Raw genomic sequence first — 60,948 nt, 5'->3', positions numbered from 1 at the left:
GAAGGAGGTCCGTCCCGGAGAGGGGCAGCTGGAGTCAGGACGGGACTGAATGCTCCAGGGGCCCCCAAGTGCTACTTCGGCCCCTGGGGGCGCGGGCTCAGATCAGTCCCCCGCATCCGACTCCTCGGCCCCCTGGGCCGTCTGCGCGCTTCCTTGGGTGCCCCGCACCGCAATGCGCGCCTGGGGTCCAGAGAGTCCCGCGCGAAGCCAGACCTTTCGAGAGGTCCCAGAACATGTTCGGGAATAAAATTAGGACGAATGAGCTGAAAACTGACGGTGTTGCACAAGACCTGGGTCTTGTCCGCAGGGACAGACGAATCGAAAGGACACTTTCTTATTTCTTTCACCAGAATACCATCGTCGGAGGCTGCTGGGGCTCCCCCAAGCGCGAACACCCGCGGCCGTTCTCGGGGTCCGGTCATCACCCCTTTACAAATTAAAGCACCCGCAAAAGGAGGCAGAATCAAACTTCTCGAATTGGGGTGGGGGAGGGGGACGCGAGAAAGCGGAGGCTTAATTTTCTGCCTCGCGCTCGACCCAACGCCCCCACCGCCTCACTTCCCGGAAGCAGATCCCCGGCGGCGGATGCCGCAAGTCGAGCGGGAGTTCAGGGGCTGGAGGCGTCGGGAGGAGACGCCTGCGGAGCGCGCCGCGGGAGCCTGGGCCGCCGGGGAAGGGCTGGAGTCGGGCTGGGGAGGACCGAAGGACGTGGGGTTGCGCCCGGATCTCCCTCCCTGAGTGTGTGTGTGTGTGTGGGGGGGGTGAGAACTGTAAGCTTCAAAAAATTAATCAGAAAACAGAGAAGCGATAAATACGATCCCCCTTGGGGCGCCGGGGTGGCTGAGTCGGTTAAGCGGCTGCCTTCGGCCGGTTATAATCCCAGGGTGCTAGGATCGAGCCCCGCGTTGGGCTCCCTGCTCGGGGGGGGGGGGGGAACCTGCTTCTCCCTCCTTCCAGTTCATGGTCTCTCTCTCGCTATCTCTGTCTCTCTCTCTCAAATAAATAAATAAAATCTTAAAAAAAAAAAAGATCCCCCCTCTCCCTCCAAAAAACCCCCACCTGTATCCACCAAAAGTAACCAAGGCTGTTGTCCTTGCAGAACTGGGTTTCCGGGTCTACAGAAACCATACTGGTGGGTTGTCCCACTGTTTCCCGCGCGGTGCCCCGCCCTGTGAGGTATCGCTCAGTTCAGCGGATATAAGACCCGGGGCACCGCGCAGTCAAGGTCTCGGTTGTGGGCTTGGGAGGCTCGGTCGCGCACTTCGGGAGTGAGGAGCTCTGCACAATAGAAACCTCGGCGGGTAAGGAGTCCCCCCGCGCTCGTTTGCACAGATCCTCCAAAAGCTCGGCTTCTTTCCCTCCTTAGGTCTGCGCCGGTTCCCTGAGCTCCCCTGAGCTCCCGGAGCTCCTCCCCGCTCGGGACGTTTGGTCTGCTCTCGGTAGCAACTTCCAACGACAGGCGAGCAGTGGGGGATCCGCAAGCTGGGGAGGCTGCGAAGGCCGGGTGCGCAGGGGAGGAGGGTGGGGCGCGCGGCCTCACAGCCTAGATCTTTCCAAACAGAGCTCGGTAATATTTCCCCACTGTTCAAGAGGGCGAAGAACTCTCGAGGAAGGAACCAAATCAGTTTCCGGGGCTCCTGAAGGTGAAGCCAGTGAGGTTGTGGTCTGCGGATAAATAGGGTCAGTGTCCATTTTATTACGAGAGACTGTGTTCCGAGGATGCCTGTAAGCCCCTGGCTTGCAACGTCAGTCTTCAAACAACAGCATCGGGCAGGGTGGGAAGACCCGGAACGGTCCGGGAAGCCCTGTATCCCCCATTAAGTGGCCAATAGAACCCCCGTGGGTTCTGTCCACAGAGGCTGGGCTGCTGTGAGTGACTCCATCCCCCCTTTTGCACACGACTGTGGTAGGACCCAGAAGGGAATCCTTGAGGACGAGTGCTGGAGGGAGGGGACGCCGGACACGGTGGCGCCTCACTGATGGCGGATCTCAGAGCGAAGCTTCTACAAGGAGGTGGGGGCCCTGGCTAATGTTGGCGAGGCTATGCCTTCGGCAGAAGCGAAAGTTCCTGTGGCCACATGAGCAGCTAAGCCTGAGCGTCCCGCGTCCGAAGTGTTCCTTAAAATGTCACAAAACTTTTCAACTCTTTTGTTTAAATAAGAAAATTAACAATCACAAGTTTTAGTACCTACTTGCAAATCAAAGAAGAGTGAAATATGATGGTCGGTTCCTGGCCTGATGCTGAAAATGCACAGGTGTTTATGCCTATCAGAAAACAGAAATCAATTTCAGTATTATTATCGTAGCGACAAGACATTAAGTATACAACCATTCATAGTTATAGTAGCTCTTCAGGCTAATGGACATGACCATGGGCCAGAGCAACAGTCTCTGAAGACCAGGTACCTTAGAGGATTCCCCTGCTAGGAAAAAAAAAATCTACAAGGGCAACTTTATGAAATGCAATACTTCCTGCTTTTATGCACCTGTATTGGAAGGGAGAGCGTTTTCTTTCGTTTTGCTGAGGTCATTTTCACTGGCACTTAGGAGGCCCTGCTGATTGCCACTGAGAGGGGACTTGGCAGGCCTGGTAAGTACAAATCCACAATTTGCAAGGGAAAAGACAGGGTGGGATGGTTGTTACTAGCAACTGAGCATGGAACATACCAAGGTGTCCATCTGGAGCATAGCACAGTTTGGGACGCCGATACATAATTCTATCAAAGATATAGTATCTATGGAAAAATTTCAGTAATAGAAGGCACATCGATCTCCCACTGGTTTTTGAGCTAATTATATATATTATAAAAATACGTTGTACTTATCTTTTCACCATCATTCGTGTAATTTTTAATAGCTCTATTGGGTTATTAATGACACAAAATAAACTGCACATATATTTCTTTAAGTAAGCTCTATGCCCAACATCGGGCTTGAACTCAGACCCCAAGGACAAGAGTCACATGCTCTACCAACTGAGCCAGCCAGGCGACCCTAAACTGCACATATTTAAAGTGTACAAACTGAAGCTAGCGCTGCAGTCGAGGTAGTAAACATAGCTTATCAGCCCCCAAGTGCCCTTTTATAACCCCTACCTCCCACTCTCCTGTCCTTCCCACCACCCTGAGCCACGGTTGATTGGTTTTCTGTCACTATAGATTAATTGGCATTTTCTAGAATTTTATACAAATGGATGCGCTCCCCTTATACAAGTAGCTATGATATGTACTGTCTTTTTGTCTGGCTTTTTCCACTCAGAATAATTATTTTGAGATTCATTCATGTTGTGGGTACCCATAGTTCTCTCCTTTTCCTTGCTGAGTAGGCTCCCATCATATGGACAACCCAAATTTGTTTCTGTTAGTGGGCATTTGGGTTCTTTCTAATCACATTCAGGTACAGGTCTTTGTAGGGACTTAGGTTTTCATTTTTCATGGGGAAATACTTAAGTGTGAAATGGCTGAATCATATGGTAAGTGTTTGAAACTACCAAACTCTTTTCTAAAATGGTTGTATTTCTGTTTCTGCCAGGAACCTATGAGACTTCCATTTTCTCCGTATCCTCACCAGTAGCTGGTATAGTTAGCCACATTAGCCATTAAAATAAGTGTGTAGTGCTAGCTCATTGTCGTTGTTTTTTTTTTTTTTTTTTTTAAAGATTTTATTTATTTGACAGAGAGAGACACAGCGAGAGAGGAAACACAAGCAGGGGGAGTGGGAGAGGGAGAAGCAGGCTTCCAGCGGAGCAGGGAGCCCGATGCGGGGCTCGATCCCAGGACCCCGGGATCATGACCTGAGCCGAAGGCAGACGCTTAACGACTGAGCCACCCGGGCGCCCCTCATTGTCGTTTTAATTGGCATTTCCCTAATGACTTAGGATGTTGAATAATATTTCATGTACTTACTTGCTCTCCGTATATCTTCTTTGGTGAAATATCTGTTCAAATCTTTTATCCATTTTTAAATTGGGTTTTCTGTTTTCTTATTCTCCCCTTCCAAGAGTCCTATATCTAATCTAGATACAAATTATTTATCAGATATATCATTTGCAAATATTTTCTTCTGGTCAAGGACTTGTATTTGAAAATACAAAAGGATGAATTCTTTTAACGGGTGTCTTTCAAAAAGATGTTCTTAAAATCCAATGTATATTATTTTTTTTCTTTTATGTAGTGTGCATTTAGTAACATCTCTAAAAAAATGTTTGCCAAACCCAAGGTAAAAATATTTTCTCCTATGTTTGCCTCTAGAAGTTTTGAGGTTGAGAGGCTGAATATATAAATGGACACTGGCCAGACCATATGTAAGCACAGAACTCTTTTTTTTTTTTTTTTTTTAAGGAGAGAGAGGGCATGTGAAGGGGTGGGGAGGGAGAGGGAGAGAGAGAATCTTAAGCAGGCTCCGCCCCCAGCACAGAGCCCCACAAGGGGCTGGATCTCACGACCCTGAGATAGTGATCTGAGCTGAAATCAAGAGTTGGTCACTTAACTGAACCACCCAGGAGCCCCTAAACACAGAACTCTTGACCCACAACGTGGCAGCAACCACCCCTGGAAGCCAAACCACAACCCTCGCAGCAAAAGTGGTCAGGACTTGATTTTTTTCTTTTTAATTTTAAGATTTATTTATTTATTTGAGAGAGAGAGCGCGCACAAGGTTGGAGGTGGGGCCAAGGGAGAGAGAAACTCAAGCAGACCCCACACTGAGCACAGAGCTGACGAGGGGCTCCATCTCAGGACCCTATCATGACCTGAGCTGAAACCAAGAGTGGGTAGCTTAACTGACTGCACCACCCAGGCGCCCTAGGACTTAGTTAATAACTTCCAGCTTTTCTGATATTTGTCTCCGCTTCCAACTCAGAACGAAACAGAGAAAGCTAAACAGGCTCCCAAACCGTCACAGAAGATGTACCACTTGTAGTAAGCTCACTTCCAGTTTCCCTAGAAGACCAATCTCAAATCAGAGCATCCCTGAGCCTCCCCTCTCTCTGTCTCTCTCTCTGTCTCTCTCACTATAAAGCTTTCCCATTCCTCTGCCTGCTTTTGAGTCTCTGCCATCACAAGTGATGGTGGCTGACTCCCTTGTTACAGTGAGCTCTCCATAAATAGCCTCTCATTATTGTCATTTGGGCAGTATTCACTTAGTTCCACATAGTCTTAGGTTTTACATTTAGGTCTATGACACATTTTAAATACATTTTTGTAAATGGTGTCAAATATGAATTCATTTCTTTCATATGTGGATATCCAATTGTGTCAATCCTATTTGTTGAAAAAAATTAACACTTCCTATCTGTATGTATATGGGTCTATTTCCAGACTCTTTATTCCATGAATCTATTTATTTGTCTTTATACTGGTTCTACACTATCATGGTTACTGTAACTGTATAATAAGTTAATTAATTGAAATCAGTTGATGTTAGTATTCCAGTTTTATTCTTCTTTGAGAGGGTTAAATCTTTAAAATATCTTATATATTTACCCTTGTAGTTACCATTTCCAGTGGTCTTCCTTGTTTTGTGTATATTCATTTTCCAACTAGTATCATTTTCCTCTTGACTGAAGACTTTCTTCACCATTTCTTACATTGCATTCTTTTTTTTTTTTTAAGATTTTATTTATTTTTTGACAGAGAGAGAGACAGCGAGAGAGGGAACACAAGCAGGGGGAGTGGGAGAGGGAGACGCAGGCTTTCCGCGATGCAGGGAGCCCAGAACCCTGGGATCATGACCCAAGCCGAAGGCAGACGCTTAATGACTGAGTCACCCAGGCACCCCTTACATTGCATTCTTAATAAATTCTTTCAGCTTTTATATGTCTGAGAAAGTTTTTATTTCACCTTCTTTTTTGATTAATTTTTAAAATTGAGATGAAACTCACATAACAAAAATTAATCATTTTAAAGTGAACAAATCAGCAGCATTTAGTACATTCACAATATTGTACAACCACCACCTCCATCAAGCTTCAAAACATTTTCATCACATCCGGATAAAACCCAATTGAGGAGCTACTTACCATTCCCCTGTTCTCCTAGCCTTTGGCAATCAACCATCTTCTTTGTTTCAATGATTTTATCCATTCTGGATATTTCTCATAAATGAAATTTTATGATATGTAGCTGTCTTAGTTCAGGCTGCTATGACAAAAATACCATAGACTGGGAGGTTTACACAACAAACGTTTATTTATCACAGTTCTGGAGGCTAGGAAGTCCAAGATCAAGGTGCTGGCAGATGTGGTATCTGGTGAGGAAACTTCCTGGTTTGCAGACAGCTGCCATGGTGGAAAGAGCAGAGAGAGAGGAAGCAAGCTCTCTTCTCTCTCTTCTTACAATGACACTAATCTCATCATGAGGGCGCCACTCTAATTACCTCTAGTTACCCACCTGCTAATCCATCCCAATAGGGGTTAGGGTTTCTTTTTCTTTCTTTTTTTTTAAGATTTTATTTATTTATTTGACAGAGAGAGACACAGCGAGAGAGGGAACACAAGCAGGGGGAGTGGGGGAGGGAGAAGCAGGCTTCCCCTAGAGCAGGGAGCCCGATATGGGGCTTGATCCCAGGACCCTGGGATCATGACCTGAGCCGAAGGCAGACGCTTAATGACTGAGCCACCCAGGCGCCCCGGGGTTAGGGTTTCAACATATGAATTCTAGGGGGACATAAATATATGGTAAATAACAGTGATCTTTTGTGTCTGGCTTTTTTCACTTAGCATAATGTTTTCAAGGTTCATCCGTGTTGAAGCATGTATCAGTACCTCATTCGGTTTTTTTTGTTATTTTTTTTTTTAAGATTTTATTTATTTATTTGAGAGAGAGAGAGCACATGAGAGGGGGGAGGGTCGGGAGGGTCAGAGGGAGAAGCAGACTCCCTGCCGAGCAGGGAGCCCGATGCGGGACTCGATCCAGGGACTCCAGGATCATGACCTGAGCCGAAGGCAGTCGCTTAACCAACTGAGCCACCCAGGCGCCCTTTTTTTGTTATGTTAATCACCATACATTACATCATTAGTTTTTGATGTAGTGTTCCATGATTCATTGTTTCCGTATAACACCCAGTGCTCCATGCAGAACGTGCCCTCTTTAATACCCATCACCAGGCTAACCCATCCCGCCACCCCCCTCCCCTCTAGAACCCTCAGTTTGTTATTCAGAGTCCATAGTCTCTCATGGTTCGTCTCCCCCTCTGATTTCTCCCCTTCATTCTTCCCCTCCTGCTATCTTCTTCTTCTTCTTTTTTTTTAACATATAATGTATTATTTGTTTCAGAGGTACAGGTCTGTCTGTGATTCAACAGTCTTGCACAATTCACAGCGCTCACCATAGCACATACCCTCCCCAATGTCCATCACCCAGCCACCCCATCCCTCCCAACCCCCACCACTCCAGCAACCCTCAGTTTGTTTCCTGAGATTAAGAATTCCTCATATCACTGAGATCATATGATACATGTCTTTCTCTGATTGACTTATTTCACTCAGCCTCATTCCTTTTTAGGGCAGAAAAATATTCTATTGAATGGATTGTAGAATATTTTGTTTATCTGTTCATCTGCTGATAGACATTTGAGTTATTTCCACCTGTTGGCTATTGTGAATAGTTCTCCTATGAACATTCATGACCTATTTGAATCTGGCAGATTTGAGTACCTGTTTTCAATTCTGTTTGGTATGTACTTTAGAGTAGAATTGCTGGGTCATATGGTAATTCTATGTTTAACTTTTTGAAGAATCTCCAAACTACTTTCCACAATGGTTGCGTCATTTTGCATTCTCACCAGCAGTGTATGCTGATCCCAATTTCTCTAAATCCTCACTGACACTTATTTTCCTTTTATCACCACCATCATCATCATCATCACCATCACCATTCTTTTTTTTTTTTTTTTTAAAGATTTTATTTATTTATTTGACAGAGAGAGAGATAGCGAGAGCAGGAACACAAGCAGGGGGAGTGGGAGAGGGAGAAGCAGGCTTCCCGCCGAACAGGGAGCCCGATGTGGGACTCGATCCCAGGACCCTGGGATCATGACCTGAGCCGAAGGCAGACGCTTAACGACTGAGCCACCCAGGCGCCCCACCATCACCATTCTAATAGGTGTGAAGTGGTATCACATTGTGGTTGTGGTTTGCATTTCCCTAATGACTAATAATATTGAGCACCTTTTCATATGCTTAATGGTCTTTGTTCCTCTTCTTTGGAAAAACATCTGTTCAAGTCCTTTGTCCATTTAAACAATTGATGGTCTTTTTGTTATTAACTGAATTTTTGAAAGGCATTCTCCCTGGTATAGAACTCTAGGTTCATAATTCTCTTTTTTTCTTTCATTGGTTTAAAGATTTTGATCCATTATCTTTTTGCTTTGTTTCTGACAAAAAATTCTAACGTCATCCTCTGTTCTTCTTTGTGTGATGTATCTTTTTCCTCTGGTTGCTTTGAAGATTTTCTCTTTATCTTTGGCTTTAATCAACTAAATTTTGATGCACTTTGGTGTAGTTTTCATGTTTCTAGTACTTGGAGCTTGTTGAATATCTTGGATCTTGATCTTAATTTTTTACAAGTTACATCAAATTTGGAAATTTTCCAGCCATTATTTCTTTAAAAATATTTTTGTTGTTTTAGACAGGAAAGTAGTCTGGTCCCTGGTATTCTGTTCTGTCTGGGAAGAAGTCTCATATATGTAGTTTTGAAAGTCAAAGTTTCATAAGACATAGTGAGAAAATCAGTGGCCCTTTACTCTGCCTCCTTCTTCTGCTCTCTAGGCAACCTCTTGCCTCTTTGGCTTTTTCTTTCAACAATTTTAAATATATTTCTAAACAACATGCTCATGCTCACACATCTCCCCTGCCCCTTTTAGATACTGTCTTTTTCCAGAGCTGATGATCTCGCTCCCTCACATTTCACTACCCTTTCACACTTCACTACCCTTTCTCTCCCCACATCCTGCCACTATGATGATATCATCATTTCTGATCAGAACAATATTCAGAGTTGATAACATTATGACTGTCATTTTGTTTACAGCTATGCCATATCATGGCTTATGGCTATGTTTTCTCTTTTATACTATTTTTCATTTTAAACTTAGAGTTATTGTCTTATCTTTGTGTTTACATATTTTCCTAAGTCCCTATTACTCATCCACCCCCAAACTCTCTACCTCTTCAGCTGACTAACTCATTAAGCAGTCCATCAGTTGTATAGTCTCACGTGCCACCCACTGAAGCCTGCTGCCATCTTGCTCCCATTCTGGCTGGTAATCCTCTAGGCCTGCCCCACAGCTGTCACTCTGGGGTCTCCCTTCGCACTTGTCCAGGGGATTGTGTTTGCTTCTCTCTTGGGTTGCATCTCTTGTTCCCTGCATCGAGCTTTTGAGGAAGGAAGTTGGGGGGAGTGTCAGATAGCATGACAGCTTGGTTCACAGCAAAGTACCCTTGATAGAGGACTGTGTAATGATGTGTGCGTTGGTCTAGTGGCTCCTTCTCTTTCCTCGGTTGCCACAGATGAATCGAAGATTGGCAGCTGTGGGGATGTGCGTCACTCACACTTGCCCTTCTGTCCTGAGGTGTGGTTGCAAAGATGGTGTGTCTGCACCCTGTCACTCAGTTTAGGAAATGTCAAAAGCCCACCTTTACCCGCCAGCTTGGTTGATCCAAACAGTCAATAATTTGTCTGTTAGTTTCAAACAAATTATATATATACTTATATTTAATTTACATATATTTTTTCATGAGATGAGAACTGCTTGGACCAGGGAAAGCTAAAGGGTCTGTTCCATAGCAACAATGACAAATTACCTACTCAATCAGATTTGCTCCTTCTTCAAATTGGGCTATAAAATAAACTAAGAATTGCCCAGGTCTCAATGGGAGCAGTAAGAGCACCAAGAAAAGCAATAAACATCAGCACACTCCAGAGACACCTCTGACAGTGAAAGCCTTCCATTTACATTCCAGCTTCAGTCCTCATGTATCTACAATTTCTTGTTTTCTGCAGGTGAACCAGGAGACACTGCCCTCAGAGATCTTGGTACAAACAGTTACTAAAATTACAGCGTAAAAATAGCCTCTTGATCATTTCTCTGGTGGTAGTGGGCTTCCAGCAGACTTAGCTCCTCCACCTGTCCTCCACACTTATTTCATGCATGAGCCTGGCTTCAAACTCTGTGGGCAGAAAGGAAGTGACCAACTAAAGAAAAGTGGCCTCAAACTGTCGGTTTTCTCACTTCCCCTATTCTTGTCCTATTCTAATGGTTCTATCTTCCTGTTTTTTTAGGAGAACCTTTCACGGTAGGAATAGGACAAGTGCTGAGAAGATGAGTGTCAAGGTGGATTTGGAAACACACTTTGCCGAATGTGTCTTAAATGTAGGAAAAGTCATCCTTGGGAATAAGCAAAGGAACGAAATGAAGCCTCAATTGCAGAAGAAACAGAATAAAATCATCATGAATGCAATATGTGCTCTACTGAATTCTGGTGGCGGAGTGGTCAAGGCTGAGATTGAGAACAAAGACTACAATTACGAAATCCATGGAGTAGGATTGAAAATGCCTTCAATTTTTAAAGGCTATTTAGATGAGATGCAGCAGGGAGACCTCTTTTTGATTTTTGTGAAGTCATGGAACGCCGAGGCCTCTGGTGTACGGCTGGCAACCTTGTCCTCCAATTTGTACCACAGATACAGAGCATCGACTGATGTCATGAATTCTCAGGGAGCACTGATGTTCCTCAAAGGGAGAACTCAGACTCTTGTGAATACTAATGATTCCAATTCGTTAAGTCCCCAGAAAGTTCGGGTTGGTGTACAAAATGATGGTAACATAAGGGCCTCAGCTGCTGCTTTATTTGCTAGAACTCACCTTCAGTTCCTAGAAAAGCTCAACTTTACTAAGTCCCTCCACGTTGAATTTAAAATGTTCTCAGCAGAGGTGTCCCAGTGCTTTAACGAGAGTCTCCCCAGTTGTGTGTCTGCATTTGCAAACACCGAAGGAGGGTATATATTTTTTGGTGTGCATGATGAGACCAATGAAGTCGTTGGATGTGAAAAGGAGAGAATAGATCTTGTCACCTTGCGTCATTCTATTGATTGCTGTATTAGGAAACTACCTGTCCATCATTTCTGTACACAGAGGCGTGAGATAAAATATGCTGTCAAATTCCTTGAAGTGCACAATAAAGGGGCCCTCCATGGATATGTCTGTGCAGTCAAGGTGGAACGATTTTGCTGTGCAGTGTTTGCCAAAGTGCCAAGTTCCTGGCAGGTGAAGGACAATCGTGTGAAACAGCTGGCCACAAAGGAATGGATAGCTTGGATGATGGAGGCTGATCCAGGTCAGGGAGAAGAATCAACAACGATTGCAATGTTTGCTGGGGGCAAGGGGGAGAGGTGGGGAGGGAGGAAGGGGGATATTATTTTAGAATCTAGGGAAAGAGAGGTACTCTCTGCATTGCAGATGCTTGATTTATTATTTCCAATTGCTACAGTTGGTAGGTCACTGCCCTTCATTCCCTCTGCCCATTTTGAATACCCAGCATTCAACAAAAAGATGTTGCCTTGGGCTAGTAGACCTACTAGAGGTTGGTGCAGGGGGCTGTCTGACCTAGTAATTTTTATTTTCATACCCTTTCTTGTGTTCTTATTCAGGTCTCTTCTTTTCCTTTCTGAATATGAATTCATTTAATTATTTAGGAAATTCCTTTCCACATGTACATATGTGTCCTCTTTAACTTACTGCCACTTTCCCCTGCCTTTCCATTCTTGTTGCCTGAATTAAACATTCTCTCTTTCTCATTGCCCCACTTCCATTCTGATCTCAAATACGACCTATCCGTGGCTGGCCCCCTCCTTTCTGACTTTTCCTTTTCAGAGCCAACACTAACCGTGACTGATAAACCAGAGCAAGTGTTGGTGATGTGTATCCCCCTTGGAAAAGGAAAGCTCAAGATGAAATTAGACAAAATAAATTAGTGGTAACTTCTTCAGAAGTCCAGAAAAACAAAGTCCATTTCAGAGTCTTCTCAGAAATCTGTATCTACTGACCTTTATACCTTCTAATCCTACATTTAAAAACATAAACATTCTAAAAATATAAAGTTTGTTTCAATAGAATACAATTAAAATTAAAAATGAAAACTATTGCTCCATACTGGTACGTCCCCCCACTCCCCCAAGATATAAGTAGGCTTTCCTAAGCTGACTTAGGATGTAGACACAAGGATCTGTGGGCCAAAGCTTTGAGTTCCAAGATGAAGTGAAAGGCTTTGCAACACAGCTCAGCTATAAGTTGGCGTCTGCCTTTTTGCATATTGAACTCTTGCTTCTTGTTTCCTAAGATCTTTCCAGATTTTCTGAGATGGTCCTTGCACTGAGTTTGTCATCCACCACACCACGTAGCAGGACTGTGTGCACTCATAAGAATTTGGAACGTCTGAAAGAACAGCAAAAACGTTACTTTCCAGGTAATTCATCTCTGGTTGCTTTGGAATGTGTTGGTTGTTCATTCATATGCAAAAAAGAATAAAACTAGACTTCTATTTATATTACATATATATGCTATTTATATAAATCATTTCCAGAAGGTTTAAGGACTTAAATGTCAGGAACAAGCCTTTTGAACTTTTAGAAAGAGAGAAAGAGATGTCCATGAATAATTTTGTGTCATTGAGGTAGGAAAGGATTTCCTAAACTAGACGTAAAAGTATTAACCTTAAATGAAAAGATTGATAAGTTTCACTACATTAAAGTTAAGAACTTCTGTTCCTCAAAAGATACCTTAAAGAGAGTGAAAAGATTCAACTAGAAGAAGATTGCAAATCCACGTAGCTGACAAAAGATTGGTATCAAGAATATATAATGAACTTACACAATTTTTTAAAAGGACAAACTACCCAGTAGACAAATGAACAATAGTGATAAAGATGTATTTCTCAGAAAAGGAAATGCATATATCCAATGAACTTACGAAGAGATGTTCAACCCATCAGCAATGAGCGAAATGCACATCAAAACCACAAGTAGATACCATCTTAACACCATTTAATTGAAATACCAGATGTTGGAGAGGCTGTAGTATCAGAATCTGCTGTACATTGCTGCTATGAATTCAATGGGCTAAATCCCTTTGGAAAACAAATTTGGCATTACCTTGTATAGTTGGTCATTTGCATACTCTACCAGGTAGTAATTCTTTCTAGTTTCTAGCGCAAAATGTGTACGTGTGCATCAGATGTATATAATTGGAGAGATCCCTGTGACTTCTCATAGATCACTATTTGTAATAGCCCCAAACAGGAAACAACCAAATTATCTATTGTCACAACAATGGATAAATATATTGTAGTTTATTCACATAGTGGAATATTATTCAGTGGTGAAAATGAATGTACTACAAATATATGCAAGCACAAGGCTGAATCTCAGTGATATGTAAGTACCTTACTCATAGATTTACCCAATTCTTTTATTGATTGTATAGTGTTTCATAGTATTCCTAAACATGGATGTTATTAATTTTAGCTACTTTTATTGTGAAATATATTATACATACAGAAAGTACGTAGAACAAAGATATAACTTAATAAATAACTAGGCAGTGAGGAGCACCTGGTTGGCTCAGTTGGGGGAGCGTGTGACTCTTGATCTCAGGGTTGTGAGTTTGAGCCTCACAGTGGATGTAGAGATTACTTAAATAAATAACACTTCTAAAAAGTAGTTATTATGCAGTGAATCCTGTGTAACCACCACCTAGGTAAAAAAAAAAAAAAAAAAAAAATAGAACTTTGCAAACACCCCTGCTACAACTTCTTTAACCAGTCCTTTCTTTTATGGAATTTTATATATCTAATTTTTTCTATTTTATTTTATTTTATTTATTTATTTATTTTTTTAAAGATTTTATTTATTTATTTGAGAGAGAGAGAATGAGAGAGAACACATGAGAGGGGATAGGGTCAGAGGGCAAAGCAGACTCCCCGCCGAGCAGGGAGCCCAATGCGGGACTCGATCCAGGGACTCCAGGATCATGACCTGAGCCGAAGGCAGTCGCCCAACCAACTGAGCCACCCAGGCGCCCTAATTTTTTCTATTTTAAACAATGCTACAATATACATTTTTCTAAAAATGCCTTGAGGTATTCCTTAAAGATAAATTCCAAGCAGTAACAATCGCTTGTAAATTAGGTGAGCATTGCCAAATTGTAATTCAAAACATACAAGAATATACTTTCCCCAAATGGTATTACCATGGCATTTCTCTTCTAGAAGAAGCTTAGAATCATTTTGTTCCACCAAAAAGAGAAGGAGAAGTTGAAATTATTTTGATGATAACTACATGAAATTGATAAATGATTTGGGGGAAGAACTGTCACTTTACAACAGTGAATTTTCTTATAGTTGAACATGGGATGTTTGGCCACTTATTAAAGTCTTCTTTTACTGTATTTCATCAAACTTAAGAAAACAATATTGCACTATTATTTTATTTACCACTAAAAGAGAAAATATTACCAATTAAATTAGAAGATGTATCTTGATTTCAGAGATGTTAAAGTACATTTATAATCAGCAAAATATGATACATCTCTCAATCGTTTCAAAGTTTTATCTGTATTGTTACTATATATGTTAAATTTTATTCCTAGAAAGATAAGTCAGTCAGAAAAAGACAAATACCTATGTCACTCCTATGTGGAACTTAAGAAACAAAACGAAGAAAAAAAGAGACAAACCAAAAAACAGACTCTTAACTATAGAGAACAAACTGGTGGTTACCAGAGGGGAGGTGGGGGGGGAAATGGGTGAAATAGGTGATGGGGATTAAGAGTACATTTATCATGGGGCGCCTGGGTGGCTCAGTCGATTGGGCAGCTGCCTTCAGCTCGGGTTGTGGTCCCGGGGTCCTGGGATCGAGCCCCGCATCGGGCTCCCTGCTCAGCGGGAAGCCTGCTTCTCCCTCTCCCATTCCCTCTGTTTGTGTTCCCTCTCTCACTGTGTCTCTGTCTGTCAAATAAATAAATAAAATCTTTAAAAAAAAAAAGAGTACATTTATCATAATGAGCACCTAATAGAGAATTGTTGAATCACTATATTGTACACCTGAAACAAATATAACACTGTGTGTTAACTACACTAGAATTAAAAATTTTTTATTTGATTACTAGACTGAGATCTTTGTATGATAATAATTTCTGATTGTGAATTGCTGGCATGTGGGAAAGCTCTTAGTTTAAAAATATACATTATACCATTTCCAGACATTTTACTTAATAATCTTGTTAATGCAAATACAAAGAAAGTTTTGAACTAACTTTTCCTATATTTATACGTTATTTCTTCACTTGGTTTAATTCACTGGCCAACAGTTCCAAAATGACGTTAAATCAAAATAGTAAGGGGAGAAGCCCTTAGTTTAGTTCACTTTTTTTTTTTTTTTAAAGTAGGCTCCACACCCAGCATGGAGCCCAATGTGGGACTTGAACTCATGACCCTGAGATCAAGACCTGAGCTGAGATCAAGAGTCAGATGCTTAACCAACTGAGCCACCCAGGCACTCCCAGTTTATTCCACTTTAATAAAAAATAACTTTAGTATTTGTCTGATCCCAGACAAACTGTACTGGTATGCCCAATTACTTGCTGAATACTCAGTGTACCACAGGTATCCCAAACTGAGCATTTCCAAAATCAATCTTCCACTCTGACAATCTTCTATTTCTTCTGTATATTCTGCATATTATTCTGTATTAAGTATTCTTTTTCTGCCATTTCTTCCACATTATCTCTATGAATTGGAGAGTCCATCCTGCATCCAGCCAAGCACAGAAATCTGTGTTCATCCTTGTCTCTTCCCCCTACCCTGGATTCAAAACTCAAATTTTGTCTTTATTTGACTTTTTTTTTTCTGGGGCGAGGGTTCATAGATCTGCTTAGATTCCAAATTTGGGATTGTGATGCCAGAAGGTTTAAGAAACTTTTTTATACATATAAAAAAGCCAAAACTTTTTTTTAAAGAACACTTTTAAAAATTAATTTTAAAATTTACATGTATAAAAGGGACTTTTTTCTTATACAGTTCTAAGGGTCTTGAAATATATAGATTCATGTAACCACCACCAGAGTTAAGATACAGAATAATTCCATCACCCAAAAAAGACCCCTTCACACTGCCCCTCTGTGGTCAAGCTCTCCAATCCCTAGCCCTTAGCAGCCATTGATCTATTTTCCATCCTTATCATTTTGCCTTTCACAGAATGTCATGTAGGACACATCATATAGTTTATAACCTTTGCTAGGCTTTTCCCCCAGATTTATGGAGATATAATTGACATTTAACATCATGTGTAAGGTGTACAGCACGATTTTTTATTATTTTTTTAAAAGATTTTATTTTTTTAAGTAATCTCTACAACCAGTGTGGGTTTCAAACTCATAACCCCAAAATCAAGAGTTGCGTGCTCTACCAATTGAGCCAGCCAGGCACCCCCAGCATGATTTTTTCATACATGTATATATTGCAAAATGACGACCACAATTAGGTTAATTAACATATCCATCGCTTCACATAATTACCGAGTATGTGTGTGTGTGTGGTGAGAACATTTACGTTCTCTCTTAGCAACATACAGATATATAACACAGTATTTTTTTTAATTTTTTTTATTAACCTATACTGTATTATTTGTTTCAGGGTACAGGTCTGTGATTCATCAGTCTTACACAAATCACAGCACTCACCATTGTACATACCCTCCCCAATGTCCATCACACAGCCACCCCATCCCTCCCACCCCCCTCCACTCCAACAACCCTCAGTTTGTTTCCTGAGATTAAGAGTCTCTTATGGTTTGTCTCCCTCTCTGGTTTCATCTTGTATCATTTTTCCCTCCCTTCCCCTATGATCCTCTGTCTTATTTCTCAAATTCTTCATATCAGTGAGATCATATGATACTTATCTTTCTCTGATTGACTTATTTCACTTTGCATAATACCCTCTAGTTCCATCCACGTTGTTGCAAATGGCAACCTTTCATTTTTTGATGGCTGCATAATATTCCATTGTATATATATACCACCTTTTCTTTATCCATTCATCTGTTGATGGACATCTTGGCTCTTTCCACAGTTTGGCTATTGTGGACATTGCTGCTATAAACATTGGGGTGCACGTACTCCTTTGGATCACTACGTTTGTATCTTTGTGGTAAATACCTAGTAGTGTAATTGCTGGGTCATACGGTAGCTCTATTTTCAACTTTTTGAGGAACCTCCATACTGTTTTCCAGAGTGGCTGCACCAGCTTGCATTCCCACCAACAGTGTAGGAGGGTTCATCTTTCTCTGCATCCTCGCCAACATCTGTCATTTCCCGACTTGTTAGTTTTAGCCATTCTGACTGGTGTGAGGTGGTATCTCATTGAGGTTTTGATTTGGATTTCCCTGATGCCGAGCGATGTTGAGCACTTTTTCATGTGTCTGTTGGCCATTTGGATGTCTTCTTTGGAAAAATGTCTGTTCATGTCTTCTGCCCATTTCTTGATTGGATTCTTTGTTCTTTGGGTGTTGAGTTTGATAAGTTCTTTATAGATTTTGGATACTAGCCCTTTATCTGATATGTCATTTGCAAATATCTTCTCCCATTTTGTTGGTTGTCTTTTGGTTTTGTTGACTGTTTCTTTTGCTGTGCCAAAGCTTTTTATCTTGATGAAGTCCCAATAGTTCATTTTTGCCCTTGCTTCCCTTGCCTTTAGCGATGTTTCTAGGAAGAAGTTGCTGCGGCTGAGGTCGAAGAGGTTGCTGCCTGTGTTCTCCTTTAGGATTTTGATGGACTCCTGTCTCACATTGAGGTCTTTCAACCATTTGGAGTCTATTCTTGTGTGTGGTGTAAGGAAATGGTCCAGTTTCATTCTTCTGCATGTGGCTGTCCAATTTTCCCAACACCATTTGTTGAAGAGACTGTCTTTTTTCCATTGGACATTCTTTCCTGCTTTGTTGGATTTGTTGACCATAGAGTTGAGGGTCCATTTCTGGGCTCTCTATTCTGTTCCATTGATCGATGTGTCTGTTTTTGTGCCAGACCATACTGTCTTGATGATGACAGCTTTGTAATAGAGCTTGAAGTCCGGAATTCTGATGCCACCAGCTTTGCTTTTCTTTTTCAACATTCCTCTGGCTATTCAGGGTCTTTTCTGGTTCCATACAAATTTTAGGATTATTTGTTCCATTCTTTGAAAAAAGTGGATAGTATTTTGATGGGGATTGCATTGAATGTGTAGATTGTTCTGGGTAGCATAGACATTTTCACAATATTTGTTCTTCCGATCCATGAGCATGGAACGTTTTTCCATTTCTTTGTGTCTTCCTCAATTTCTTTCATGAGTATTCTATAATTTTCTGAGTACAGATCCTTTGCCTCTTTGGTTAGATTTATTCCTAGGTATCTTATGGTTTTGGGTGCAGTTGTAAATGGGATCGACTCCTTAATTTCTCTTTCTTCTGTTTTCTTTTTGGTGTATAGAAATGCAACTGATTTCTGTGCATTGATTTTGTATCATACCACTTTACTGAATTCCTGTATGAGTTCTAGCAGTTTTGGGGTGGAGTCTTTTGGGTTTTCCACATAAAGTATCATATCATCTGCAAAGAGTGAGAGTTTGACTTCTTTGCCGATTTGGATGCCTTTTATTTCTTTTTGTTATCTGATTGATGAGGCTAGGACTTCTAGTACTATGTTGAATAGCAGTGGTGATAGTGGACATCCCTGCCATGTTCCTGATCTTAGGGGAAAAAAATCTCTGTTTTCCCCCATTGAGTATGATACTCGCTGTGGGTTTTTCATAGATGGCTTTTATGATATTGAGGTATGTACGCTCTATCCCTATACTGTGAAAAGTTTTAACCAAGAAAGGATGCTGTACTTTGTCAAGTGCTTTTTCTGCATCTATTGAGAGGATCGTATGGTTCTTGTTCTTTCTTTTATTAATGTATTGTATCACATTGATTGATTGGCAGATGTTGAACCAACCTTGCAACCCAGGAATAAATCCCACTTGATCGTGGTGAATAATCCTTTTAATGTACTGTTGGATCCTATTGGCTAGTATTTTGGTGAGAATTATTGCATCCATGTTCATCAGGGATATTGGTCTGTAATTCTCCTTTTTGATGGGGTCTTTGTCTGATTTTGGGATCAAGGTAATGGTGGCCTCATAAAATGAGTTTGGAAGTTTTCCTTCCATTTCCATTTTTGGAACAGTTTCAGAAGAATAGGTATTAATTCTTCTTTAAATATTTGATAGAATTCCCCTGGGAAGCTGTCTGACCCTGGGCTCTTATTTCTTGGGAGATTTTTTATTACTGCTTTAATTTCCTAACTGCTTATGGGTCTGTTCAGGTTTTCTATTTCTTCCTGGTTCAGTTTTGGTAGTTGATACATCTCTAGGAATGCATCCATTTCTTCCAGATTTTCTAATTTGCTGGCATAGAGTTGCTCATAATATGTTCTTATAGTTCTTTGCATTTCTTTGGTGTTGGTTTTGAGCTCTTCTCTTTCATTCATGATTTTATTTATTTGGGTCCTTTCTCTTTTCTTTTCAATAAGTCTGGCCAGGGATTTATCAGTCTTATTAATTCTTTCAAAGAACCAGCACCTAGTTTCGTTGATCTGTTTTACTGTTCTTTTGGATTCTATTTCATTGATTTCTTCTCTGATCTTTATTATTTTTTTCTCCTGCTGGGTTTAGGCTTTATTTGCTGTTCTTTCTCCAGCTCCTTTAGGTGTAGAGTTAGGTTGTGTATTTGAGAACTTTCTTGTTTCTTGAGAAAGGCTTGTATTGCTATATACTTTCCTCTTAGGACTGCCTTTATTGCATCCCAAAGATTTTGAACAGTTGTATTTTCATTTTCATTGGTTTCCATGAATTTTTTTAATTCTTCTTTAATTTCCTGGTTGACCCATTCATTCTTTAGTAGGATGCTTTTTAGCCTCCATGTATTTGAGTTCTTTCCAAATTTCCTCTTGTGATTGAGTTCTAGTTTCAAAGCATTGTGGTCCGAAAATATGCAGGGAATGATCCCAATCTTTTGGTACTGGTTGAGACCTGATTTGTGACCTAGGATGTGATCTCTTCTGGAGAATGTTCCATGTGCACTAGAGAAGAATGTGTATTGGAATATACTGTTGCTTTGGGATGGAATGTTCTGAATATATCTGTGAAGTCCATTTGGTCCAGTGTGTCATTTAAAGTCTTTATTTCCTTGTTGATCTTTTGCTTAGTTGATCTGTCCATTTCAGTGAGGGGGCTGTTAAAGTCCCCTACTATTATTGTATTATTGTTGATGTGTTTCTTTGATTTTGTTATTAATTGGCTTATATAACTGGCTGCTCCCATGTTAGGGGCATAGATATTTAAAATTGTTAGATCTTCTTGTTGGATAGACCCTTTAAGTAGGATATAGTGTCCTTCTTCATCTCTTATTACAGTCTTTGGTTTAAAATCTAACTTGTCTGATATAAGGATTGCCACCCCAGCTTTCTTTTGGTGTCCATTAGCATGGTAAATGGTTTTCCACCCCCTCACTTTAAATCTGGAGGGGTCTTTGGGTCTAAAATGAGTCTCTTGCAGACAGCATATCAATGGGTCTTGTTTTTTTATCCAATCTGATACCCTGTGTCTTTTGATTGGGGCATTTAGCCCATTTACACTCAGGATAACTATTGAAAGATAGGAATTTAGTGCCATTGTATTGCCTGTAAGGTGACTGTTACTGTATATTGTCTGTGTTCCTTTCTGGTCTATGTTACTTTTAGGCTTTCTCTTTGCTTAGAGGACCCCTTTCAATATTTCTTGTAAGGCTGGTTTGGTGTTCGCAAATTCTTTAAGTTTTTGTTTGTCCTGGAAGCTTTTTATCTCTCCTTCTATTTTCAGTGACAGTCTAGCTGGATATAGTATTCTTGGGTGCATATTTTTCTCGTTTAGTGCTCTGCATATATCATGCCAGTCCTTTCTGGCCTGCCAGGTCTCTGTGGATAAGTCTGCTGCCAATCTAATGTTTCTACCATTGTAGGTTACATATCTCTTCTCCCGAGCTGTTTTCAGGATTTTCTCTTTGGCTCTGAGACTCGTGAATTCTACTATTAGATGTCGCGGTATTGATCTATTTTTACTGATTTTGAGGGGGGGGTTCTCTGTGCCTCCTGGATTTTGATGCCTGTTTCCTTCCCCAAATTAGGGAAGTTCTCTGCTATAATTTGTTCCAATATACCTTCTGCCCCTCTTTCTCTTTTTTCTTCTTCTGGGATCCCAATATTCTAATGTTGTTTCGCTTTATGATATCACTTATCTCTCGAATTCTCCCCTCGTGATCTAGCAGTTGTTTATCTCTCTTTTTCTCAGCTTCTTTATTCTCCATCATTTGGTCTTCTATATCACTGATTCTCTCTTCTGCCTCTATCCTAGCAGTTAGAGCCTCCATTTTTTATTACACCTCATTAATAGCCTTTTTTATTTCGACTTGGTTAGATTTTAGTTCTTTTATTTCTACAGAAAGGGATTCTCTAGTATCTCCTATGCTTTTTTTAAACCCAGCTAGTATCTTTAAAATCATCATTCTGAACTCTAGTTCCGACATCTTACTAATGTCTGTATTGATTAGGTCCCTGGCAGTCCGTACCACCTCTTGTTCTTTTTTTGAGGTGAGTTTTTCCATCTTGTCATTTTGTCCAGAGGAGAATAGATGAATGAGAGATCAAAATGCTAAAAGGTTAACAACGACCCCAGAAAAATATACACGAAACAAATCAGAAGAGAGCTGAAACTGGGGGGGAAAGAAAGGGAAAAAAAAAAAAAAGAAGAATATGATCAAGCTGGCGAATAGAACAGAGCCACAGACTAGATTTTGGATGTATTTTGGTCTGTTGGAAGAAATTACCTCCCAAAATTTTAAAGAAAGAAAAACATATATTTACAAAAATAAGGTTAAATACTTTGAAGGGATAGAATATGACTAAAAATGAAAATTAAAAAAGATTTTTAAAAAGGAATTGATAAGATGTTGGTTGAAAAAGGAAAGAAGAAAAATTCAACTAAAAAAATAGAAAAAGAAAAAAATAAAGAGCTATAAAAAAATTAACTTTGAAAGACTAAAGAGGGGCGCCTGGGTGGCTCAGTTGGTTGGGAGGCTGCCTTCGGCTCAGGTTATGATCCCAGGGTCCTGGGATCGAGCCCCACATCGGGCTCCCTGCTCAGCGAGAAACCTGCTTCTCCCTCTCCCACTCCCCCTGCTTGTGTTCCCTCTCTCGCTGTGTCTCTCTGTCAAATAAATAAATAAATCTTTAAAAAAAAAAAAAAAGAAAGACTAAAGAATCATGGGAAAAAAGCCATGATTCTATGTGCATTATTCCCCTAGCGCTGGAGTTCTGCCGTTCTCACTGATCATGGTAAACTTGGTCTTGTCTGGGTGTTCTCGCTGATCTTCTGGGGGAGGGGCCTGTTGCCATGGTTCCCAAATGTCTTTGCAGGAGGCGGAATTGCCCCGCCCTTGCCCGGTCAGAGCTAAGTAATCTGTGCAGGTTTGCTCTTGGGAGCTTTTGTTCCCTGAAAGCTTTCCCTACAGCTTTGGAGGACGAGAGTGAAAATGGCGGCCTCCCGATCTCCACCCCGAAGGAGCCAAGAACTCGGGGCCCCACTCCTCAGTGTGCCCCCAGAGAAAAGCAGTCAGTCACTCCCATCTCCCCGGTCTCTGGCCACACTCCGTGTTCACCCGGCCTGTGACCGAGCATTTCTATCTCTGACACCCGACTTGGTGTGGAGTCTCCAAACCCAGCAGATCCCTGTGGTGCGTTCCCACGCCGCTCCTCCCGGGGAAGGAAGGTGAGTCTCCCCGGATCTGCCGCTTGTTGGGTCCCTGCAGGAGGAGCAGTGGCCCGACTGTGCCGCGGATCACGGTTTATGGCAACCCCGAGCTGAGAGCCCACGCCTCAGCTCCGTCTCTGCAGCTGGCTTCCCCGCTCCGATACCTGGGAGCTCTGCTGCCCTCAGGCACCCCCGGTCTTTCTGTGACCCCGAGGGTCCTGAGACCACACTGTCCCACGAGGGTTCCACCCCCCACTTAGCCACCGGAGTGACGTCCCTCAGTGGAGCCGACTTCTAAAAGTTCTGATTCTGTGCTCCACTGCTCTGTCACTTGCCAGAAGCGGCCAACAGAGGCCCCTCCCCCGCTGTCTTATCTTCCCAAATATCATCTCGGATTCACTTCTCCACACGTCCTACCTTCCAGAAAATGGTCGCTTTTCTGTTCAGAGAGTTGCTGCTATTCTTTTCTTCCATCTATTGAGTTTGTAGATGTTCAGAATGGTTTAATCCCTATCCAGCTGAATTCCTGGGACCAGCTCCTCTGCCATCTCACTCCTCCCACCTATACCACAGTATTGTTAACACTAGTCAGTGTCGCCAGGTGTTAAGATGGCACTATAAGGCCTTGTTCCCCATCCTCATTTCCTCCTTTGTGCTATTCACAACACAAACTTATTGGAAGTGCTTGCATGGACCTTGCTGTTTCTTATCTCTCTGCTTTACTCATGAGTCCCCTTTTACCTGTCTCTCTATTCTCCCAACCTTCAGAAGGCTAACTGACAGCCATCCCTTAAGAAGCAGCTCAGGTGTCTCCTTTTTCATAAAGACTTTCATATTTTCTTTTTTCTCAAGGTGTACCTCTCGTTGATGATTGCATAATTCTCTGTGCACTTCTTTCCCGTTGCATTTACCACTTTGTATAATTATTGTTTCTCTCTGTTATGCCAGTCAGTTATCAGCTCCAGCAGACTGGGAATTGCTTGATCTTTTCATTACTAATGCATGCTAGTACTGATACATGGTTGGGCCCAAATATGGAGTGAATCTATTACATATAATGATGATTACTAGCTTGTCTTGGGATTCTCTAATTTATTCCAATTCTTTTGCTGTTTAGTATTATCAGACAGAGTGGTGTATACTCCAGAAAACCTCTACAAGGAACTGTTCTCAAAACATAAAGGACTCAGAGACTTAATAAATAAGGAAATACGCCCTTTCTCTCAAGGAATACTGATTTTTTCTCGAAGCTGGGCTGTGGACTTGGGTCTGCCAGAGAAGCAGGGAGTAATCTGTGATGCTCTTCTGCTTTCCCAGAACAACATCCCACTCCTCTACACCATCCTCAGTGAGTGTGATGCAAGCTGGAAGAGCTATTCTATGACAGTCGCCCGTACCTTAAAGCAGAAGCTGGTGAACACAGGTGGCTACACTGGGAAATTGTGCATCACTCCCTTGGTCTTCCTGCTGAATCCTGATAGAACAGCAGAGACTCTTCATTGTTCAGATTTGCAAATTTACCCCGAGTCCTATAACCTTACAACCACCCAGCACATGGAAGCTCTGTTACAGTCCCTTGTGATAGTCTTGCTTGGGTTCCGATCTTTCTTAAGTGAAGAGCTGGGCTCTGAGGTTTTGAACATACTCACAGATAAACAGTATGAGTTGCTGTCAAAGAACATTCGCATGACCAGAGAACTGTTTGTTCATGGCTTACCTGGATCAGGGAAGACCATCCTGGCTCTTAGGATAATGGAGAAGATCAGGAATGTGTTTCACTGTCAACCAAGTGACATTCTTTACATCTGTGAAAATCAGCCCCTGAGGAAGTTTGTGAGGTATGCAGCCTAACTATATCCATTTTCATTTTTTGGAGTAACTTTGACTGGTTTGGCTTTAAGTTCACATGCTAAAATTCATATTGTATTTACTATGTCCAGAAGAGTTTAGGAGTAGAATTGATGGGTGCCTGGGTGGCTCAGTTGGTTAAGCCTCCGACTCTTGATTTAGGCTCAGGTCATGATCTCAGGGTTGTGAGATTGAGCCCTACATCAGCTTCTGCACTGGGTGTGGAGCCTGCTTAAGATTATCACTCTCTCTCTGCCCCTTACCCCTCTTTAAAAAAAAGGGGGGGGGGTAGAATTGGCTTCCTTTGTTTGAGTGGGGAAACCTAACTATGTTTCTTACATTTTCAGCAAGAAAAACATCTGCCAGGCAGTGACCCGGAAAACCTTCATGAAAAATGACTTTCAAAAGATTCAGCACATCATCATTGATGAAGCTCAGAATTTCCGCACTGAAGACGGAGACTGGTATGAGAAGGCAAAAAACATCACTCAGAGAGAAAACGATTGCCCAGGAATTCTCTGGATCTTTCTGGACTACTTTCAGACCAGCCACTTGAGCCACAATGGCCTCCCTGCTCTCGAAGCCCAGTATCCAAGAGAAGAGCTCACTAGAGTGGTCCGCAATGCAGATCCAATAGCCAACTACCTACAAGAAGTAATGCAGGAGATTAAAGAAAATCCTCCACCTAACATCCCCTTGGGGTCCCTGGAGATGGTTCATAAAGCTAAATGGGCTCAGGGTATTCCAGGCAACTTTGAGATTATGGAGTACTTGGACTTGGAAGAGATGGTTGTCCAAGTAGCAGAGAAATGTCAGTTTCTCTTTAGGAATGGTTATTCTCCCAAGGACATTGCTGTGCTTTTCAGCAAAGCAAGTGAAGTGGAAAAATATAAAGATAAGCTCCTAAGAGCAATGAGGAAAAGAAAAGTATCTCAGCTCAATGAGGAATCTGACCTGTTAGTACAGATCAAGGATGCATCAGATATCATGGCCAATCACATTGTATTGGACAGTGTCCGACGATTTTCAGGCCTGGAAAGAAACATCATATTTGGGTTCAACCCAACAGTGGCCGAGCCAGCTGTTTTCCACAATCTTCTGCTCTGTTTGGCTTCCAGGGCGAAGAAACATCTCTATATTCTGAAGGTTTCCATTTGACAGGAAGATCCCAGTCTAAGAAACAATTAGGAAGCTCTCATCTCTAGTTAACCATGAAACCATGTGACCTAAACATTTAATCATTAAATATTTAATGAGCACTCACTCTGAGGCGTATATTCTTCTCGGTGCTGGGGGGGGGGGGAAGGGTTAGTGATAGGGTAGCGAATAAGATAGACAAGATTCCTTCTTTGGGGCAGAGGTAAATCCTAGACAAGTACACAAATACAAGTACAAGAATTTCAGATAGTTACATCAGAGTAGTAATTGGAGGTGCCTGAGATGCAGAGAGAGAGAGAGAGAGAGAGAGTGTGTGTGTGTGTGTGTGTGTGTGTTTACACATACGTAGGTAAGTAGATAGAGGGGGAAACTGGTTATTCAGCATGGTTGGGGAAGTGCTTAGTGAGGGAAGACATCATGAGAAGATCTTTGAGCCATGTGTGCCAGGTGGACTCAGATATTTTCATTATTTTTTTTTACATTTTCACTATTTTTAATACAGCAATGCACAGAAATGCTTGAGTAAGATGCGCTGGGAGGGTATGAAGGGCGGAGAGGGGTCATGTGTCTGCCCTTTTATGGGCCAAAAATAGTTGTACAATATTTCAATATATAAGATCAGAAGGTACAAACTGTAATTTCTTATAAGCCATATTACATGATTCTTTTCCATTTTATTCTTTTAATGGTGTTAGTAATTTTGATCATTGTCTTTTAAAATATGTTATGCATGTCTTTTGGTTATTTAGAATCTCAGCTCTTTAGGTCTGCTTTAGTATTAGTCCTATGGAGAATCTTAGGTCACTGCATGAAGGTAAGATTCCCACAATTCCCCAGGGAGACACATTGTGTTTTATTTATTAAGTTTTTATTTTTTATTTTATTTTATTTTATTATTATTTTTTTAAAAGATTTTATTTATTTATTTGACAGAGAGAGACACAGTGAGAGAGGGAACACAAGCAGGGGGAGCGGGAGAGGGAGAAGCAGGCTTCCCGCCGAGCAGGGAGCCCGATGCGGGGCTCAATCCCAGGACCCTGGGACCATGACCTGAGCCGAAGGCAGACGCTTAACGACTGAGCCACCCAGGCGCCCCAGCCAAGTTTTTTTTTTTAAAGGGTCCCTAAGAAGATGAATGTACTGGACTCAAAAGTTACATTTTGCTTTTCATTTAATTTAATAACCAATGAAATAAAGTAAATCCAACATCTTTGTTCTGCCGAGCCTTTAGGATTTTAGCTAGTTTCTCAAAGGCTATTGCTATAGAAGAATTTGGGAAGTCCATAAATTTAATAAAACGAGTTGAAAGACAAAATGATAAAGCAGCCAAAAGAGATGAAGAGGGATCTTGCTAAGGAAACGTTGTGGGGGCGCCTGGGTGGCTCAGTTAAGCGTCTGCCTTCAGTTTAGGTCATAATCCTAGAGTCCTGGATCAATCCCGGTGTTGGGCTCTCTGCTCAGTGGGGAGTCTGCTTCTCCCTCTCCCTCTGCCCCCCCGCTTGCACATGCTCTCTCTCTCTCTCAAATAAATAAAATCTTAAAAATATATACAAAACACTATTATTAACTGGAGTCATCATGCTGTGCATATATCCTGTAACTTATGTATTTTATAGCTAGAGGTTTGTACTTTTTAACTTCCTTCACACATTTCACTGACCACCCCCAGCCCCCACCTCTGGCAAGCACCAATCTATTCCCTATATACATGAGCTTGTTTTTTGTTTGTTTTAGTTTCCACTCTAAGTGAGATCATACAGTATTTGTCTTTCTCTGCTTGACTTATTTAGAACTCCATGAGCTTCCTGGATATGGCTCCCTGTTTCTCTAGATTAGGATGTTTTCAGCCATTATTTCTTTGAATAAGGTTTCTGCCCCTTTCTCTCTTCTCTGGCACTCCTATATGAATACTGGTCTGCTTGATGTTGTCCCATAAATCCCTTAAGCTATCTTCATTCTTTTCCATTCTTTTTTCTTCTTGCTACTCAGCCCTGTCTTTGAGTTTGTTGATCCTTTTTTCTGCCTGATCAAGTGTGTTGTAAACCCTTCTATTGAAATTTTCAGTTCAGTTATTATATTTTTCAGTTCTGTGATTTTTGTTTGATACTTTCATATATTTTCTATATCTTTATTGAAATGTTCCCTTTGTTCATGCATTGTTCTCCTGATCTTGGTGAGTATCTTTATAACATTATTTTTAATTCTCTATCAGCAAATCACATCTATTTCATTAAGCTCTGTTTCTGGGGTTTTGTTCTGTTTGGTACATATTCCTCTGTTTCTCCATTTTCCTTGACTCTCTGTATTGGTTTCTGTGCATTAGATAAAACAACTACCTCTTGGGTGCCTGGGTGGCTCAGTCGGTTAAGCATCTGCCTTCGGCTCAGGTCATGATCTCAGGGTCCTGGGATAGAGTCCCACATCGGGCTCTCTGCTCAGCAGAGAGTCTATTTCTCCCTTTCCCTCTCCCTCTATGCTCTCATTCTCTCTCTCTCTTTCTCAAATAAGTGAATAAAATCCTTTTTAAAAAATTTAAAAACCCAACTACCTCTTCCAGTCTTGGTCTCATGTAAGGAATGAAGCTTATTGTTCAGGCCTGGCCCAAGCTCTTGATTGTCTCTCAAACCTTGTGGTTGTCCACACTACTTTCTTTGTTCTCTGTGGCTCATAGTAGTTGAGGGTGTTCCAAGACCTGTCAGTGCCCCAGAAGAGAGGATCTCAGTCAGCTCCTAGATGCAGGCTGATTGAAACCTGCACCCTCAGGCAGCAGCTTTTAAAAATCTTTTAAAGATCTCTTTCTGGGGTCCCTGGGTGGCTCAGTCGTTGAGCGTCTGCCTTCCGCTCAGGTCATGATCCCAGGGTCCTGGGATCGAGCCCCGCATTGGGCTCCCTGCTCAGCAGGAAGCTGCGTCTCCCTCTCCCACTCCCCCTGCTTGTGTTCCTTCTTTCACTGTCTCTCTCTCTCTGTCAAATAAATAAATAAAATCTTTAAAAAAAAAAGATCTCTTTCTGGAAAAGACAGGGAGATGGCTGTTTCTGTCTGCTCCCTCTGTACTGAGCCCTGGGTGGATAGCTGGCTAAGAATGGTTTCTTTATTTGCTACAGTCCTATGGGATCTGCAAATTCCAGCCCTGCTGGCCACCAGAGCCATGCAATGAAGACATGCATCCCCTGGACAGAAGCCACAAAAACCAGGGCACCAGACATGTGCACAAGCTCCTTCAAGGGAGCAACCTTGAATGAGCCAGAGGGAGAATGTGGAGATGGTGCTCACTGGTCTCACCCGTCTCTAGGGAAGATTGGCCAACTCCTAGATTTATGCTAAATTAGAAGCCTGACTCTCAGGCAGCAGCTTTTAAAGTGTGCGAATAGGACTTTTTCAGGGATAGAGTAGGAGATGGGCATTTCTGTCCACTCTCCCTGTGTTGAGCCCTGGAGGAAACAGCCACAGTGAGTCGTTGTGAGCCTATTAAGAACTGTTTATTTATTTGCCATAGTCTTTGGGGTCTTTTGGAGGCAAGCCCTATTGGCATTCAGAGCTAGGTGTTTTGGGGGCCCATCTTTCTGACGGACATCTGAAAAGTTTGCACATTAGATGTTGGGCACAAACCCTTTACTCCTCAGGGACATGCTGGGAGCTGCAAGTTCCCTTCCAATTGTATGCTGCGGTGCTGGATGTGGGGATTACGGTGAGAGTCTGTCTCAGCTTTTTCTACTCCTATTGACGCATTTTCTTACTTGCCAGATACATAGAAGTTACTCGGCTAGTTTCTAGATTTCTTTCAAAGGAAATTGTTCTATGTGTAGCTGTAGATTTAGTGTGTCCATGGGAGAAGGTGAGCTCAGGTGCTTCCTATGTTGCCATCTTAGACTGGAAGTCTATTTTTTTTTATTTTTTATCTTTTTCCCCAAATATTTTACTTATTTATTTGTCAGAGAGAGAAAGAGAGAAAGAGCAAGCACAAGCAGGGGGCAGAGGGAGAAGCAGGCTCCCTGCTGAGCAAGGAGCCCAATGTGGGACTCAATCTCAAGACCCTGGGATCATGACCTGAGCCAAAAGCAGAGGCTTAACCAACTGAGCCACCCAGGCATCCCTCTATTTTTTTCTTAAATGGGTTTTGTTTATTCCCATTCTTTCATTTTTACTGATAAAAGTATCTAATGCTATGAATTGTCCTTTGATCATTACTTTAAATGTATCCATAGCTTCCATTATCTATTAAGTCCTTAAGCTATAATATGTGCTCTGATCTACCATGATACTTTTTAAAAGTATTTTCAGACTTAGAGTTCACTAAGTCTTTTTGGTGATGGTTTTATTTTTTTATTTATTTATTTTTAAAGATTTTATTTATTTATTTGACAGAGACACACAGCGAGAGAGGGAACACAAGCAGGGGGAGTGGGAAAGGGGGAAGCAGGCTTCCCACTGAGCAGAGAGCCCAATGAGGGGTTCGATTCCAGGACCATGACCTGAGCCGAAGGCAGATGCTTAACCAACTGAGCCACCCCGGTGTCCCTTGGTGATGGTTTTAGATCAACATTTTTTCTGTCATTAGCTTCCTTCTCTCTTCTCTGCAGTTGTTCTCAGTCTGCCTTTGCTTCAGAAGACTTGAATTGGGGCAAGAATGGGGCAGGAGTATAAGGAATCACACTCTGGTTTTTGGTGTTTTTATTTTTTACTTATGGTATTTTGAATGTGTCTACTGAGGCCATAGAGGCAAAGGCTTAAACTGCAGCCAATCTGAATCTTGACAGAATGCTTTGTGATCCTTCCAGAGCACAGGAGGATGGGCGGTATTGCTAGAAGGCCATATCCCACTTGCCTCTGTCTCCCCTGGGAGGCTGTCACAGGGACAGTGTCTCTTTAGCTCACAAGTTTTTTGTTTTGTTTTTTTAGTGCATGTGCATGTGAGAGAGAGAGAGAGAGCAAGGCGGGAGGAGGTGGGGAGGAAGGGCAGAGGAAGAGGGAGAGAGAGAATCTTAGGCAGGCTCCGCTCAGCACAGAGCCCAACACAGGGCTATGTTCCACAACCCTGAGATCACCACCTGAGCTGAAATCAAGAGTTGGATACTTAACCAACTGAGCCACCCAGGTGTCCCTAGCTCATAAGTTTTGATGATGTATATGGCTTTCTGACCTAACCTCTCAGCTGCAGACTATAAAACCATTTAGCTATCCTCTAGAATAGGCTCCTGAGCAACAACATATCCTACAATTCACATTTGAAGTCACCAGACTTTTTTTGCTTCATTGTTTTTGCTGGTGTTTGGGACAAGGACCATAAATCCCTTACCTCACAGGCACTCAAAATATAAATCAAAATCATCTGTGGCTCTACATATACTAAAGCCACAATATGAGATCTTGCCAGAACACTCTTAGTCTCTTCAGAGTTATAGACTTTATTGGTAATAAGCAATGCACACATTTCACTTGGCAAAATAAACAATGCTGGGCTCTTGAAGGAGGCATTCAATAGAACTTTCATTTTCCTAGTAGGTCCAAATAGCCTGTTTAACTGAGAAACAATGGCCTCCTCAAATAATTCCTTTTAAATTTCCAGTCCAATAAGTAGTCCTCTAAATGTGTCTTTATCTTACCCTGGGCCTTAACCTATTTTTATAAATTTTCAATCTTGCCCCATCCCATAAAGGCTGAAGGCCAAATCCAGGATGCACATTCTCCTGGGACCAATTAACATTGATTGTCCCATGGATAGGCAGCTGCTTACCTGATAGGGCACTCATGTGAGCCTAAAAATTCCACCACAAAATAGGGGCGCCTGGGTGGCTCAGTCAGTAAAGCATCCAATTCTTGGTTTCGGCTCAGGTCATGATCTTGCATTTGGGGACTCGAGCCCCACGGCCGGCTCTGTGCTCAGCGCGGAATGTGCTTCAGATTCTCTCTCCCTCTCCCTCCTGCTCATTCTCTCTCTCAAATAAATAAATAAAATCTTTATAAAAAATTCCACCACAAAATAAACAGGCAAATAAAACAAAAAACCCTATCAAGTGCAGCTACCTACCTACACGCCTGATGTCTGTTGATCTTATTACCACAGATTGGGTGCTTTCATTGCTTTACAATCCAGAGGCCCAAACCCTCCAAGCAAGCCATTGTTTCAAGCAAATATAGTTAATGCTGAGACCTACAGCAACCCAAGTAGGTACCCACTTAAAAAAAAATGCCTAATTCCCATTTCCGAGATGACACTGTCCTGGCCAAGAACTCATGGTTGGAGATGACTTTGCCTCAGACAACAACACCCCTGCCCAAGACCTTGCTGTGATAGATAACTTTGCCTCCTGTGCTAGAGAATTTTGTCCCCAAACATTAAAACCTCTGCTTCAGTAACATCCATGGACTGTATCTCCTAAGGAGCAAATTGAACACAGGAAATTTTTGCTTTTTCTTCTTTTGATATTAGAGATTCTGTTTCTGAGCTCACTGTCTGCCTAGCTCATGATCCTGGTATACTGCTTGCTTTCTGCCAAATTGTATACCTCTATACTCCCGTGCCTAAAGGAAAATCTGATAGAAGTTACTACTATCTATGCTATTCTAAAAATCAATGGAGATTATTGCTTTCCCCCAAAGGCATCTGCCTCATATTAGTCAACCTCATGATCCCCTGGGGAAAGGACAACTCACTTGCAATGCCTTCTACTAATCCTTCTAGTTGTCCACCATGACCTCCTGCCCCGCATCTCTGACATAATCGCTCATTCCCCTTGGTCACATACAAATACTAGTAAGTGTGTGCATGTGTGTGTATGCATTCAAGCCTTCTTTCCATGACAATTCACTTCTTTTCCATTTCAACTTTTTATTAAGTGTAACATACATATTTAAAAGTATACATATCACAAGTGTATGGCTCAACACATTTTCATAAACATACTTGTGTTACTACCAATAAAAACAAGACATTAAATATTCCAACAGATTAACAGCCCTCCCCTTTTGCCTTCTAGACAACATTTCCCCATTACCTCCATAAATTAAAATAAATTAAAATCCTGGGTGTATTTTAATGTTTCTCCAGGTATCTGGAGGCTTCATCAGTGTTTACAGTTTCCTTGCAGATGTTTCAAATCATCCTATAATATCATGTACCATGAACTGGTCTCATTGTTCATCAGCACATTCTTCCCATGGTCACATTTTTTTGGCCAGCAGAACCACTGAAACTGGCTTGCCATTGGTTAACTTTTTTTTTCCCCATTGGTTAACTTTGAATCCAAATTGTTTTTTTCCCATTTGCCTCTGTTTCAGATATGGATGCCTACTGATACTGAAGACAATAAACAATTCATAGATTCCAGGTAATAGATCCTTGTCATTTTTCCAAATCGTTCTTGACCTGCAATGTGCCAGGTGTACCAAGGTCTGCAGGTTCCAGTGGAGAACCTTGAGCGCCAAGTCCATGCCAATGGTGGCTTGGTAGTGCGAGGAATTCTGGTGCATGTAGTGCTTGATGATGCTGGTCTTGTCTATGCCCACATCAGTGAACGCTAGCACCTTGTGTAAGGGCTCCTGTGCAAGGTCTGCACCCTGGCAGCTGGCCTGTTGTGCTGGGCAAGGCTGGGGAAACACAGCTGGGGTTTGGCACTGGAGAAACTCAGGGAGTAAGTGTGTTCGTACATTTTTTTTTTTTTTTTTTTGGTATTCTTTATTTTGGTTCATACATTCATCAGCTGGACTTCACTACAAAGTAGTTTTTCAAGAAGATATTAGAGAACTATGTCCCCTAGGTTATTTGATAAGAGTGTTTGCTTATTGGGGCACCTGGATGGCTCAGTTGGTTAAGTGTCTGCCTTCAGCTCAGGTCATGATCTCAGGGTCCTGGGATCCAGCCCCTCATCGCCTCCCTGCTCAGTGGGGAGGCTGCTTCCCCCTCTCCCTCTACTTTTCTTCTTTTTTCCCCTCCCTTCCCCCCCCCTGCCTCCTGCTCATGCTTGCACTCTCTCTCAAATAAATAAATAAAATCTTTTTTAAAAAGTGTTTGCTTATTTACTTTATAGTCAAATGACATCTTGGTTTGGTAAAATATACCTATGTAAAACTTAATTTTCCCCAGAATTCTGTATGCATTGCTTTACTTCTTCTGGCATTGAACATAGTGATAGTGAAGGCTGAAGCCTTGCTGGTGAACCTGGGTTCTCTTCTCTGTTCCAAGATCCCACTAAATTCATCCTAACTGAATGTCTTAGACATGGATTCACAACATGTAGTCAAAGGTGCATCCAGCTCTGTTGAGCTTCATCTTAGTCTCCCAGCTCATCTTAGATGACTGGAAAATGTCTAACTCTGGTGTTCCTTCCCCTTCTTGATGAAAATAGTCATTGTCTGAAAGGGTTTCTACTAATGCTATGGCTGTATTCCTCCAAAACTATGTTAAAGAGAATTTTCTGGATTTTTTTCAATTCACCTTCTTATTCATAACTGCTTATAGAAAAATAAAGTGACCATTCTGGTGAGTTCTTAGGATGCTAGCTGAGCAGTTAGAAAAGCTGTAATTCCTCCAACTGAAGAGTGTAAAAGTAGTCCATGAAGATCAAGAGATTTTGAGGGAAGGGATAATAAATTTTGCCTTCTTCATTTTCATTGTGGAAATTGTGAGTGTCATCAATGATGATGTTTTCTTTTCTTTTCTCTTCTTTTTTAATTTTTTAAAGTAAGCTCTAGGCCCAACATGGGCTTAAACTCATGACGCTGAGATCAAGAGTTGTGTGCTCTACCAACTGAGCCAGCCAGGTGCCCCAATCTTTTCTAAGTAATAAAGGTTTTCTGGCTACATCCTGGGGAATTTCCATTGTTGTTATTGTTCTTGTTGTTAAAAATAAAAGTATTGCAATTTTTCCCAATTTAAAACTGGAAGAAAATCTATCCATGAACTATGCACAGAGTAAATAACAAACTGTGCACAGAGTGATTAACAAATTAATGTTCCTAAATAACCCTTAAGTAACATCTATGAAGATCATTTAGGAAAAAGCAAAGACTAACTTGATTTTCTAACATCCCAACAAGTTTCTTACCTTGCAAAGTTTTTCAAAGGCATATTTTTACAGAATTAAAGATATCATTGATTATACAATGAAAAACATCTTTGTAGTATGGTCCAGTTGCCATGATTCAGGTGAGACTTGGAAAAGATTTAAACATCCTTGTGTCATTCCTCTGAAAATATTTCATACTGGTCATCTAAGAGGTGTTGACAAAGCTCAGAAGTAAACTGGCCACTCAAAAAATGTCATCAGGACTGTATAAAGGGCCTTATTCAAGTCTCTTACTGTTTGGGTGGTTTCAAGATTGTGGGATTCAGGGGGCGCCTGGGTGGGTCAGTGGTTAAGCGTCTGCCTTCGGCTCAGGTCAGGATCCCGGGATCCTGGGATGAGCCCCGCATCGGGCTCCCTGCTCAGCGGGAAGCCTGCTTCTCCCTCTCCCACTCCCCCTGCTTGTGTTCCTGCTCTCACTCTCTCTCTCTCTGTCAAATAAATAAATAAATAAAATCTTAAAAAAAAAAAAGTTTGTGGGATTCAGGATAAAATATCTGGGCGCTTATATCAATGAAAAGAACTTGCATTGTCTTCAGTCAATATGGAAAGCTCTTTACTCAAGTAGAAGATCTCTAGCACGACACACACTTTCCCAGTGTAACCACCCATTTTTACCAGTTCATGCTTTAAAGTGAAGGCAGCTTGCAAAGAGTAGCCTGTTAACTCTTTATTTAGTACCCCGAAGAAGGTATGTAGGACTAGTGGATAGCCCTGGGCAATTAGAAGAGCATCACAGATTACATTCTGGTTCTCTTGCAAGCCCAGATGCAAAGACCAGGTCCTAGAAAATATCAATGTCCCTGGACCAACAGAGCCCATTTCTTTACATATTAACTGTGCAAATCCTTTGTGTTGTGAGAACAGTTTCTTGCAGAGGGCTTCCAGAATATCTCTTTCCTGTGGCACTAGATATGAAAATAATTAGAATAAATTTTAAATCACCGGGAAACTTCCAATTCCAACCATGACAAAGTAGCTTGTCCCAGACCAATCCTCCCACCAAAAACAACTATGAAAGCTGTACAAAATAAATAAGAGTGATTTGAAGACCAGAGGAACAATCAATACAAGCACGACTTAAAAGGTTACAATCTTTGATAGACAGGAAGCCCAGGAAGTTGCTTCACATTCACCCCAGCTTTTGGCCTAAGGATACTTTCTATATCGTGTTATGGGTGAATAGAGCCCAAGCAGAAATTAGCAGTCTTACTAGGCTGAGGAAAAAGAGGTTGGAATTCACGGCTGTCAGATACTTACTCAAAAGACTTAAATCTTACAGAGCATATTCTTTGATCACAATAGAATTAAATTAGAAATCAGTAACAGTAAGATGTCTAAAAAATCCCCAAGTATTTGAAAATTGGACAGGAAAATTCTAAATAACCTATCCATCAGAGAAGAATTCATAAGGAAAATTAGAAAAACTTTCAAACTGAATAAGTAAAATTCAACATATAAAAATTTGTGGAATGCAAATAAAGTAGTGCTTAGAGAGAAATATAAAGCTTGTGTTAAAAAGGGAAAAGTCTTAAAATTAAATGATCTTAGTTTCCACTTTAACAAATCCAAAGTAAGTAGAAGAAAGGAAATTATAATCACAGAACAGAAATCAATGAAAACAAACAACAGATAAAATTACCAAATCCATAAGTTGGTTCTTTGAAAATTAAATTAAATTGATAAGCCCTTTACAAGAGTCATCACAAAAAAGAGAAAAAGTACAGATGAACAACAGAAATAAAAATACTGTATCAGTACAGATCTACACATGTTTAAAAGACTAAAAGAGAATGCTATAGGGGTGCTTGGGTGGCTCAGTCGGTTAAGCATTCTAATCTTGATTTTGGCTCAGGTCATGACCTCAGGGTTGTGAGATTGAGCCCCATGTCAGGATCTGTGCTAAGCATGGAGCCTGCTTAAGATTCTCTCTCCTCTCTTTGCCCCTCCCCACTCCTGGTCTCTCTCACTCTAAAAAAGAAAAGAGAGAGAATGCTATAAACAATTTATAAACATTTTTTGCCAATATATTTGACAAATGAGATGAAATGGACAAAATCTATGAAAATAAAACACCAAAACTGACATGAGAAAAAAACAGAAAATCTGAACAGGTCTATATCTATTCAACAAATTTTGTTCATTACCAAAATCTTCCCATTAGGAAAACTTCAGGGAGTTTCAACAGTGATTTTTATAAAATATATAAGGAAGAAATATCACCACTCTTACTCAAACTCTTTCAGAAAATAGGAACAATGAACATATCTCAGCACATCCTATGAGGCTAGAATAATTCTGATTCCAAATCCTGACAATGCAAGAAAAGAAAGCCACAGACCAATATCCCTCATGAACACAGACAAAAAGAATTTCTCAGCAAAATATTAGCAAACAGAATCTAGAAATATATAAATAGAATAATACGACATGACTAAATGGGTTTTTTTTTTTTTTTGGAATGAAAGGTATGTTTAACATTAAAAAAATACCATCCAATATAATTAACCATATTAACAGAAAAAGGTGGGGGGGGGGATATGGTCATCTCAATAGATCCAGAAAAAGCATTTGATAAAATTATTTCCCTAGTACTCTCAGAAAATGAGAAATAAAGGGGAACTTAATCAATATGATAAAGGGCACCTAAGAAAAGAAATACAGAACACTTTCTCCTTAAGATTGAGAAGGAAAATTTTCTACTTTCAGTTCTTGTATTCAACATTTTTCTGAGGTCTTAATCCTAGCCAGTGTAATAAGGTGAAGAAATAAGAGTTATTAAAATTAGAAAGTAAATACTAAAACTTTTTCTATTCACAGAAAACAGGGTTGTTCACATAGAAAATCGATTTTATATTGATAAAAGACTCAAGTCAAAGGAAAATACAACATTTGTATGTACCTGATAAATGGTTTCAAAATAATAGAAGGCAAATTTGACAGAAGTAGAAGGAGATGTAGATAATTTTAGTTGACTATTTTAACATACTTCTCTCACTAACTGATAGACAAAATCTTCAGAGACAGACAACAAAAATCAGTAAGGACACAGTAGATTTGAACAACACAATTAATAAACTTAGCCTAAGTGTTTGTCCCCTTCCACATTTACCAGAATTCTGCCAAAAGTATATAGCAGAAGTAATAGTGAGACTAAGTTATAAAACTAGGTTATAGAAGACTAGAGAACATGTTTCTTCACGCCCTACCCCAATTGCTCACTCTGGGGGAAGCTGCTATTCCATGAGGATACTCAAGTAACTCATGAATAGATTCATGTAGGGAGGAACTAAAGTATTTGACCAACAGCCAGAGAGGAACTGAGGACTGCCAACAACCTTAGTTGCTGGCTTGGGAATAGATCTTCCCCCAGCTGACCCTTTAAATGAGATGGGGCCCATAGCTTGATTGCAATGTAGTGAGAGACTTGAAGTCAGAATCACCCAGCTAAGCCACTCCCAGATTCCTGACCCACTGAAACAGTGACATAATAAATGTTTCTTGATAATTTAAGCTGCTACATTTTGGGGTAGTTTATTACATGGCAATAGGTAATACATCAAAAAAAGCAGAAAGACTGGGGCGCCTGGGTGGCTCAGTCGTTAAGCGTCTGCCTTTGGCTCAGGTCATGATCCCAGGGTCCTGGGATCAAGCCCATCGGGCTCCCTGCTCAGCAGGGAGCCTGCTTCTCTCTCTCCCACTCCCTCTGCTTGTGTTCCCTCTCTTGCTGTGTCTCTCTCTGTCAAATAAATAAATAAAATCTTTAAAAAAAAAAAAAGGCAGAAAGATCAATATAAATTTCCAGTGTTTAAAAATTAAGCAACATATTTTCAAACAACCTATAAGTTAAAATGGCACAGTGGAAATAAAAAATATTTTGAACTAGATGAAAATGAAAACACAACATATTAAACCTTTGGAGGAATCAATGGCTCTAAAATAAATTTCTTGAAAAAGAAAAGATGTAAGATCAGTTACCTAGGTTTTCAGACTTATTGTCAGATAAGAACAGCAAACTACACACACACACACACACACACACACAAAAGTAAAAAGGAAAAAAAATAAGGGTAAGAGGAGATATCATTGCAATTGTAAGAAAAAATACAATAGAGGGGCACCTGGCTGGCTCAGTTGGTGGAGCATGTGACTCTTGATCTCAGGGTTGTGAGTTCAAGCCCCATGTTGGGCGTAGAGATTACTTAAAAATAAAATCTTAGGGGTGCCTGGGTGGCTCAGTCAGTTAAGCGCCCACCTTGAGCTCAGGTCATGATCCAGGAGTCCCAGGATAGAACGAATTTAACTATTTAATTATTTAACTCCCAGCCCCTCATCGGGCTCCCTGCTGGGCAGGGAGTCTGATTCTCCCTCTGACCTTCCCCCATCTCGTGCTCTCTCTCTCACTCTCTCAAATAAATAAATAAAATCTTTTAAAAAAAATCTTTAAAAAATAACAATAGAGAAAATCAGCAATGTCAAAGTTGGCTCTTTTTTTAAAAAAAATTTATTTATTTGAGAGACAGAGTGCACGAGGGGGGGAGGGGTAGAGAAAGAGAGAGAGAAAAACCTGAAGCAGACTCCCTGCTAAGTGCAGAGCCCAACATGGAGCTGGATGCAGGGCTTGATCCCAGGACTCTGAGATCATGACCTGAGCTGAAATCAAGAGTCAGCCACTTAACTGACTGAGTCACCCAGGCACCCCAAATTTGGTTCTTTGAAAAGATCAATAAAATACTTAGCAAGACTTATCAAAAAAAAAGAGGGAAAAATAAGTTATCAATATCCAGAATAAAAAAGACGTCCTTGTGGTTTCTATGGACATTAAAAAGTTAAGAGGTATTTATCAACAACTGTTCAAAAACAGGCAAAACAAACTTATGGATATGGAAGTCAGAAAAATGATTGCATTTTTGTAGAATAATGACTGAAAGAATACATGAGGGAGGCTTCTCAAGTTCTTGTAATGTTTTATCTTCTTGATATGGATATTGATTACATAGAGGCATGTTCACTTTGTGAAAATTTATCAAGTGTGTATGGCTTCTGCACTTTCTTGTACATATGCTATATTTTAATTTTAAAATTTTACTTAATAATAGGACATAGAGGTGAATATTTTAAGTGCTTATATTAGGGAAAAAAAGGATTAATACTGACTTAAGCATCTCAAGAAACAGGAAAAAGGACAGCAAAATAAACCCAAATAAAGAACAAGAGGGGCTCCTGGCTGACTCATTTGGTAGAGCATATGACTTGATCTCAGGGTTGTGGGTTTGAGCCCATGTTGGGCATAGAGTTAAATTTAAAAATAAAAACAGATTTAAAAAAAAAAAAAGAAGAAAGGTTATTATACAAACAAGAGCAAAACCTAATTTTAAAAAGAAACATACATACAATAGACACAATAAATAAAGTCAAAAGTTGGTTCTTGGAAAAGAATAATGAAAACAATACCAATGTGAGTCTTCCAGCATGCCTGGACAAGAACTTAAAAATAGAAAAAGTACAAAAAATCAATATCAGGAATTCAAAACAAGACATCACTAGAGATCCTGCAGACAATGAAAAATTGTAAGAGATTATTATCTTTTTTTAAAGATTTTATTTATTCACTCGAGACACAGGGATACAGAGAGAGAGAGAGAGAGCACGAGCAGGGGGAGAGGCAGAGAAAGAAGCAGGCTCCCCGCTGAGCCAGGAGCCGGACGTGGGGGCTCGATCCCAGGACCCTGGGATCATGACCCCAGCCGAAGGCAGATGCTTAACCATCTGAGCCACCCAGGCGCCCCGTAAGAGATTATTATGAACAATTTTATGTCACTGAATTTGAACACTTAGAAGATACAAATTTCTAGAAAAATATAACTTGCCAAAATTGACTAAAGAATAGAAAAATTGAATACTGTAATCTTTAAAGAAAGTCCATTTAGCAGTCAAAAATATCTCCACAAAGAAAACTGTAGGAAAAAATGATAAATATGACTTCATTAAAATCAAGAACATCTTTTCATCAAAACAAAACACAGGGAGTGGGAAAAGTCGTGCAATGGGAGAAGAGATTTGCAACATAAACAACACACAGAAGACATGTATTTAGATTTTTCTTTTAATTCCTACAAATCAATAAGAAAAAAAAGACAAACCAAAAAAAGATGCTTTAAGCAACATTTCTTAGAGAAGGAATTTCAAGTAATCAATAAGCATATGACAAAGTTCCCAACTTCATTAGTAACCAAAGAACACATAAATGCAAATTAAATTTATAATAATACCTATAGGTGCCTAGAAGACAGGCAACATTTAAATGTGGCCTATTTAAAGTTTTTTAAATGTTGCCTATCTTGTATGGCTGAGGATGTGGAAGATTGGGTAAGCATGTAAATTGGGAAACATTTTGGCATTATCAACTGAAGTTAAAAATACAAATACCCCAGGGTGCCTGGGTGGCTCAGTCAGTTAAGCATTTGCTTTTGGCTCAGGTCATGATCCCAGGGTCCTGGGATAGAGCCCCACATCGGGCTCCCTGCTCAGTGGGGAGCCTGCTTCTCCCTGTGCCTCTGCCTACCGCTCTGCCTACTTGTGCTCTCTCTCTCTGTCAAATAAATAAATAAAATCTTTCAAAAAAATACAAATACCCTATGACCCAACAATTCCACTTGTGCTCAGGAAATAGATGCAAATGCCCACAGGGTGTCTGAAGCAGCATTCTTTATAACAGATCAAACTGGCTATGACTCAAATCAACATAGCAGTAGAATTTATAAATAAATAGTTGTATGTTCACATAGGAATATTTTATTGCAAGGAAGATTAATGAACTATACACAACATCTAACAAATATAATCTTGAATGAAGAAGCACCACAAAAATAATATATACAGTGTGGTTCCATTTTAATAAGTTCGAAAATAAGCAAAACAAAGCTATATTTTTAGGGATGAGCACATAGAAGATAAAATTATAAAGAATGGTGAAAATGTGACTAGCATAAAATTAGTATGGAGGTAACCCAGGGTGGGGATGTGACCAGGAAAGAACACAGGAGATTTTTAGGGTGCTACTGATGATTTATTTTCTGATTTGGGTGATAGATATACAGCTATTTATACACAACTGTTTCATTATATTGTTCATTTAGTTTCATGTTCATTTCTGTAGGCATATTTCACAATCTTAGAAAAGCACTGGTTGAAAGAAAAGAAATAACAAATACTGGAAAAGAATGAACCAAACTGGGGCGCCTGGGTGGCTCAGTTGTTAAGAGTCTGCCTTCGGTTCAGGTCATGATCCCAGTGTCCTGTCAAATAAATAAATAAAATCTTAAAAAAAAAAAAAAAAAAAAGAATGAACCAAATTAACTTTATTATGGTGTGCCTAAAAAACCAGGAGAAATAACTGAAAAGCTATTCCAATTACTAAGATAGTGGGTTGATATAGTAAATATAGTAACTGTAGTATTTTCCTATATAACAGCAATTCATAGAATACATAATGATAGAACAACTTCATTCCAAAGCAACAAGACTTGGAATTGCTAGAAATAAATCTCTACAATAAATATTCAGCAACTCAAGTGAACACTCAGGTTTTAGAAACTTCTCATAATTTGGCTTGGGTCAAGGGAAAGTCTCCATGTAGACTTATAGTCTAAGTTATGTGTTCCAGGCCAGGTCACTATGGGTGTCATTGTCTATTGTGTTTATAGGTCATTCAGGAATTTCTAAGGAAGGGGAGCTCCCTCCCTAAGTTTGGGCTAGGTTGGGACACTCTGAATCCCTTTGATGTAATATTATTTTAATAGGTCCTAAATACCACATTTTCTCATAAAGAAGTTAGTGAAAATATTTTAGAGTGAAATACAAGACAGAAGATTAACATATAAGATACCTAAGAAAAGCAAACTGTTTTAAAAGTGCTTATTTCACAAAATAAGTAAATTTTATGTTCTCTTAGGGAAAAAGCCTGAAATAAGGATATAAAAGATGAGATGTCAGACTGATCAGACTGATATGGAAATACCAGCTACTGAAATTATAATTCCTTAAAAATATAATTTACCAAAATCAATTCGAGGAAACAAAAAGCCTGAGTAGTCCTTTAATTATTAAAGAATTAGAAATAGTAGTTACAAATCTTCTCACAAAGGGCTCAGATACTTTTACAGGCAAGTTCTACCAAAATCTCAAACAACATATTCCAATTTTATATAAATTTTTCTGAAGGATAGAAAAAGAGGAAATATCCCCAACTCATTCTGCTTTCACTGTTATTTTGATTCAAACACTAAATAAAGAAAGAGAGAGGACTATTATTAGACCCTACAATGCATGAATTTAGATGCAAAAATTCTGAATAAAAAATTAGCAAACTGAATAAAAGTGTATTAAGGAGATTAATACTCCAATATCCAACTGGATCTGTTCCAGGAATGCAAAAATTGTTTAATATAAAATATTAACATGTCATTTGTTAATTAACAAATGAAAATGATAAACATTTGTGACAACAGAAACAGAACATGCGTTTGATAAAATTCAATATTCATGATAAAAAGAAAAATCATTTACTAAACTAGGAATATCATGGAACTTCCTTAATCTAATAAATGGTATATTCAAAAATACCTAATGCAAACCTCAATTTAAATGAGAAAATCACAGAAATATTCTCTTTAAGATCTGAAGTAAGGGATGCCTGGGTGGCTCAGTTGGTTAAGTGTCTGCCTTTGGCTCAGGTCATGATCCCAGGGTCCTGGGAACAAGTCCTGCATCAGGCTCCTTGCTTGGCAGGGAGCCTACTTCTCCTTCTGCCCTTGCCCCTGCTCGTGCTCTCCCTCTCTCTTGCTCTCTATCTCTCTCTCTCTGACAAATAAATAAATAAAAATCTTAAAAAAGAAAAAAAAAGATCTGAAGTAAGACCATTTCCATTTAGAATTATACCCAAAGTCCTCATGGGTTCATTAAGACAAGAAAAAAATTAAAAGCAAAAGATTAGGAAAAAACTAAAATCATAAGGAAACAACATTTTAAAATCAGTATACTGTTTATAAAGAACATAAAAAGAATCTAGGGACAAATCATTGAAAATAAAGAGAAAGTTTAGCAAGGTGGCCTAATATAAAATCAACTTGTAAAATCAGTTGCATTTCTACACACCAGCAACAATGATAAATTGAAACTTTTAAAGAAAAACATCATTCACAACAACAAAAAAAGTAGAAGAAGCTAGTAATAAAGGTAACAAATGACTGACAAAACTAGTACAGAGAAATTTATAAGACTTTAAAGACATTAAAGAAGGGCACCTGGGTGGCTCAGTCAGTTAAGTGTCTGCCTTCAGCTCAGGTCATGATCTCAGGGTCCTGGAATCGAGCCTTGCATCAGGCTCCCTGCTCAGTGGGGGATCTGCTTCTCCATCTCCCTCTGCCCTTCCTCCCTGCTTGTGTTCTCTCTCTCAAATAAATAAATAAATCTTTTTTAAAAATAAAGACATTAAAGAAGTTCTAAATAAATGGAGAGACTTCCTATGTTAAAGAGGACAAAGATGGACTGATATAAATATGTCATTTCTTTCCCAAACTATCTATAGATCTATGTAACTGCAATCAAAATCCTGCAAGGTTTTGTTTTTTTGTTTTTTTTTGTTTTTTTTTTTTTGTGGCAGTTAATTAGATTCTAAAATCTCTAGGAGAGAGTAAATGACTAAAATTACCAAGACACTCTCAAAGAAAAAGAATGAAAGAAAGTTTATCCTGTTGGATACTGATTATTTAGTATGAAATTACAATATTAAGACAGTACAGTGTATTTAAGGACCAGTAAATTGACTGAGGGTACATAAAGAGATTCTAGAAATAAGAGTTATATATAGATATATTTAATAATATGTTGGTGGTGGCATGGCAGATCAATGGGTGAAAGTGGAACTATTCAGGGACCAAAAGAGGATTTGGATTCTAGAATCTGTAAGTTACATTGACAAATCATAAGAAAAAGACAAAAGCACTATAGAAAAATGGGCAAAAGACAGAATGGGCATTTCTTAGAAGACTTACTTATGGGCAATAAGTATAAGAAGAGATGCTTTACCAAGTTAATAACCATGGAAATACATACCACAGAGAGATACCATTCTGTACCAACTTGAGTGGGAAGATGAAGGATGGTGAAAAGAAGAAAGATGAGATTTGACAATTGGAGAAGATAGAGGCATTTCTAATATACCGTTGATAGGACTGAAGTGACTCATCTACTCTGAAAAATAATCTGACATTATCTTAGTACTTGCAACTCACATACCTCCTGACTCAGCAATTCTACTTCTAGTTGTGCACCCAAGAGACTCTCTTGCAAATATGCACCAGAAGACTGAAAATGAATATTCAAGGTAACACTGTTCAAATAGCAGAAAACAACATGTTGCCCCCAAACGATAACAAAAACAGATAAATTAGAGATGCTGAGTATTGATGGCATTTCTCCAGTAACTGAATTCAGCTGTGCATGAGGCTGGGTCTCAATCTAGACATTCCAGTGACGTGATCCACTTCTCTTTTTGTTTAAACTAAACTGTTACTCTTACTTTCAATTAAAGCAGTTCATATTACACCAAGAAAAGTCTAATCAAAATCTAAAGAATTAGAGTCTGATATATTCAATGACTAAGAATACCAAAGAATGCCTGTTAACACCCACATGAGCTCTGATGACAAATTTCAAGATGGCGCTGATATGAAGAAAAGGAGGTTGGAACATACTTACACCAACAAGTCCAAAGAAGCCAGAATTAGGATACAATCAAGATGGCAGAGGATTAGGAGACCTTAGTTTTGTCTGGTGCCAGGAACTCAGCTACATAGCTATCAAATCATTCTGAACACCTGCAAACTCAACTGGAGATATAAGAAAAGAATAGCTGCAACTCTACAAATATAAAAGTGACCACTTTCTGCAAGGTAGGAGGTGTGGAGAAGTGAATTCAAGGTGATATATGGGAAGATGAACTGTGGGGGAGGGAGCATTCATCAGCCAGCTACCAAAAAGTGATATAGCAGCGGAGCACAAAATCAGAACTTTTAGAAGTCTGCTCCAGTGAGGAATGTCCTGGCCTGAAAGGCACCCAGGTGGCAAAGTGGGTGGACTCCTAGGTGGGACAGTGTGGTCTCAGGATCCTTGGGGTGACAGGAAGACCAGGGGGGACTGAGTGCAGCAGAGTTCCCAAGCATCGGAGCAGGGAAGCCGGCTGCAAACAGTGGGCCCAGGAGTGGGCTTTCAGCTCAGGGTTGCCATAAACAGCGAACCACCTCTGAGCAGGGGCTCAGCAAGACCCCCACCTTCCTCCCCCGGGAGGAGCGGCTCAGGAGTGCACCACAGGAGTCTTCAGGGTTTGGAGACTCAAAGCAGGGTCTTGTGCCTGAGATAGAAATGCTCGGTCACAGGCCACGTGAGCATGGAGTACAGACTGAGACCAAGGAGACAGGAGTGATTGACTGCTTTTCCCTGAGGGTGCACTGAGGAGTGGGGTCCCAAGCTCTTGGCTCTGGGGCTGGAGATTGGGAGACCACCATTTTCATTCTCATCCTCTAAAGACATGTGGAAAGCTTCAGAGAACAAAAACCACATAGAGCAAACTGGAGCCGCTTACTTAGCTTGGCCCCCCTGGCAAGGGCAATACAATTCCAACTGGGGAAAAAACACTTGAGAATCAAAGCAACAAGCCCCTCCCCCAGAAGATCAGCAAGAACATCCAGCCAAGACCAATTTACCAATCAACGAGAACTGCAAAACTCCAGCACTGGGGGAATATAGCATATAGAATTCATGTTTTTTCTGCCATGATTCTTTAGTCTTTCAATTTTAATTCTCTTTTCTTTTTCCTTTTTCAAACAATTTCTTATTTTATCAACTCGTTTTTTAAAATATTTTTTAATTTTCATTTTTACAGTTGCATTCTATCCCTTCGGTATTTAATTTTATTTTTGTATATATATAAGTTTTTCTTTCTTTGCAATTTTGAGATGTAGTTTCTTCTAACAAACTGACCAAGATACACTCAGGATATAGTGTATTGCACTGTTCTGTTCACCTGTCTGTTTATATCCCTTCTTTTTTTGTTGTTGTTTTTTCTCTTTTGTTTTTTCTTGTCTTTTAATTTTCATTTTTACAGTTACAGTCTATCCTTTCATTGTATTTAATTTTATCTTTGTACATATATAGGTTTTTCTTTCTTTACAATTTTGGGATCTAAGTTTTCTAACAAACGGACCAAAACATAGGATCCAGTGTATTGCTCTATTCTGTCCACCTGTCTGATTATATTGCCTTTTTTTCTTTTCTTTAAAAAAAAAAAAAAATATATATATATATATATATATATATATATATATATATATATATATTGGTTTTGGGTCTCTTCTGGTTTGCTTAGTGTATATTTCTCTGGGGTCGTGGTTGCCATTTTTGCATTTTGTTCTCTTGGTCATTATTCTTCTCTGGACAGAATGACAAGACAGAAAAACTCACCTCAAAAAAGAGAACAAGAGGCAGTACTGACTGCCAGGAACCTAGTCAGTATGGACATAAGTAAAATGTTGGAACTAGAGTTCAGAATAACAATTATAAAGATACTAGCTGGGCTTGAAAAAAAGCATAGAAGACAAGAGAATCCCTTTCTGGAGAAATAAAATAACTAAAATTGAATCAAGTCGAAATAAAAAACTCTATTAATGAGATGCAATAAAAAATGGAGGCTCTAAGTGCTAGGATAACTGAGGCAGAAGAAAGAATTAGTGATATAGAAGACTGATGATGGAGAGTAAAGAACATGAGAGAAGGAGAGATAAACAATTACTGGATCATGAGGGGTGAATTCGAGAGATAAGTGATACCATAAAGTGAAACATTATTAGAATAATTGGGGTTGCAGAAGAAGAGGAAAGGGGGGCAGAAGGTATATTGGAACAAATTATAGTGGAGAACTTCCCTAATTTGGGGAAGGAAACAGGCATCCAAGTCCAGGAGGCACAGAGAGCCCCCTTCAAAATCAATAAAAATAGGTCAACACCTGACATACAATAGTGAAACTTGCAAATCTCAGAGACCAAGAGAAAATCCTGAAAGCAGCTGGGGACGAGAGGTCTGTAACCTACAATGGTAGAAACATTAGATTGCCAGCAGACCTATCCACAGAGACCTGGCAGGCCAGAAAGGACTGGCATGATATATTCAGGGTGTTAAATGAGAAAAACATGCAGCCAAGAATACTTTATCCAGCTAGGATGTCATTCAAAATAGAAATAGTGATAAAAAGCTTCCAGGACAAACAGAAACTAAAAGAATTTGTGATCACCAAACCAGCCCTACAAGAAATATTAAAAGGGATCCTCTAAGCAAAGAGAGAGCCCAAAAGTAACATAGACCAGAAAGGAACAGAGACAATATACAGAAACAGTGACTTTACAGGTAATACAATGACACTAAATTCATATCTTTCAATAGTTACTCTGAATGTAAATGGGCTAAATGCCTCAATCAAAACACACAGGGTATCAGATTGGATAAAAAAGCACGAGCCATCAATATGCTGTCTGCCAGAGATTCATTTTAAACCCAAAGACACCTCCAGATTTAAAGTGAGGGGGTGGAAAACCATTTACCATGCTAATGGACATCAAAAAAAGCTGGGGTGGCAATCCTTATATCGGACAAATCAGATTTTAAACCAAAGACTGTAATAAGAGATGAGGAAGGAAACTATATCATAATTAAAGGGTCTATCCAACAAAATCTAACAATTGTAAGTATTTATGCCCCTAACATGTAAGCAGCCAATTATATAAGCCAATTAATAACAAAATTAAAGAAACACATCAATAATAATACAATAATAGTAGGGGTATTTAACAACCCCCCCTCACTGCAATGGACAGATCATCTAAGCAAAAGATCAACAAAGAATTAAGAGATTTGAAAGACACACTGGACCAGATGGACTTCACAGATATATTCAGAACATTCCATCCCAAAGCAACAGAATACACATTCTTCTCTAGTGCACATAGAACATTCCCCAGAATAGCTCACATCCTGAATAATACATCAGGTCTCAACAGGTACCAAATATTGGGATCATTCCCTGCATATTTTCGGACCACAATACTTTGAAACTAGACCTCAATCACAAGAGGGAATTTGGAAAGAACTCAAATACATGGAGGCTAAAAAGCATCCTACTAAAGAATGAATGGGTCAACCAGGAAATTAAAGAGGAATTTAAAAAATTCATGGAAACAAATGAAAATGAAAATACAACTGTTCAAAACCTTTGGGATACAGCGAAGGCAGTCCTAAGAGGGAAGTATATAATGATAGAAGCCTTTCTCAAGAAACAAGAAAGGTCTCAAATATAAAACCTAACCTTACACCTAAAGGAGCTGGAGAAAGAACAGCAAATAAAGTCTAAACCCAGCAGGAGAAGAGAAATTATAAAGATTAGAGCAGAAATCATTGAAATAGAAACAAAAGGACAGTAAAGCAGATCAACAAAACTAGGAGCTGGTTCTTTGAAAGAATTAATAAGATTGATAAACCCCTGGCCAGACTTATTTAAAAAAAAGAAGAAGAAGAAGAGGGAGAGAGAGGGAGACAGAGAAAGGACCCAGATAATTAAAATCATGAATGAAAGAGGAGAGCTTAAAACCAACACCAAAGAAATGCAAACAACTATAAGAACATATTATGAGCAACTATATGCCAAAAATCAGGCAATCGGAAAGAAATGGATGCATTCCTAGAGATGTCTAAACTACCAAAACTGAAACAGGAAGAAATACAAAACCTGAACAGACCCATAACCAGCAAGGAAATTGAAGCAGTCATCAAAAATCTCCCAAAAAAGAATCCAGGACCGGATGGCTTCCCAGGGGAATTCTACCAAACATTTCAAGAAGAATTAATACCTATTCTTCTGAAACTGTTCCAAAAAATGGAAATGGAAGGAAAACTTCCAAACTCGTTTTATGAGGCCACCATTACCTTGATCCCAAAACCAGACAAAGACCCCATCAAAAAGAATTACAGACCAATATCCTTGATGAACATGGATGCAAAAATTCTCACCAAAATACTAGCCAATAGGATCCAACAGTACATTGAAAGGATTATTCACCACGACCAAGTGGGATTTATCCCTGGGCTGCAAGGTTGGTTCAACATCCACAAATCAATCAGTGTGATACAATACATTAATAAAAGAAAGAACAAGAACCATATGATCCTCTCAATAGATGCAGAAAAAGTATTTGACAAAGTACAGCATCCTTTCTTGATCAAAACTCTTCAGACTATAGGGATAGAGGGTACATACCTCAAAATCATAAAAGCCATCTATGAAAAACCCACAGCAAATATCATTCTCAATGGGGAAAAACTGAGAGCTTTCCTCCTAAGGTCAGGAACACGGCAGGGATGTCCACTATCACCACTGCTATTCAACATAGTACTAGAAGTCCTAGCCACAGCAATTAGACAACAAAAAGAAATAAAAGGCATCTGAATCGGCAAAGAAGAAGTCAAACTCTGACTCTTTGCAGATGATATGATACTTTATGTGGAAAACCCAAAAGACTCCACCCTCAAACTGCTAGAACTCATACAGGAATTCAGTAAAGTGGCAGGATATAAAATCAATGCAAAGAAATCAGTGGCATTCCCATACACCAGCAACAGGACAGAAGAAAGAGAAATTAAGGAGTTGATCCCATTTACAATTGCACCCAAAACCATAAGATACCTAGGAATAAATCTAACCAAAGAGGCAAAGAATCTGTACTCAGAAAACTATAAAATACTCATGAAAGAAATTGAGGAAGACACAAAGAAATGGAAAAACGTTCCATGCTCATGGATTGGAAGAACAAATATTGTGAAGATGTCAATGTTACCTAGAGCAACCTACACATTCAATGCAATCCCCATCAAAATACCATCCACTTTTTTCAAAGAAATGGAACAAATAATCCTAAAATTTGTATGGAACCAGAAAAGACCCCGAATAGCCAGAAGAATGTTGAAAAAGAAAAGCAAAGCTGGCAGCATCACAATTTCAGACTTCAAGCTCAATTACAAAGCTGTCATCATCAAGACAGTATGGTACTGGCACAAAAACAGACACATTGATCAATGGAACAGAATAGAGAGCCCAGAAATGGACCCTCAACTCTATGGTCAACTAATCTTCGACAAAGCAGGAAAGAATGTCCAATGGAAAAAAGACAGTCTCTTCAACAAATGGTGTTGGGAAAACTGGACAGCCACATGCAGAAGAGTGAAACTGGACCATTTCCTTACACCACACACAAAAATAGACTCCAAATGGTTGAAAGACCTAAATGTGAGACAGGAGACCATCAAAATCCTAAAGGAGAACACAGGCAGCAACCTCTTCAACCTCAGCCGCAGCAACTTCTTCCTAGAAACATCGCCAAATGCAAGGGAAGCAAGGGCAAAAATGAACTATTGGGACTTCATCAAGATAAAAAGCTTTGGCACAGCAAAGGAAACAGTCAACAACAATGTAAAATGCAAAAATACTGAATGAGATGGTGCAGTGACAAGCACCAATTTTGACACACGTGTGAGAAAATTATTTTCAAAAATAGGGGTTGTGGAGAGCCGTGTTCCATGGGCTGGGGCCCCAGAACCGCCCACCACTCACCGCGCCCCAACACCAGGCCACCTGCTGGCGATTCACCGGCCAGGCTCTCGCTGTCTGAGTCAGCAAAGACCTTGGCCAGCTCCTGGTCGGACATGTCGGTCAGCTCGGTGAGGTCCAGGAGGTCAAAGTGCACCTCCAGGGAGGAGACGCTGCTCAGGGGCTCTGCAGGGCGGGCGGAGGGGGCTGCTCATAATGGGCACAGTCTGTCCACCCAGGGACCACCTTCCCTCCCCCTGCCGCCGCCGAAGCCCCGGGGAAGAACCAGAGCTCTGGGTAGAGCCCTGCGGGGTCAGGGTAAGATGGGGCAGAAGCCCCATCCCCCCATCGGCTCTCCACACTCAAGACTGAATGCCTTCTGGGTCCCCCATTTTGCAGATGGTATAGCCAAGGCCACAGAGCCGGAGCTGTAAGAGCCCAGCACAGCACCCCTCCCCCACACACACCTGGGGGAGTGTTTGGACAGGATGTGGACCTGACCCTCCATCCCCCAGGGGCTCACGGTCCCTCCAGAGTACATGCTGGGCAGGTCAGCTGTACTTAGGCCTCCTCTCTGTGACCTGCAGGAGCCCCGGGGCTGGTATTGGGATGCCCACCTCCTCCTCGGCCGTGGGTGAGCAGTAGCTCTCCCCTGCCCCGTGGGCCAGGGTGCCCAGGGCTGCCTGTGGTCCCTCCACCTCCTGAACGGTTTCTGCAACAAAGATGGAAGGTGTTACCTGGGAGGAGAGATGCCGGTGGGGAAGACTGGAGTCTGTGGCTCACGGAGCCCTCCTCTGAGGCTCCGGGCAGCGACCAGGGTTGCCTGGGGTGGTCTTGGGCTGGGGTCCCAGACAAGGGCCACTGGGTCCAGGAGGAGGGGAGTGTGCAACACTGTTACCTGTCTCTACTTTCAGGTCCAACCAACCGGCCCATGTCACTTTTGCATTTCCTTGCCTTTTGGGTCTCTTTGATCCAGAATGGGCCCTGCTTGCCTGTCTGTCCTCTGTGGATGCACTTACAAAAATGCACGTTATTCTGTTTGAATGCATAATGATTTATTTTCATAGTAAAAGAGACTGGGGGATATTCAAAAGAAAAAAAAAAAAGAAACAGTCAACAACAAAAGACAACTGACAGAATGGGAGAAGATATTTGCAAGTGACATATCAGATAAAGGGCTAGTATCCAAAATCTATAAAGAACTTATCAAACTCAACACCCAAAGAACAAAGAATCCAATCAAGAAATGGGCAGAAGACATGAACAGACATATCTGCAAAGAAGACATCCAAATGGCCAACAGACACATGAAAAAGTGTTCCACATCACTCAGCATCAGGGAAATCCAAATCAAAACCTCAATGAGATACCACCTCACACCAGTCAGAATGGCTAAAATTAACAAGTCAGGAAACGACAGATGTTGGTGAAGATGCAGAGAAAGGGGAACCCTCCTACACTGTTGGTGGGAATGTAAGCTGGTGCAACTACTCTGGAAAACAGTATGGAGGTTCCTCAAAAAGTTGAAAATAGAGCTACCATATGATCCAGCAATTGCACTACTGGGTATTTACCCCAAAGATACAAATGTAGGGATCCAAAGGGGTATGTGTACCTCGATGTTTATAGCAGCAATGCCCACAATAGCCAAACTATGGAAAGAGCCAAGATGTCCATCAACAGATGAATGGATAAAGAAGATGTGAGATATATATATATACAATGGAATATTATGCAGCCATTAAAAGGAATGAAATCTTGCCATTTGCAACGATGTGGATGGAACTAGAAGGTATTATGCTGAGCGAAATAAGTCAATCAGAGAAAGACATGTATCATATGATCTCACTGATATGAGGAATTCTTAATCTCAGGAAACAAACTGAGGGTTGCTGGAGTGGTGGGGGTTGGGAGGGATGGGGTGACTGGGTGATAGACATTGGGGAGGGTATGTGCTATGGTGAGCACTGTGAATTGTGTAAGACTGTTGAATCACAGACCTGTACCTCTGAAATGAATAATACATTATATGTTAAAAAAAAGAAGATAGTAGGAAGGGAAAAATGAAGGGAGGTAATCGGAGGGGGAGACGAACCATGAGAGACTATGGACCCTGAATAACAAACTGAGGGTTCTAGAGGGGAGGGGGGTGGGAGGATGGGTTAGCCTGGTGATGGGTATTAAAGAGGGCACATATTGAATGGAGCACTGGGTGTTATACGGAAACAATGAATCATGGAACACTACATCAAAAACTAATGATGTAATGTATGGTGATTAACATAACATAATAAAATTTAAAAAAAAGAAATGAAATCTTGCCATTTGCAATGATTTGGATGGAACTAGAGGGTATTATGCTAAGCGAAATAAGTCAATCAGAGAAAGACAATTATCATATGGTCTCACTGATATGTGGAATTTAAGAAACAAAACAGAGGATCATAGGGGAAGAGAGGACAAAATAAAACAAGACGAAATCAGAGAGGGAGACAAACCATAAGAGACTCTTAACCATAGGAAACAAACTGAGGGCTTTTGGAGGGGAGGGAGGTGGGGGAATGGGGTAACAGGGTGATAGATATTACAGAGGGCACGTGATGTAATGAGCACTGGGTATTATATAAGACTGATGAGGGGTGCCTGGGTGGCTCAGTCATTAAGCATCTGCCTTTGGCTCAGGTCATGATCCCAGGGTCCCGGGATCGAGCCCCGCATCGGGCTCCCTGCTCGGCGGGAAGCTTGCTTCTCCCTCTCCCACTCCCCCTGCTTGTGTTCCCTCTCTCGCTGTGTCTCTCTCTGTCAAATAAATAAAATGTTCAAAAAAAAAAAAAAAAGGACTGATGAATCACTGACCTCTACCTCAGAAACCAATAATACATTATATGTTAGTTAATTGAATTTAAGTTAAAAAAATGAAAAACAAACAAAGAAGTCAGAATTAAACTACCTGGAAAGTGATATCTCAGCTGCTCATTTTCCAAATTCTAAACAGATTTACTACAGTATAATGGAGATGATATTTGTTGTTGGAAGATCATCTTTTCTGTCCCAGGAAAATCTTAAAACAAACAAACAAACAAACAAAAAACCACATTCTTAATTTGCCATGAGAGACCCTCCCCCCATCTAACTAATGCATAGCATATCAAAAGTCTGCTTAGATTTAACCCCTTTTTCCCAATAGAAATATTGTTAGATATTGTGGTTAGATTCCTAGGTCAGACACAAATTGCAATTTTATATTTTATTTAAGTTTTTTTTTTTTTTTTTTTTGAGAGAGAGAGAGCTGGGGAGGGGCAGGGGGAGAGAGAGAGAGTGAGAATCCCAAGCAGGCTCCACGCCCAGCACAGGGCCTGATGTGGGACTGGATCACACGACCCTGAGATCATGACCTGAGCTGAAGTCAAGAGGTGGTAGCCTAACCGACTGAGCTACCCAGGCACTCCTAGGATTTTATTTTTAAGTAATGTGTACACCCAACATGGGGCTCAAACTCACAACCCCATGATCAAGAGTCACAAGCTCTGGGGTGCCTGGGTGGTTCAGTCGGTTAAGCATCCGACTCTTGATTTTGGCTCAGGTCATGATCTCAGGGTTGTGGGATCCAGTCCCACATCAGGCTCCACGCTAGGTGTGGAGCCTGTTTGAGATTCTCTTTCCCTCTCCCTCTGCCCCTCCCCTGCTCTCTAAATAAATAAATAAAATCTTTAAAAAAAAAAAAAGTCAAATGCTTTACCAACTGAGCCAGGCAGGTGCCCCACAAATTGCAATTTTAATGCCTTTTTTCAACATCTTTTTTTTTTTTTTTTTTTTTGAGAGAGAGGGAGAGAGAGCACAGGGGAAGGGCAGTGGGAGAGGGAAAGAGAGAGAGCAAGAATCTTAGCAGGCTCCACACCCAGCAAGCTGGAGGCGGGGGTCCATCTCATGACTCCAAGATTATGACCTAAGCTGAAATCAAGAGTTGGATGCTTAACTGACTGAGCCACCCAGGCACCCCACAAATTGCAATTTTAATACATTTTAATCCTTGATGCTGCAGGAACACACTGTACCTGGAATGAAAATTAATAGGAAAAACGCATTAAGAGTCATCGAATACATTGCCATGTTCTTGGGTTCACTTTAAAGGCAATTAAAATTTGAAGATGAGATAGCTAGTGAAGGACTGCTGAGTTTTGCAGATTCTAAGAAAGAACCTTGCATTTTCAGAGATTTTAAAGTTGCCAGTGCAGTCTAACTTTATTTGAGGCTTCCCTTTTCCAAAATCAGATAAAATACCAGCATTATTCTTTTTCTTAATCACTCCAACTTAGGGTTACATTTTGGCCCCCAGATGGAGAGACAGAAGAGGAAGAGGTAAGGGGGTGCCTGGGTGGTTCCGTCAGTTAAGTGTCTGCCTTCAGTTTACAGTCCGCGTTGGGCTCCCTGCTCAGCAGAGAATCTGCTTCTCCCTCTGCCCCTCACACCACTCGTGTTCTCTCTCTCTCACTCCCTCTGTCTCTCTCTCAAATAAATAAATAAAATCTTAAAAAAAAAAAGAGGAAGAGGGAAGAGGTTTTAAGGGAAATAAATAGAAAGGTGTAAAGACAGATGAAGGAAATGTAAATAAAAGAGGCAAGTGGTCCTGACAGAAAGAAATGGTCAGTTACTGAAACTGAGCTCAGAAAGAAAAAGGATTCAACAGGCTTTTTCACTGGAAGTGAGTAAAGAGATGGTAGGGAAGAAAAATAGGGTTAATTGGATCTTTGTACCAGCTTGTGCTATTGACAGAAGGTAATGCGGCTTCTGTATGGAAGAGCTATCTTCTAAGTGGGTAGAGGAAAATAAGAGAGTGAATGATTGATTGTATCCACTAGACATTAGTAAATTAGGTGTTGAAATGTGAAGCCTATGATGTCACCCAAATCCCAAATGAAAACCTACCTGCCATCCTAGCCCTATGGGGCCTCCTTCCTAATCTCCCTTCCTCACTTGGGTTCGCAGGCAACATGTTGGAAATCCATTCCTTCATGGTAAACTGTCGCACATTGTTGTCTTTCACATGCCAGGATTCTGGCTCTTTAGCAAACACTGCACAGCAGAATGGCTCTATTTTGAGGGCACAGACATATCCACAAAGATGCCCTTCATCATATACTTCAAGGAATTTGCATGCGTAGTTTATCTCCTTCTTCTCCTTACAGAAGTGATAGACAGGCAACTTTCTAATGGATTTTTCTATTTCTGAAACTAACTTGTTAAGATCACTCACTTCTCTTTTAAAGCCAATTACTTCATCCCCATTTAAACCAATAAACAAATATCCCCCATCAGTATTTGAAAATGCAGAAATATATTGAGGGAGAATCTCTTTAATGCGTTGTAACAACTTGTCTGTTGAGAAGGCTTTCATTTCAACATGTGTGGATTCAGTAAAGGGGAGTTTTTCTCTGTACCTAAGTTGTGTCCTGTTAAAAAAGTCATCAGCCAAGGCCTTCACGTTACTCTCTACTTGTGCATTCTGCTTTGGAGACAATTTAGATCTATACAATCTCCCCTTAGTTTTGTTCTTGTCTGTGAGGAACTCCAATGTAGCAGTGGCATCCATGATATTTGTACATGTTACATCCCTTTTGTACAAATTCGACTTCAAGGTGGCAATCCGTAAACCAGAGGTTTTTGAGCTCCATGATTTGACAAAAATTAGAAAATATTCACCTTGCTGCATAAAGTCTAGGTATTTATGAACAGATGGAAGAATATTTCCAACAGAACTTTCCAAATCTAATCCTATTCCATCTTTTGGGTAACTATAGTTTTCATTCTCAATTTCAGCCTTGATCGCTCCCCCTCCAGAATTCAGCAAAGCAATCATAGCTTGTAAGATGTTTTCATTCTGCTTTTTTCGAAGTTGACAATCTTTCATTTTTTTCCTATTTTTCTCCCCAAGAGTGACTCTTCCCACACCTAAAATCAGCTCAGCAGAGTTAGTTTTCATATCAATACTAATGTTCATTTTCCCAGTAGCCATTCAATTTCCAAGCAGAAATCCTTTCCTGTAAAAAGAATTAAAAAGACAGAGCCATGAGTATAGAACCTGAGCAGGAGACAGCAAATTCTGTACTGTGAGGCAAATCCAACAAAATCCTTTGCTGTGTATATTCCACTGGATGTTATGGAAAGGGTACAGGGTAAAGTCTTTTTTTTTTTTTTTTTTTTGGACAGATTTTGAGCTAAGACTATAATAATTTTTACTTCTGTGAAGTTTTCAATTTTTTCCCTAAGATTCCACTTTTTTCAAAGTAATCTCTATACCCAATGTGGGGCTCAAACTTACAACCCGGAAATCAAGAGTTGCACACTCCCCCATCTGAGCCAGCCAGGTGCCCCTCAATTTATTTATTTTATTTATTTTTAATTTTTAAGTAATCTCTACACTCAATGTGGGGCTTGAACTTACAACCCCGAGATCAAAAGTTGCATGCTCTATAGACTGAGCCAGTCAGGCGCCCTGAAATTTTCAATTTTTTTTTAAATTTTCTATTTTTTTGCCATAGTTTTATATGATCCTCTTCTAATTGTTTTAATCTCATCTTTATCGGTGTTTATATCCCCTTTCTAATTCCTAATATTATATAATTTTCTTTCTCCTTTCCTTAAATAAGCCCCTCTGGGAAGCTTATCTATGTTTTTGATCTTCTCAGTGAACCAAATTTTATATATTACTTATACTTTTATTTCATTTTATTTTTAAAGCGATTTTATTTATTTGAGAGAGAGAAAAAAAAACAACAATGAGGGAGGAGTGGAAGGAGAAGCAGGCTCCCCACTGAGCAGGGAGCTGGACAAGGGGCTAGATCCCAGGACCCCGAGATCATGACCTGAGCCAAAGGCAGACACTTAACCAACTGAGCCACCCAGGCACGCCTTATACTTTATTTTTAATAATTCCAACTTTTACCTTAATTTCCTCCTTTTATTGGGGAGTCCTTCAGGAAAATTCTCAGTTGGGGGTCTAAAGACATCCAGCAATATGCCATGTTAGTAGTTTTTCCGTCTTGCAAGCATGAATTAGATTCACAAATTTTGGCCAATTGATCTTAAGCAAGGTGGGCCAAATTACTGTACCCTCTTCCTACCAGAGATCCATATTTTCAGTGAGGTAAAATTCTTATATACAAGATGTCTGTTTTAGTATAAGTATCCCTAATCCATTAGTTCTCTCCCTTTTCTGTGTATTGGGATCACAGCTTTGCTACAGATGACCTAAAGACAGTTGAGAGGAGAGTCCATCACAGGTAGTAATCACTATACTAGACTAGGAAAGGTTATAAAGGGGTCAAAATATTCATGTCTACTGCTGCTGGACCAGTATCCTACAGAGGTTCAGCTATAAGCTGTGAATGTCACCTCTGTCTCTATAAATTCCTGATCATTCCTGAACAACTGTTATGAATTGAATGTTTGTGTTCCTCCAAAATTCATCTCATCCTAATTAAGACTCCACCTATTATTGTAGAGCTATCTATTTCTCCTAGAATTATATCAAATCTTTGGTTTATATAATTAGGAGCTCTGATGTTTGATGCCCACATGTTTATAGTTACTACAACTTCTTGGTGAACTCATCCTTTTATCATTATATAATGTCTTTGTCCTTTATAACCACTTTTGATTTAAAGTCTGATTTGTCTGATATTAGTGTAGCCACCTCTGTTCTTTTGGTTACTATTTGCATAGAATAACTTTTCCATCTTCCATTTTCAACTTATGCATGTCCTTAGATCTAAAGTGAGTCTTTTGATACAGGTGGCCAATGGTCACATGAAAAACTGCTCAACATCACTCATCATTGGGAAAATGCAAATCAAAACCACAATGAGTTATTACCTCACATCTGTCAGAATGGCTAAAATAAAAAAGACAAGAAATAACAAGTGTTGACAAGGATGTGGAGAAAAAGGAATCCTTATGCACTGTTGGTGGGAATGTAAATTGTTGCAGCCACTGTGGAAAATAGTATAGAAGTTCCTCAAAAAGTTAAAAATAAAAATACCATATGACACAGTAATTCCACTACTGGGTATTTACCCAAAGAAAACAAAAACACTAATTTGAAAATATATACGCACCCCAATGTTTATTGCAGCATTATTTAAAATAGCCAAGATACAGACATGACCTAAGTGTCCATCAATAGACAAAAGGATAAGGAAGATGTGGTACATACACACACTGTAATATTACACAACCATAAAAAAGGATGAGATCAAGTCATTTGCATGGATGGACCTAGAGGGTTTTATACTAAGTAAAATAAGTCAGACTGAGAAAGAAAAATACTATATTATTTCATTCATATGTGGAATCTAAAAGAAAGAAAGAAATAAACAAAAAGCAGAATCAGACTTGTAAATACAGAAAACTGATGGTTGCCAGAGGGAAGGTGATGGGGGGAATTGGTAAAATGGGTGAAGGGGAGTGGGAGATACAGGCTTCCAGTTATGGAATGAGTAAGTCATGGGAATAAAAGGTACAGCATAGGGAATATAGTCAATGATATTTTAACAGAAGGTATGCTGACAGATGGTAGCTGCACTTGTGGTGAGCATAGCATAATGTAGAAACTTGTCAAATCACTATTTGGAAACCTGAAACTAATGTAACATGTATGTCAACTACCCTCAAATAAAAAATTTTTAAATAAAAATAATATAAAATAGGGGCACCTGGATGGCTCAGTCGGTTGTGTCCAACTCATGATTTCAGCTCAGGTTATGATCTCAGGGTTTTGGGATCCAGCCCTGTGTTGGGCTCCATGCTCAGCAGGAAGTTTGCCTGAGGATTCTCTCCCTCTCCCTCTGCCCCTGCCCTTGCTCACACTCTCTCTCTCAAATAAATAAATAAATAAATCTTTTAAAAATATATAATATAAATAAAGTGCATCTTTTGTAAACAGCATATAGATGGGTCCTGGTTTTTAAAATCATTCTACTAATCTATGTCTTTTGCCTGTATAGGGTTACCCATTTATATTGAAAGTCATTACTGATAGGGCAGGACTTACTATTACCATTTTGTTGTATGTCTTCTGTAGGTGTTACAGTTTTTTTTTGTTCCTCATTTCCTCCCTTACTGCCTTCCTTTGTGTTTAACTAATTTTTCCTCATAGTTTGCCTTAGGGTTCACTCTTAGTGTTGTACTTTCTGTGGGTTTGGACAAATGTATAATAACACATATCCATCATTATACTATCACACAGAGTATTATCACTGCCCTAAATATTGTCTGTGCTCTACCTATTCATCTTGTCCCAACTCCCAATCCCTGACAACTATTGATTTTTTTTTTACTGTCT

The 60,948-nt window shown here is 40.2% G+C and overlaps 2 protein-coding genes across 4 annotated transcripts in view; one reads left to right on the top strand and one right to left on the bottom strand.

Moving 5' to 3' along the window:
- Positions 1 to 1,172: 1,172 nt before the first annotated feature.
- On the top strand, positions 1,173 to 25,949 carry SLFN5 (schlafen family member 5). 3 transcript variants are annotated; one of them, XM_032429148.1, is made up of 6 exons: positions 1,173 to 1,301; positions 1,857 to 2,590; positions 10,281 to 11,335; positions 12,338 to 12,463; positions 23,967 to 24,687; positions 25,045 to 25,949. In XM_032429148.1, the coding sequence occupies exons 3-6, from the start codon at positions 10,321 to 10,323 to the stop codon at positions 25,853 to 25,855; spliced, it is 2,673 nt and encodes an 890-aa protein (XP_032285039.1). In that variant the 5' UTR covers positions 1,173 to 1,301; positions 1,857 to 2,590; positions 10,281 to 10,320; the 3' UTR covers positions 25,856 to 25,949. The 3 variants fall into 3 exon arrangements, with proteins under 3 accessions (XP_032285039.1, XP_032285038.1, XP_032285037.1); XM_032429147.1 differs by lacking the exon at positions 1,857 to 2,590; XM_032429146.1 differs by lacking the exons at positions 1,173 to 1,301; positions 1,857 to 2,590 and adding an exon at positions 4,154 to 4,303.
- Positions 25,950 to 35,428: 9,479 nt separating this feature from the next.
- SLFN12 (schlafen family member 12) overlaps positions 35,429 to 60,948 on the bottom strand; it is a 71,509-nt gene continuing 45,989 nt past the window's right edge. Inside the window, exons 2-4 of the mRNA XM_032429250.1 lie at positions 56,583 to 57,646; positions 51,633 to 51,794; positions 35,429 to 35,826 (exon numbers count right to left, since the gene is read on the bottom strand). Coding sequence (XP_032285141.1) covers positions 35,429 to 35,826; positions 51,633 to 51,794; positions 56,583 to 57,621 — 1,599 coding nt within the window. The 5' untranslated portion in view covers positions 57,622 to 57,646. The remainder of the gene's footprint in view (positions 35,827 to 51,632; positions 51,795 to 56,582; positions 57,647 to 60,948) is intronic.

Source organism: Phoca vitulina, unplaced genomic scaffold (genome assembly GCF_004348235.1).
Source record: "Phoca vitulina isolate PV1807 unplaced genomic scaffold, GSC_HSeal_1.0 scaffold40, whole genome shotgun sequence".
In the NCBI taxonomy this organism is placed as follows: Eukaryota; Metazoa; Chordata; class Mammalia; order Carnivora; family Phocidae; genus Phoca; species Phoca vitulina.
This window is presented reverse-complemented; position numbering and strand designations above follow the sequence as displayed.

What these genes read in the sequence shown, in the direction of transcription:
- SLFN5 (XM_032429146.1), top strand. An exon ending in GATGATGGAGGCTGATCCAG is followed by an intron (nt 11,336 to 12,337) that starts GTCAGGGAGAAG and finishes TTGTTTCCTAAG; the next exon opens with ATCTTTCCAGATTTTCTGAG. An exon ending in CCCCTGAGGAAGTTTGTGAG is followed by an intron (nt 24,688 to 25,044) that starts GTATGCAGCCTA and finishes TTACATTTTCAG; the next exon opens with CAAGAAAAACATCTGCCAGG.